General features: G+C 45.6%; 1 protein-coding gene across 3 annotated transcripts; it reads right to left on the reverse strand.

Moving 5' to 3' along the window:
• Positions 1-14168: 14168 nt before the first annotated feature.
• Positions 14169-41505, reverse strand: B3GNT2 (UDP-GlcNAc:betaGal beta-1,3-N-acetylglucosaminyltransferase 2). 3 transcript variants are annotated; one of them, XM_069495037.1, is made up of 2 exons: positions 41467-41505; positions 14169-16627 (listed from the first exon to the last, which is right to left on the reverse strand). In XM_069495037.1, the coding sequence occupies exon 2, from the start codon at positions 16616-16618 to the stop codon at positions 15425-15427; it is 1194 nt and encodes a 397-aa protein (XP_069351138.1). In that variant the 5' UTR covers positions 16619-16627; positions 41467-41505; the 3' UTR covers positions 14169-15424. The 3 variants fall into 3 exon arrangements, with proteins under 3 accessions (XP_069351138.1, XP_069351136.1, XP_069351137.1); XM_069495035.1 differs by lacking the exon at positions 41467-41505 and adding an exon at positions 41253-41290; XM_069495036.1 differs by lacking the exon at positions 41467-41505 and adding an exon at positions 40446-40646.
• Between the last annotated feature and the right edge of the window lie 19443 nt (positions 41506-60948).

A 60948-nucleotide genomic window follows, 5' to 3' on the forward strand; every position in this document is an offset into this window, starting at 1 on the left:
TTATTCTGGGGTAATGGAGGCCCTGCAGCCCTGAGAGAAAGCAGTAGGGATCCCTGGGGCAGGTGAAGAGGGGTAACAGAGCTTCCTCTGCCAACACCTCAGGCTGAATTCCCAGACCCACGCTAAGTGCTTGGGAGGAGCTGCCTCCTTTCTGAGATCACTTGGGGGAGGCTACCCAGAGCTTGGCAGAAGACTGAAAAACAAAAATTTAAAAAGCTGTCATTTCAAAGCTGGGAGCAGTTTTCTGTTTTGCAATAAGGAATCTTCCTTTGTTCTAGGAAAACCACCTGCTCGGTTCATTAATGTTATGCAAATGTTAAGCAGGAAATGTTTCAGCTAAATTGCTTTCTATACTAATGTAAGAAGGTGTCTGTGCTTTTGCAGAGTCAAGTCTCTTCAGAGTTTGTTTCCTTAGAAGTGGTGTGGGGTTTTTTCGTTTGGTGTGTGTGGGGGTGGGTGTTTGTGCATGTGTGGGTGTTTGTGCTTGTTGGGGGGGGTTGCCTAAGTATGGTTTGAAAATTCTTCATGCTTAACAACTTTTTAGTTCTGGTAGAGATGACTAGAAGAGGCACCCCAGGAAATGGCCTATACGTGGTCCTCACTGTTAGCACAAGGGGCACCTTACACGAAGCTTTTTCAAGCTGAGTGGAAGAAACAGAGCAGATCCCCTCTGAGCTGGCTGGGACCTACCCCTGGGCATTCCCAGAACCCCCAGGGGACATCCTGAGTGGTGGCTTACAGTCATCTTATCTAGCTATGAAAGTAAAATGTGACCGCGTTGTGATACCAGTTTGATGTAGCATACCAAATGCTGTTTCACCAATATGCATACATAAAGATCTTGCTCAGAGGAAGCAGTGCAGGTGCTGGAGGAAGTGGACACAGAGGCAGAAGACACAGATAGAGGGGCACCCCCCTTCACTGGCAGCCTTGAGAGAATAAGAGGGCACATGTTGCAACCACATCCTCAAATTTTCAACAGTCTAAGACTGTCTTCTTTGGCCAGGCCTGGAGAGTAGCTATCTATGCAGCATCATTAAAAATGGACCAGTTAACCTGGATCCATTATTTATTTATTTATTTTTTTTTTTTAAATAGAGTCTCGCTCTGTTGCCCAGGCTAGAGTGCCGTGGTATCAGCCTAGCTCACAGCAACCTCAAACTCCTGGGCTCAAGCAATCCTCCTGCCTCAGCCTCCCAAGTAGCTGGGACTACAGGCATGCAACACCATGCCTGGCTAATTTTTTCTATATATATTTTTAGTTGTCCAAATAATTTCTATTTTTAGTAGAGATGGGGTCTCGCTCTTGCTCAGGCTGGTCTCGAACTCCTGACCTTGAGCGATCCTCACACCTCAGCCTCCCAGAGTGATAGGATTACAGGCGTGAGCCACCGTGCCCAGCTGGTCTCTTTTCTTAAGGTGAAAGCTGAGGTCATTGATTTGAGACCTTTCTTTTTTTCCTCATGTGGGCATTTAGTGCTATAAATTTTCCTCTAAGGGCTACTTTAGCAACACCCCCCAAATTCAGATATATTGAGGTATTATGCTTTCATTTTCATTCAGTTCAAAGAAGACTTTCTAATGGCCCTGTGATTTGTTCTGTGACAAATGGCTTATTTAGAAGTGTGTTACTTAGTTTATAAGTATTTCGGGATTTTCCAGAGGTCTGTTGTTGATTTCCAATTTAATTCCACTATGGCTAGAGAAGATACTTAGTATCTTGTAAAATTTATTGAGACTTGTTTTGTGACTGAGAATATGGTCTATTTTGGTAAATCTATGTCCACTTGAAAATTTGTGTTCTTTTCTTGGGTGGAATATTTTAGCCAAATTGGTTAATAATATTGTTCAAAACTTCTATATCCTTATGATTTTTATGTTTTCATGTTCTACTAATTATTGAAACAAGGGTATTAAAATCTTCAACCATAATTGTAGGTTTATTTATTTCTCCTTGCCATTCTATCAGTTTTTGCTTCATGTGTTTGAAGATCTATGTGCATAAATATTTAAGATTTTTATGTCTTCTTGATAAATTGACCCATTTGTCATTAGAAATGACTTTTTTTTTTTTCTTTTCTTTTTTTTAGACAGGGTCTTGCTGTCTTGCCCAGGCTGGAGTGAGGTGGCCCAATCATAGCTCACTGCAGCCTTAAACTCCTGGGCTCAAATGATCCTCCCACCTCAGCCTCCCAAAGGGCTAGGATTACAGGCATGAGCCACTGTACCCGGCCTGAAATGACTTTCTCTGAAATCAAATTTCTCTCATATTAATATAGCCACTCCAGTTTTCTTTTAAGTAGTGTTTGCATGTATATCTTTTTCCATCCTTTTTACTTTTACCTTATGTATCTTTATGTTTTAATTTGCTTCATGTAGGCAGCAGGTAGTTAAGTCTTGCTTTGATATCCAGTGTGACATTGTCTTTTAATTGGGAGTGCTTAGATCATTTTTATTTAATGTGAATATTGATATAATTAGGTTTAAGTCTGTCATCTTGCTATTTGTTTTTTATTGGTCCTACATGTTTTTTGTTTCCCTTTTCTTCTTTTTCTGCTTGTAGATTAATTGAGCATATTTTATGATTCTATTTTATCTCCTTTATTAGCTTATTAGTTATAATTCTTTTCTTCTTTAATGGTTGCTTTTCGGTTTATAGTATACATCTAACTTATCACAGTCTACCTTCAAGTGATACGATTTCACATATCATATAAGAACTTTACAATAATATATTTCCATTTCTCTTCTGACCTTTATGTTATTGTTTGCATGTATTTTACTTTTACATATAACTCCACAATACACTGTTATTATTTTTATTTAAATAGTCATTTATCTCTTGAGATGTTAAGGAATACAACCCTGCTAAGAGAGGCTTTCTCAGCCTGTGATCTGCAATCTACATTGGGACTGGGAATCAGGAAATAGGATGAGGCCCCACGCCTTTCCCAAGAACTTCCTATTAATGTTTCTCAGCCAGCATGAGAAGCGTGAGAGCTATTGTAATGACAAAGATCAGATCAAGGTCAAGCCTGTTGTTTCAGATGGCCTCCAGTGGCTGCCCTTAGGATGAAGACAAGAGAACTGCTGAGCAGAGCAACCAGTCAGTGACTGAGAGATTTCAGAATTTTGAGCTATGCTTAAAAGAGATACTATGAGATATCTGGCTGTGGTTACTCACTCAAACAGATGACAGGAGGCAAATGGCTGGAAGCCTCCTAAGTGCCAGAAAGACTTGTACTGCCAACAAGACCACAAGCCAAACCTGTAAGCCAGCCTCAAACTGGGAGATTCCATCAGCTTCCCCAAAATCTGGCATTTGACTTGGCTTCCTTCACACTGGCCTCTCGTCAAGGCTGGCCTTCTGTTTTCCCCTGAGCCCCAGATCTGTCACTCTGACCTGCTCAGCCCACCCCATATTATCCACACCAGATGCCTGTTCAGAGCTCCAACCAGCACTTCCCCATCCCTAATGAGGTTTCCCTGACACCCTTCACAGGCCCAGGGTCTGCCCTGCAGGCGTAACCCTACCTCAGTGCCAAGCCCCATCTTCAGTACCAGCCCCTCCTGTCAGGGCTAAACTGCTGCCCTCAGCATCTGGGTGTTGAAAGAGGGGACTTCAGGTATCATCGAATCCACCTGTCTGCCCAGGCAGAGTCCTCAAAAGATGGTTGACAATTAGAAAGATGTTTCTTTCAATTAACTGAAGTCTCTCTTAGTGTAACTTCCACCTGTGGTCCTGGTTCTTCCATCTTCTGCATGTACACAGGACTCCCCTACGTCCCCCTACCTGACCACCTTCAGACAAAAGATACTATCAGTCGTGTGTTCCCTGTGCCTTCTCTCCTCAAAGCCAAAGTCTTTCAGCTGAATTAAATTAAGAAAAAAATACTGTGCTCTCCTAAGGATAGATAAGACACAGCTGGCATTAGAGGTGGATAAGCAGAAAGATGGAATTCTGATCCCTGCATCAAGTAATTTCCCCACCTTCTTGGTGGGGACTGGACTAGATCCGGGCTCTGTGGACCCCAAAGCTTATGCAATCTTGTTGCTCTCTTAAAAGAAAGAATACAAAACTCCAAACACATACAAACAATTTTTACTTTAAAAAGGAAGAAAATTGCAACAAATGAAAAACCACATTAAACTTAGAAATAAAAAAATCACAAAATCCAGAAAAATTGCATACTATTCTCATAATCTGCCTGACACACCTCTATAATATTTTCTCAGACCAGAGACTATGGTCTTCACACTCTCGGATTGCTACTTCATATAGCAATTTTGTGGTATAATTTTCTGTAGAGAGAGAATAGAAGGGTAATTCCATCTTTCCTCTAGCATGTTTGATCAAAATTTGTCTTTCACTGACAGTTTACAAAAATCTCTTTTAGCTTCACAATTTGTTATTTGTTAATGTCATGTATACTGTTAAGGTTTTTGCAAATTTGGAGGCAACTATCAAAACTAAAGGCAGAGGGAAATGGGAGTTGGAGGATTGCACAAGAGGCAGAGCAGGAAGTCCTTGACGTAAGTGACTGGCACCTGTTGGGTATTTACCTATCCTCAGGTTATCCTTACATAGGCAGTTTGGGTCCACGCAAGGGGCTGGGATAGGACAGACAGAAAGGACATAATCTGGACATAATCAAGAGTTAGCAACTATGGGGGAAAAAACACTCCCCTGCTCTTTGTGCCTCCGCTCCCTGGAGATCTTTTGACTGTCACTCTAACCTTTCTTCCTGCAACAAATGTTACCAAGTACATTTATTTATTCATTCAACCACTACCTATTGAACTCTTATTAGGGCAAGGTACAGAGGTGAACAAAACAATCTTCCCACCCTGCAGAACTTCTGTTTTTGTGGGGGAGGGGAGCAGAGACAATATACAAAGTAACTTGTCCTTTGAAGATCATAAGTGGAGTAACAGGCCAGGAGGCCCTGGGAACTCAGGAATGAGTAGAACGGGTCTCTACCCTGTGTGAGCACCTAATCTGATGGAGTGACAGGCATGAGACAGGAGAGCTACCACGCCCAGTAAATTACAGCCCATCACCCCAGACTATGCCCCTGAGTCCAAGTGCCAACTCACAAAGAGGAGGGGGCTCTTGGTGTTATGGAATCAGAATTACAGAATTTCTGCATCCAAAGAGGCCATAGGCCTTTATTTTGTCCCCAGAATTGCGAAGGAGTAGATGGACAATTCAGGGAAAGCCCATCCCCATCCTGGGGAGGAAAAACATTAAAAGGACATTCCAGTGGACGGTAAACCTGTTAGAACATCATGTGACGGTCCTGTCTGTTATTGGTTTTAGAGGAGCAGTCTGAATTGATCCATTTGGCCAAGTGTGGTAGCTCATTGTGCCTGTAGTCCCAGCTGCTTGGGAGACTGAGACAGGAGGATGGCTTGAGACCAGGAGTTTGAGACCAGCCTGGGCAACATGGTGAGATCCTATCCCCCAAAAAATAAAAATTAAAAAAATAAATAAGTTGATCAATTTGGGCTGGTATTGCAAGACTTGGAAAGAGGGTCCTGCCTAAACTTTTTTTTAGACTCAGTGAAATTTTATTTTTTAATACAATTTTATTGAGACATAATTTACATACCATACAATTCACATATTTAAAGTATATAATTCAGTGAGTTTTGGTATATTCATAGGGTTGTGCTACCATGGCCATCATGAATTTTAGAAGATCTTCACCATCCCGCAAAGAAACCCCATACCCCTTAGCAGTCCCTCCATCACCACCTCCGGGCCCTAGGCTACCACTAACCTGCCTTATATAATAGAGTACTGCCTATTTGGAATTAAAAGGTCACATCTCTGTGAGCTTCAGTCTTCTCATTCGATAGCACGTTTACTCCGCAGTGGCCACACACCTCTGTCGACAAGCAGTGCAGGTCTGTGAGTAGAAACCTAGGCTTTGCACGGTGAGTCACCAGGGCGGGCTTGGGCCCGGGTCTGGGCTGATAAAGTCTGAGCGAGGAGCTGATAGAAACAGAAACTTCTGGACAGCAGAGTCAAAGGGCAGCAGGCAAATCCAAGTTCATGGCCAGGGAGTTGGCAGGGATTTCCGCAGTGCTGGTGGGGGTTTGGTGGCACATGTCTACCTTTGGGAGGACAGTCCCACAGTGGGATAAAGCCCATGGGCACTGGAGTCAGAGACTCCGAGTATAAATCCTGGCTCCCCACTTGCTACTTGTATGAACGTGACCCTCCCTGTGGCCAGAGTGCTTGCCGTGTAGCTGGACCCCTGACACTCCCTCCCACAGGGCACGGAAGCTTTGTCTCCCTACGTCCTCGCTTATTTCCAGGACTGGTCATGTCGATTAAGTGAGCAAGGGATTGTCAGTTAGCTGTTCCAGGCTCAGCAGCAGTGCGCTGCTGGGCCCCAGCTCGCTCTGGCGCAAAGAATCCTGGGCAGCTCGAGCACAGAACTTTCCAGTGAGCATCAGCTTCCCCTCACGGCCAGGCCAGGCTGCTTGTGACCCTGCTGTGGGGCAGCGGGTCTGGCCCAGGCTCTCCCTCCCCTGGCTGCAGGAGCCCACACACCGACCCACCTCCATGCTGACTGCACAGGCAGCTACGCATCCCCTCCACTCCCCGCAATTAGCAATCTCTTCCCAGCCACCAGCATCTTCCTCTCCCAAGGAGCCAGGTTTTGCACAAACACAAACACACCTCTACCTATTTTTTTTTTTCTTTTGTGGCTCTTCTTATGTCACCAGAGCAAACACTTATAAACTGAGCCTGTAAACTTGACCCTGAAAGAGACGCTACGAACTCTCAGCCGGGGTCTCCAGACCCACACTGAACACACCCTCGGTCAGCAGGGAGGTGCTCCCTGCTCCCTAGGTTTTTCCACTTCGGTTTTTTGGTGCAAGGCAGGTACATCAACTCGCTCCCCCAGTGGCCTACTGGGAGCAACTGTCACAGTCCTGAGATTGGGTGTCTCAGGGAGGGAATCTGGAAGGTACCTGCAGCTGGCCTCAACCTAGAACTCAGGGAAGGAACCAGGCTTTCATGGTATCGGTCAGGAGCAGGAAACCCAACTCCAGCTAGGTTTAGCAAGAAAAGGGAATGAAAGGCTCCCGTGGCTGGGAAGGCCTGGTGGAGGTGGATCCGGGGGCTCAAAGGCTCACAGGTGTCATCATCGCTGCCCCCTTCCTGCTTCCACACATGTGTCGTCCTTATTCTCATGTCTGCTGATGGAAACCTCCTCCAGGCAGTTAGGGAGATAGCCAGGCAACTCCATCGCCTCCACTCAGCGGCCCCAGAGGAAGGAGAGCTTCCCCTCCAGTCCCAGGGCAGATCCCACAGGCCCTGCGTATCCCGTGCCTGCCCCACAGCCCTGGCACCACCTGTCTCCAGGGGGAGGAGGACGGAGCGGAGCTTGCTGGGCAGGCAGAAACAGGAGCGAAACAGTCCTCTACACTGCAGCTATTTTCAAACATGGGAAACTTTTCGTTTCTGAGTAAAAATAGGGCCCAAATAATCCAAAGCAGGGGAAGAGTCTGGGAGGCTGAGAAAGCTGCCAAAAACAGCCCTTCTGTAAATAAAGTCCTGAGTGCTAGAGCAGGACGAGGGACCTCCTGGAAAGCAATTTGTAGCGGGCTGTCCTTGAACACAGGGGCATCTCCGGACCCTGGCTCAGAATGTATGGAAGGGCACCATTCCGAGCCCCTGCTCTCATCCACACAGGGAACTGAGGCTGCTTTAACAAGGCTGGGGCTCCCTAGGTCACCTCTGAAATAGGCACATCTCGCAAAGACAGAGGAATCCTGGCTCCTGTGACATAACTTTGTCCTTACCCTCGAGTGATAGAAGGCTCTTCCTCCGCCCCGCCCCTGTGTGCTGATGAGAAGCATCAAGCTCTTTGGTGCCCTTCTTTAGGCCTCAGACATCTTGAATGAGACAGTCAGTCCTAATGTGAGGAGGTGACCAGACAGGGATGGATCGGCGTGCGAGGCAGAGGCCAAGGAACAAACAGTAAATGTGCTGAACACTAGAGGAGGAAAGCTGAGGACAGAACTGGGACACAGGCAGTAATCTCAGTAACAGTGACCAAAAAAGTAACAGCTATTCATTCACTGAGTGCTTCCTACACACTAGGCTCTAAGCATTTTACATGCATTAACTTACTTATTTGTACATTTTAAATGTTCAAATGTCCCCCCAAGATATTTCTTAACTATGACTACAAAGAGAAAGATAGTACCTTACCATGGAGAAACCCAGTGCACAGGTTAGCATTACCAGTGAGGGGACACAGTGACATCGTGAACACCCCATGTGATGCCTCGAGAAGGACAGAACATCACTTCTGTGGGATTCTTGCCAAAAATACATAGCCTCGTTCTAATCCTGAGAAAGAATCAGACAAGCCCAAACTGAAGGACATTCTACAAATAACCAGTACCTGTCAAAAGCGTTAAAAGTCATGAAAGGCAAAGAAAGATTGAGAAACAGACAGGAGGAGACCAAGGAAAAATAACAACTAAATGCAATGTGGGACCTTAAATAGGCTCCTGGAACAGAACATGGATGTTAGTAAAGAACATTGGTAAAATTCAAATAAGGTCTGTAGCGTAAGTAATAGAATGATAGCAATGTTGATTTCCTGTTGTTGGCTGGTCCATTGTTGACTGTGATAATTATAAGGTTAGTAAGATGTTGACATTAGGGAAAATTGGGTAGAGGTATACAGGTGCTCTCTCTAGTATTTTTACAACTTTTTGATAAGTCAAAATTAATTCAAATTGAAAATTTTTGAATTATTTTTTAATTTAAAGCTTTCTAAGTGGAAGATTCACCTAACAAATCAAGTCCATCTCAGAAAGTAACTTATGGGGTTGACCTACCAGCAATGAAAAACGCCCAGACCTGGGATAAAACAGAAAATATTTCTCATTGTCTGCCATGTTGTTAAAAATCTGCCACAGCTGTTTGTTTTTTTTTTTTTTCCTGCTATGACGACCCCTATTTGTTGAGCAGATGCTCAACTGCAGGGACAGGTGCTAAACGCTCATTTAAGTAAGCATCTCTCCAAGTTATGGAGCTGTGACCAGCAAGGCAGGCTGCCTCCAACAAGGAAATGCTCTCCCCCAGCCTCTAGAGCCAGGGCTGTCCAGGCCCTCTGTGGGGTTGTTCTGCATCTTCTGTTTGTCTTGTTCTTCAATCTAGCAGGGCTCAGGGAGTGAGAGTTCTCCAGCCTTTTTGACAGTGCATCCCAACCCCTCCTTCTTCATTCCTTCCATGGTGACTCACTTTTAGAGGCCTTTGCAGTCAAACAAAGGCATTTCCCACCAACTTCAAGCCCAAAAAGTTTATCCTTCAATGTCTGCCCCTCGTTTCTCATACCCCACAAGAGAAAAAATTAATGTGAGATTGTTGCTATTTGAGAGGTTTGGGTTTGTCTCCATTGGATTATCGTCTTTGTTTTTCTCTCTTAGTGTTTCCCTGGGTTTCTCCCATCTCACTAGCCAGGAGGATAAGAGCAGCTCAGAGGCTCCTGCCAAAGCAGCAGCTCTGGCCTCCTGGTTGACTGCAACTTGGAAAGCAAGTATGTTGGTCCTCGAAGGTTCCAGCAGCCCAAACAATGAGGCAGGACTTGTGCCTTGTCCCTGTGCTGGACCTTGGCACCTCTTATCTAATTCCTGGGTCCCTGCCTGGTTAGGCTTCCCGCAAGCCTTCCCCTTTGCTGTCTTTGTGTTGTGCCAACGAAGTTCTACATTTTCATTCTCCTCTCTCCACACCACAGACCAGAGATAAGTTATCCAATGATTAGTTGACACCCCATTATCATGCCGCATTTTGCAATGAGGTGGGATGAATGGAAAAAGGTATTCTGACCCCAGTTGCCTTGAACCCTTGACAAGAGGATAAAGAGCCCCAGAGGGTCACTGAGTTAAAAGGAGGGGAGAGCTGGGGCTGTCTCCGGGGTCCAGGGAGAGCCAGATGAGGCTGGGAGGCCCAGCCACTTCCTACCCACCCAGGCAATTTTGGCCAGCTGTAAGGGTGTGGCCTGGGCAGGGTTGGGTATCTGTGAACAGCCCCAGAGTCCCCTTCCCAAGGCCACCTTCCGGCTACTGAGCTCTGTAGAGGGGACAAACATGGAGGACAGGGCAGAGGGAGACAGTTCTGTCTCAGCTCCTTTCTGGTCAGTTCCATTGTCACCAACAGGGGAATAAACAGACATACAAAGGGGAGAGGCCGCACCCCAAGGCAGTCAGGAGGGGTAGCTCCTGCATGAAGGAGGGAGAGGGAGGAAGGGGGTGGCCCTGAGCACAGGGTGGGTATCAGCGAGTCCAATGCCTGAGCCTAGCAGCAAAGGAACTGACCTCAGACGTTCTTGCCTTGATACGAGGGGCATCCGCACCTCCATCACACTCCTGGGCAACCCAAAGCCACCTGGAAGGGGACTGAGGGCCACCCTCCCACCTCCCCTCCCCGGGCCTGGCTCAGAGGTGAGTCAGGAGCCAAAGGACAGTCCCTTCAAATCAGGGGAAAACACACCTTAGAAACCGTAAAATGGAACCCTTCCCATTTCTTACACAGCAGACCTCCCCAGGCCTGGGGACTCAGAAGAGACCCATTTCCACAGGATGGGGAAGGGACAGAAGGGCATTTGCGGGGTTTGACTGTGATGCTAGAAACCTACACAGGTAGACAAGAGGAACCTGAGACTGCAAGGTGGCTGATTCGCACACACGGGGGGGAAGCAGGCGGGCAGGTTCTGCAGAGGTGGGACTGACTGCAGGGGAGGTGGATTGTGACTTCAAAGCAGGGGACAGTGAGGTCACAGCACCGGGAGAGGGAGTGAGAAGTAAACATTGGCTGGAAGGGCCAACTTAACAGTCCCATCATGGAGGCGGACTGAAAGATGGGATTGACTCAGAAAGTAATGAGAGGGCCCCTCGTAGTGGAGGCCAAAGTGGGAGGATCACTTGAGCCTAGGTGTTCAAGACCAGCCTGAGAAAGAGACCCCATCTGTACAAAAAATAGAAAAATTAGCCAGGCAGGGTGGCTCATGTGCCTGTAGTCCCAGCTACTCGGGAGGCTGAGGCAGGAGGATCACTTGAGCCCAGGAGTTTGAGGTTGCTGTGAGCTATCATGATGCCACTGCAATCTAGGCCCTGGCAACAGAGCAAGACCTTGTCTCAAAAAAAAAAAAAAAAAGGAATGAGAGGCAGAAATATTGGGGGGGGGCACCCACAGATATGGCCCCGAGGACCAAGGGAGGAGTACAAGGAAAAGACCCAGGAACAGGATTCTACTTGCACTAGAATCCTTGTCTTAAAGTCTGTTTCTGGAAGAACCCAAACCAGGGGAGGATAATGTTTTTCATTTTGTACTCTTCTGACATATTTTCAAAGAAGAGATGGTTGAAGTTGGTGCCCAGCATCAGGGTTATTGATGATATGCCAGTACAATGGTTAGGGAAGCCAATTTCAGGAAGAGCTTGGGTGATGAGCAGGAAAAGAGAACATTAATTGAAGACAAGAAAGGGCGAGTCACAGGATGGCAGGTTTCCAAGGCAGGGAGGTGAGCCCTTGTTAACTTAGGATGCAGTTCTCCATGGGGTGTACTGCTTGAGTAGAATGCAAGGGCACTTCTCCCCTGGCGCAGGGCAGCTGCTGGGAAGCTGCAAAGCACCTTCCTTGAACCACGAGACCCCTGAGTTAGAAAGAAGCCCTTGGATTAAGATCAAATTAAAACTCTACTCTTGCTGCTTCAGTGCAGGCAAGACATCCCCTTTCACAATGTGCAACAGTCAAGAAAGCAGCTGCCAAAGCTCAAAAGCCACCGTGGTTGCTTGGGACGAGAATTCCCTAACGCAGATCAAAGTGACAGAGAAGCAGGGAAGGCACCTGAACAGGACTCCATCTTTCAATTTAAGGGTTTTAAAAATACATATATAAAGACTAACGCTGTACTTTCATTATTCTAAGATGCAATATTCCATGTTTTAACATCTCTGTAATTGAGGCACATCATACAATTGATATAAATCATTTTGGTTAGTAGTGTTTTTTTAGTGGTGTACAGAAAGTATTACAATTATTATTAATACATATGTAATCTATAAGTGATGTGAATGAATTCTGGGGGGCTCCTTAAAGATAAAAGCACCTCATTCTTGGCCTCTACCTTTCAAGATGTAATGATATTAAGGGCAAAAAATTTTTTTCAATGAACTGCTTTGAGACCTCAATGAATCAGGATAATTTTTTAGGTTTATTATTAATACTAATAAAGTACAGTTCTAAAATCCTTTATTTGGCAGATGTTCTTAGCATTAAAAAAGCAAAACCAACATAGAATTCACATTAAGGAAAAACTGAACTTATCCCATAATCTCACTAGCCCAACACTTAAAGTATTTATTTTCTTAAGAAACAAGAATTTTTACTTCATCTGGCATTTTTCATCAGAAGGCAAATCACAGCGAAGTTAAACTTTTGGCCCAAGTAAAAGCTTCCTTCATTTCAGCTTTCCTGGCAGTGAAGGTAAATCATCCTCCCTTTCTGCATCGGAGGGAGCCAAGCTGACCCAGAACATCAAATATTTCACATCATTACCAATCAGGAGTAGACAAGTAGGAGATGGTCTCACTTTGGGCATCTTTAATTCTGGACTCAACTTCCAAGTATAACAAAGTATTCCCCCAACTTCCTGCTCTTCTTTTCCAGTCTCCCCTGACCAACTCAACACAGGAGATGGGTCTAACTAGGATCAGGGTGGGAATGGGCTGTTCTAGTCTCTCTCATTGTTTTCCTCTTAAGGCCTGCTTGGGTTTATGAAAAGAATGAACCCTAGCAATGCTTGTCCAGCCTTCTTGACCTTCAAACTCAAAATCAACCTGACTTGGGAGCAGCCATGAAAAAGGCCCCAAACACCAGTTTGCTCTGAGGCCTCAGTGTTGAGCAGTTCTCAGAGAATATATTATTAGACTTGTAGTACTTGCACCCATGAGATGGAGGATCATGAGAACCCATCTCAGGGACACCAAGAGAGGGCTTCATGGATTTAAGGATCAGTCTGTGTCATAATTGAGCACAGACACATGTATAAAGCTCTAAAACCTACTATCCCTTCGCTGAAAAGCCCATGAGGTCCTTCTCACAGTATAGCAGTGACCAGTGTTGTGGGCTTGGGCAGCCATTGCACAAGAACTTTTCCCAAATAAAGAAAGGCCAGAGATCATTTCACCCAAACATCAGCACCAAGAACTCTTCCTCAAACAACAGCACACGTGTTAACTGAAGGCTCACAGAAGGCCTTCAGTGGCCTTCCAAACACTGCTTCATATCCTGTTCCATCTCTTCTTTCTCTATGAGACTTGAAACCTCAGAGAAGGACACTCCCTATAAGGAAAAAAATTAAAGAAATTTCCCTCAGAGGAGAAACTTATTACCTGAGAATGATCAAGTTATATGGACATATTGAACCGATTACCTGTGAATGTTGGTAGAGGTTCTTTATTCTTCTCTAAACCTAATGTGACCATGTGGCCCTCTGGGAGCTGTGCTAGCAACCACTGGAGTAGAGGTCAGATGCAGGCCCAAGGGAACTTTCAGGAAGACTGGGCTTATGACAATCTTCAAACCCATATCAAGAGCCTGTGTCCTCACACTTGCTCAGAAATGACTTCAATATTCCAAACAGGAGGGGAGAGTTTGCTAAATTTTCTTACAACACTAATCCTTCTGTTTTTTGAGCTTCATCAAATGTCTATTTGTTTTTAATTGAACATTAGCAATTTCTTCTCAACACGGGTCTATGAAAGGAAATGGAGTGGTCAAGGCTGTTGTCTGTATCTCATCATTGTGGTTACAAACCCTAAAATGGAAATGGCTTAGGATAATACATCTTTACAATGCTGAACCATTCTTTATATTCACTGAAAATGAAAGCATAAATAAATATTCACACTTCTCTTTAAAGATTCTAGTGGGAAAGCACTTTTGAGATTTCAAACGTAAAGACAGATGATCCACTGAGACAGAAAAAGTTGTAGTTCAATATTACTGTAATGGTTTCTGGGGGAAAAATGGCCTCTTCGGGGGAAATGTAATCCAATATAAGAAACAAAAAGATCATAGATTATTACACATAACAATTAAAAATACAGTGACTTTATTTCCACTTCCCAGTATCGCATCTGATAAGAACTGTCATCTTTATTAAACATAAAAATATTTCAAGAAAGCATGTTCCAAGATAGTACATATAAGCAATAGTTTGGCAGAATTTTATCAACTCTAGTAGTTCATACCCCCAAAAAACAAGTTTTAAAATTCAAAAATAACCACTTTATTTAACATGTTACACCTTAACATTTAAAATATCATGCTCTAGTTAAATATTTCAACAACGCTGTATACAAATAAAATATTACACAAAATATATTTAAGAAAATGTTTGGTCTTTGATCTGAACAATAAATAAAAACACAGGCACTTCTACACTGAGACAAGGAAGCAATCACTACTCAGAATAATTACCTTGTATAAGCAACATGTGAAAATATGGCAATAATAAAACCTGGAGTTTTAAACTGACAAGTCACTTATGAAAAGGTCTGCAACTTCAATCTTTTCACTCAAGTCAAAAGTTACACACACTTTCCTGGTCCACAGTGAAAATTCACAAACCCATTATGGTTGTCAGGGGCAATTCAATCTTCAGTTGGCCATTATGGAATCAGACTCATGATTTTCAAACGCTAAAATCAGATAACTATTATGATACCACCCAGCAAACCAAATACAAGAAAAATTAAACTCTCCTTCTTATTCTGACCATAAGACCACAAGATAAAGTAAATGAGTGTCACATAGTGATCCTCATTTTGCAAATTTAACTAATTAGATTAACACAAGAAAATACTGTTGGGGTGGCAGAAAAATTCCACAGAAGTCAATTTTCTAGACAATTTAAAAAATTTGTCCAAATCTCATGAAAATAAATGTATTTCCATTTCACAAAAACCACTGAATCATGTATAACAAATTCTTTGTAGTCAGTAAGTTTATAAACATGTGAATTACAGATAAATCAGTCATGATAATGGGAAGTAGGAATAGTAACATATAGAAGGGCAAAATAAAAATAACTTAAAATGGTCAAATTCTAGAAACTTGTATCAGGTGAGAAGGGGGGACACAATGACCACAAGCCAGTAGAAAAGGATCAAAACCCATAGTCCTGCCACTATAATCCATAAAATATTATCATTTTCTGCTTTCCTTCTTCACAAAAGTACCAGATTGAAGGGTTTAGAGGTCCTCAAATGGATACTACTTATAAAGGCAATTTTGAAGGTTTAACATAGAAATTACCCTAAATGTGAGAACCCAACATGGGACTATTCAAAATATGCCTTTCTATGCAAAATTTAGTATGTATATCTTAGCAATTTAAATGAGCACTTTGCAATCGAGACCAAATATCAATCATCTCTTGAGGTTTTCTACTGTGTACTAACATCAGATCTACATAGGAACAAATGTTATTCTTGTTTTTCTCCTCGATATCAAATGTCTTGAAGCCTTTGTGTTTCTCTGGAACGAGGCCGAGTTTCTGAAGGCACATTCCAGTATATACGTCATCGATGGGGTAGAGGTGGACCCGGTCGGTGACATTGTACAGCCTCAGGGCCAGGTGGCCTGAGTAGAGGAATCCCCCTCCCCCCGCATAGGGTGGGTAGACACCAGAGTAAACAATTTCCGGGATGTAGTACTTCAGTTTCTTATCCCGGTGGGGTCCAGCATTGTGGATCACATCACCTATGAACAGATCTTTGGCTTTGTTCTTGGATAAGCTATTCAAGTAATTCAGGATGTGATGGGTGTTCACAAACACATCGTCATCGCCCTTGAAGACGAACTCAGCGTCTGGACAGGAAGTACTCACCCACCTGAGAAACAGCACTTCCTTCAGAGACAAGTTGAAGAAAGTGTCTCTGTAGCTCCACATAAGAATGTCTTGGTGCTTCTCACTCTCAAATTTCAGCATATCTGAAAGGTCGGGGTGGTTGTCTTCCGGAGGAGTCTGGCCCAGCAAGAAGACGCGCACCACAGTCTGGTTCCCCGCGTTGGTCTCTCTGCCCCAGGATTCCCGGATCGCCTGTCTTCTGGCAAAATGTGCAGTGAGGGACTTAATTGCCAGCAATAAGAATGGTTTCTTTGCACACTTATGCGGCTGATCTATAAGCAGTGAATAGTTGCGGCATCTCAAATACAGCAGAAAGTCTTTAAATCTGTCCGGCAGATTGTTAAAACCTGTAACGACTGACGTGACCCTCTGGTCAGGTTCACAATAATTCAGATGGCTTATGTTGGAAAAACCATATCCTTCCCCTGTCTGGTTGGCCAACATGCTCAGGATGGGATTGTACTGCTTGTTCAGCTTTTCTTGTTCTCTGTTCCAGTATGCCTGGGGAGGATTAGATATCTTCCAGAACTTCTCTTTGGGTATTATTACTTCCCCTTTTCCATTTTTTTCTTGGCTACCGCTTTTGGAGACTTCCATAATCAAATAAATGAAGACATTTGCCATCATCAGGATACCCAACAATTTTATTCTTCGACGTCCAACACTCATTTCTCATATCTGGAATAAAAGGGGCGAGTATGACATTAATTAGATAATTATTAATTTGTACTTGCACATACATTTTGATTTACTTTACTTGCTTCTTTGTCTCCCCTGGAATATCGGTTCAGAGCACAGGCTCTAGACTTGCACTGCCTAGGCTCAAATTCTGGCCCTTCCTTTCTAGCTTTGTGACCTTGGGCAAGTGGTATAACTTATGTCTCAGCTTCTCCATCTATAAAATGGGGATAATAACCCATTTCATAGGATGGTTGTGAGGAATCTATGATTTTCTATGGAAAGCTTTTAAGATAGGGCCTGGCCCATAGCAAGCACTATGTAAGTGATTAACATTGCTGCTGTTGTTTTAGACATGTATTTACATTTTCCATGTCTTTCACTCCAAGTTTCTATTCTATTTCATTTTTTAAAAAAAATCTGGTCCCAATCCTGAATTATTTTCCAACCTGCCATTTTACAGATAAATAAACTGAGGCAGAGAGATTAATGTTTGCCCAGGGATGCAAGGCTAGGAAGTAGAGGAGATAATAGCCACACTGCATGTTCACAGAGATAAAATGAAAGGAAGACTCATGACGGCTTTATCCCAATAGCCAAATACTGAGAACAACCCAAATATTATCAACAGGAGAACAGATTATCAAATTGTGGCCTACTCATACAATGGAATATCCCTTGGCAATAAAAAAGAAAACTACTGTTATGAGCAACATTATATTGTGAGTGAAAACCAGATCCAAAATTTCATTTATATTAACTTGAAGAACTAATCTAGGCCCTGGAAATCTGAAAGTGATGGAGATGGGGGTTTGGAGAGGGGCAGGACGAACCTTCTTGGGGTAAAGAAATGTACTGTATGAGGCTTCATGAGTGTGTATCAAACTGTATACTTAAGACCTCTATTGTTTGTAGCAAAAAGGAAAAGAGAAATGCAAATGACATTCTAGTAATATCAAAGGATTTCAGGCTGTGGGCAACAGGAGAACAAGGGAAGAGTAATGAAATGGTTTGCTGGGGATAACCCCAAGGTTCTAACACTATAGGCATGAATGATCTGCATAAGAACAAACATTTAGACAAGCTGGACATTAAAAGGCAGCCCAAAAAGTAGAATGGCAACACACTATAAAGAGCTGTAAGGATTTCTTATCAAGTTATTCTAAAACTGAGAATTTACCCTTAGGTATTATTACATTTATTCCCATTTTATACCTAAGGAGGCATATATTTGAAGAAGGATGGGCAGAGCTAGAATCCCAGCCCAGGCAAGAGATTCCAAGGCTACCATGTCAAATGGTAGACACCTTTCTCCAACCTCTAAAACAAAGCTGTGTGACTATTGTAATCAAGAGTAATATTTACTGTTTTTCTTAAGCAAAACCACATGTGGTCAATACTTTTTTAATAGAAGAGGATTTTTAAGTTCACCAGGTTCTAATAAATAGTCACAAGGTAGAAAAATACCTGTCCTGTTCAGAGTGCTGTGAAACTACTACATGTTAGTCCACATTAGATCAATAGGAATTCACAAGATATTTGGTGTCTCTTAAAATGTACTCTAGATCTTCATCTAGTTGCTTATATTTAGTACTGCTAAACAGCTCCAGATATGAACATGTAAGTAAAAGGGTTTTGTTTTTGTTTTAAAACCAGCCCCTACCCTATAACCCAACTTCCCAAAGCCTTTGCACATTTAGAGAGCATGGCAGATGAGAAAGATATGTAGGTGCTCTTGGCTCACCCAAATAAGCAGGCTCCCATCACCACACCATTCCTGCCCTAACTCCCCAGTCACTACCCACCCCCACCCCTAGAGAATTCCACCACTCAGCCAGCAGGAAAGAACAATCTTCTTAAAATTCCTCCCAAAGAAGGAAACCACAAGACACTTCTTACTCCTTTTTTTTTTTTTTAATTTAATTCTTAATTATTTTTAAAGACAGGTTCTCAACATGTTGCCCATGCTTGTCTTGAACTCCTGAGCTTAAGTAAGTAATCCTCCCTTCTCTGCCCCCGCCCCCCCCAGTACTTGGGACTGAAGGCACGTGCCACCATGCCTGGCTTCCTACTCCTAATTATGGTTTTAAAGTGCCCCAAGTCACACAGCCTGAATAAGTCCACACCTAAATCCCGGGTCCACACCCTCCTTAGGTTAGCTCCTATCAAATGAGCTTCTGAGTAAATCTTATGAGCTCACAAAAGGTCTGAGTCCGGTACATCTTTGGCAACCTAAACCACTTTGCTAAGGGCCTAATTTTCAAGGGCAAGGGAATCCAAATGGACAATTAGAATGTATGTGCAGGGGTATCTGATGCAGATAAAGAATTAGTCATCTTTTTAGAAAATAAATCACAAATACATTTAAACTTTTTTTTTGACTTCCAGATTTGAGACAAAATACTAAAAAAAAAAAAAAAAAAAAAAATTGGTTCTCTCTAAATTGGGACAACTCTCCACAATGCTAAAATAGTATTTGACCCAGTACTGCCAATCTCTAGGTCTTGGGCACTTCCTAGGCTGAAAGAAGGGCAACAAGGACAAGTATGAGGATGAATGGAGAAAAACTACAACGAGGAAAAAGATTTGGAAAGGTACTCAGGAAAAAAACAGTACATGCTATGAACAGCTAATACCTGGCAAAATTTCAACTCAGTAAAGGAATTTAGACACCAATAGACTATTCCCAAAATTTCTAGAGTGAAAGAAGACAGCTTAAGGAAGAAAAACAGAAGCACGATATTCTACATAGGTGGTTATGAACTTTCAGAGCTACTTCTCTTAGGAAATGACATAGGGTGAATAATATGTAAAAATGACTCCAGATAAATTAACAAGTTAAGTATCCAAGTTATGGCAGAGGCCATGGATATCTGGAATCCAGCCATAACCATTTGAAGTTTCTATCAGGGAAAGCAGGGGTTAAGTAATTTGCCTGAATATTACATAAGAGTTAAGTAACAAAGCTGAGATGAGACAGCAGCCTTTTGGCTCACAATCCAGGGCTCTTTGGATCTCTTCTGTTTTATACAACGCACAACCACGGTCTGGTAACCTGGTCCAGGTCAACAACGAAGTTCTCAAGGGCTGGCTCAAGACTGAAAAGCCAGCCCTTGAGACTTTCATGGCACATTGGATAGTTACCAAGGGTCTCCAAAGAAAGGGAAATGGGAGCATCTACAAGCTCCCTGCCCCCTTCACAAGGTGGGCCAGGCTTTCTTGTAAGAGTTCAGATTCCCAAAGGCTCAGTTTAGGGGCACTCTTCCCATTACTTGCTAAAGGGTATTTCTTTCAAACCAACCTGAGGAGGAAAGGTGGAAAAACCAAGATTCTCAAGTGTACATTTCTGAAGGTTAAATGTCATCTTTCACTTGTGACCTGGGCACGGTCTCTTGCATGAGAACTCAGCTTCTGGCAGACTCTTATAACAAGCCGAAGTTCATGGATGGGAGGATAAAGCAATGACCCCCATAAAAATATCTGTGGGAAATAGCTCTCTAAATAGCTGACTAAATATTCCCATTGCAGACAGAAAACCCAATTCCGTGTCCTTTTTTGAGCAGGAAGTTACATTGCTTAAGAAGAATTTGAGTAAGAAAACCTACCCCAAAGCTGGGGAAGACGTTATAAAATCTCACTTGAGAAATCCAGAATTTTTATTGTGACAGAAATAGGAGGAAAATCACATATACAAAGAACAACCTTAGCTTTTTACCTTGTTCCCAGCAGGGATAGAACAGTTTTGAAACTTCTAGAACACTTCGGCTGATTTTGTTTGCTGAACGAAATTAAAATATTTAGAAAGACAATACGACAGAAAATATGTTAGCTGAAAATAGATTACAAAATAGTACAGACGATGCTGAAACTATGTGAAAATCCAGATAAAATACCACACAGAAACAAAGCTGGTTTCCTCCGGCGGGGGGGGGGGGGGGATGAGAGGCTGTTTTACATTCTTTAATGCTGCCCAACCCCCCTTCCCTCTGAGCAGCCTCTGTGCACACCACCTGGCAGAGGAGCACAGCGTGTCGCCTGACGCCGGCTCCCCTTCTCTGCCTGTGCCAGGCGGCAGCCCAGACTCTGTACCACTCTATTGGACTCCTGCAGTGTTGCACAGACGCTCTGGCACGACAGCCATCCCTAGATCACCTGCACACTTTCCCTCGTGCCCATGCCATTTCTTAGAAAGGGCTCCTAAATATAGCAGTGAAATATGAACACATCTGCTTTATTTTAATAAATATGTGTCAGGCACCAGCAATCCTAAGAGGCAGATACTCTAAACGTCCCCTCTTCATTTTGCAGATGGGGAAATTGAGGCATGGGAGGGCTGACTGAACTTGCCCAGGGTCACACAGCAGGTAAGTGGCAGAGCCAGGATTCAAGCTCAACCAATACGGCTCCACAGCCTGGGTTTTAAACCCTCATGCAAGTGAACGCTGCTGTACAGGGTTATGCCTGAGGGCAGTGAAGGGACGCTGGTCTTATTTTCAGTGGTTAATCTTCTTAAAGATTTGAGAGTTACCAAGAGTCTCCAAAGAAAGGGAAAATTCAAAAGCTTTACATTTATACATTTTAACCCACAAAACTACCATGAGTGAAAAACCAGATATGTGAGGCAGAGTGGTATCATAAGTAACATTTACTACTTTGCAGGCCAAGCTCCAGACAAAATGCAGCCCCCATGCAATGAGGAAAATGAGAAAAATGAGGCTTCCAGAGCCCCAGCTTCCTAGCCAGTTAGGGATGGAGTCAGGATTCGGGACCAGGCAGTCTGGTCCCAGACTCTGCTACTTACTACTGCATTGGAACATGGGGAAAGATTACCAAATTGTAAAAACAGATGGTGACTCACAAAGACTTTCTCTGTGACCCTGAGGAAGCCAATTTCCCAAGACCTTAGTTTTTTAACCAAGAGGCTGTTTTTATTTTTTCCTCGCATACAAAATCATGGTTTTCAAAGACGTCAATTTTTCTATTGTCCCACCATTCCATTAATCAGAAGCCATGATCCCCGCCAGGCACAGTGGCTCAAGCCTGTAATCCAATCCTAGCACTGGGAGGCCAAGACGGGAAGGATCCCTTGAGTTCAGGAGTTCGAGTCCAGTCTGAGCAAGAGACCCCATCTCTACTAAAAATAGAAAAAATTAGCTGGGTATAGTGGTACGTGCCTATAGTCCCAGCTACTTGGGAGGCTGAGGCAGGATGATCGCTGGAGCCCAGGAGTTTGAGGTTACCGTGAGGCAGGCTGACACCATGGCACTCTAGCCTGGGTGACACAGCCAGACTCTGTCTCAAAAAAAAAAAAGAAGCCACGACACCTCTTCCCCCATCCAGATGAGATGACCAACACTACTACACTCAGTTGGTTCAACTCTAGCCAAAGCAAAGGGCTTCAACATCTACTTAGCCTGTATAGGCTTAATTTTCTTAGGACTCTAAAATAATGAAACAATTGCAATATTTCATTCATGGACACTAGACTGGGAGCCACTAAACTGGATGATCCTAAAAGGTTCACCCAGTTCTGAGAGCTCTATGAGCACTGAAGAATAAAGCGCTGGCCAGAACCAGAAGACATCTGAATGTGGTCAGTGCAGCCATCGGCAGCCATGAGGACTCTCATTCTCACACAACTGAGGCGGCACTGACCTCCCCACCAAGGAGCTCAAGCAAATAGGAAGTGGCCCAACAGTAGCTCACCAGGGACAGAGCCAGCAATGCACCCAAGGCAGACCTAAAACCTGTGCAGAGACTGCCCTGAACTCTCCCCCAGTACCAAGGTTAAGGGTGAAGGAAAGGCAGGACCTTACTGTAATCATGAGATAAAATGACCAGTCACCCCCACCCAGAGATGAAGAGGCTGGAAATCCAAGCTTCAGATTTGACCCCAGAAGAGTCCAAGTTAGCAGCCTCCTTGTCTTGGGGGCAGGAGGGGAGGGTGCTTCCAGCTCGCTATCCTGCTCAAACGACACACAAATCCTCAGAAAAGGAGCCAAGCCTCCTGCCACATCATGAGGGCGGAAGAGCGTGTTCACACTACCCCTTGCTCTTCCCCACCCCTAGGAGCCTGGCGAGAGTCATTTATCTAAGCCCTCACCTCCTAGGCAGTCCCATCTGTTGCCTGGTCCTTGCCAGCCCTTTCCAGGTTCTGCTCAGATAAACAGAGACAGTGTGCAGCTAAGTGGTTCTGGGGGAGAGAACAGCACTCCCGGCACTCACAGCAGATGGTGGGGTGGTGACAAGGCTGTGAGTGGAGCAGCTCAGTGGGACCAGAAGAGCTGGGTCACACCTAGAGCTTGTTCCTTGATGGGGCAAGAGGCCTGGCCTGGATTCTTGCCAGGGCTAGGGCAGGGGAGCCCCAGGCTACCGCCCACCCCTGCCCCTCACCAAGAGGCTGGCACTAAGCTGCCGAGATGTGTCTGACAATTTGGTTCCTAGTCATTAGTTTACCCTCAATGTTCAAAATCAAAAGGGAAAAGTACTTTTAATGAATCTATTCACCTACACATCCGCACAGGCAACACTCTAGATCAAAGTGTCTGGCAGAACATGGTCTGGTCTCCATTGATCACGACTCCCCCAAAGCCCAGTGTGGATGACCTTCCCACACGAAAAATACAATGAACCACTAAATGCATTCTTCAAATAAATACATACAGAACTTTCACACAAAAGGCGGGGAGGAAGAAATGACAACAGAGAATTAACCTTTCCAGAGGCCATCTTGCTCCACCTATAGTAAAACTGACAAGGATTTTAGGTCCTCAGTGGAAAGATCACATAATTTAAAAACACAGCTGGCAGATGTTTGAAGACGGAGATGTCCCAGATCCATGTTTTCTGTTTGGAAAACCAGTCTGGCACCTAGAGTCAAAAAGACCAGAGTTAAATTCTGGTTATGCTACCTACTAGCTTTGTGGCCTTAGGCAAATTACCTTACTTCTCTGAGCCTGTTTCCCCCTCTGTAAAATGAGGATGATATAACCTACCCCACCAGTTTGTTGTCTACCACGCAATGGGCATCGGGCATTTAACAATTCACCTTCGGGGGCTTCTGTTTCCTCCACCAAACACTAAACGAAAGCGCATTTTTCAAGTTTTGTCTTTCATTGCCTCTTTAATAAGTTTTCTCTCTACAAAATCATCCATCCACGGCCATAAACATCACCTCCAAAAAGAGGGCTCACAGGTCAACCCATCTAACCCTAGATACTGCTTCTAAATGCCTTGTTGGATAAAGTTCCCAGGCACCTAGGTGCATACCTTAGCATAAACTTGAATTGCTAATTCTCCCTGCTCTGCACATTCAGCCAGGTCTTGTGTCTCCACCTCCATAACGTGACCTGTACCTTCTCCTCACCTCTCCTCTACTCCACTCAGGCTCTGCCTCTGGCTACCAATTTCCCACTATGCTCCCCAACACGCCTTACTTTCCAAGCTAACCAGTCTTCAGTTCCCTGTACATACCTTCCCTGCTCGTGCTGTTCCCCGAGTCTGCTCAGACCACCAGCAAGACTCTACTCCTCCCTTAAAGCCCAGCTCTAGCTCTGTGTTTGTGTTGTCTGTTCTATTCCCAGAGGTGGGGGCTCAGGGCCTCTTCACCTCTTCTAAGAGATCTGCCCATGGATATGCCCCAGCCTAAACACCAGCCCCACCTCCCAGGAGTTAGGGTAGTCTCTCCTGGTCAGGTCAGCTTATGCCTGGGCATCCTCCACAACCAAGGTCTTCACATTGTACCACCACCACCCACCAGGACATGGTACCTGAAAATCACCCAGCATTTGCTGAAGGAACAGATATTTTGGTCATCTGGTCAAGTTCACTGAACATGGTGAGTGTTCAGAGAAACTAGGATTAATTAAATATACATATTCTTTCTCCAAAGAGATGACACTGGGAAATCACTTACATGTGTGCTACTAAATTATTTAATACACGTACACATTTATATAAATCCTTCTCACTTTATTGAGTACTAAAGGACAACAGGAAAAACTTAAAGGATTCTCTAGAGTTGGGGGAGACAGGAGTTTTGGAAGTAGTGAGCCCATGTTAGGCTGGGGGTGGGAATTACAGCCAAGCTCTCATTTCCCAGGGGACCCCAGACCCACCAAAGGCAACACACCCGTGGGCGTGCTCCGAGTGAGCATCCCGTGTGCAGGATGCTGGTGTGTGGGGTTCAGCAGTGCTTCCAGGTGAGGGCTCCATCCCCGCTCTGCAGCAGACCCAAGCCTCCCCTCCTCCACCCTATCCCAAAATAGGGTGCTCCAGCTCTAGCAATTGTTACCTACATGACAGTAGAGGAACACAGCGAGCATGCCTAAAGGGTCCTTAGTACAGATTTGTGACCTGAGGTAGGACAATGATTTCAGAAAAGAAATGCCATAATGCAGGCAGTCCCTTCCCAAGGAGCTTAATGAATTTTGGAAGCCCTTGGTTAAGAGCCTGCACATGGCTCGGAAAATGTTTCCACTCCAGCCTCTAGGATCTACCTACAAGCGAGGGTAATCCGGCAGGCTCCTGGAGAGCCCTCAGAGAAATCGCTAGCCTTCTCTCAGATTCATCCTTCTGCTCATTTAGGTGAGCTGCACAGGATGTTTTCCAGTCTGGGTCCAACCAGACAGTAATTTAAGCAAGAAAGTTTAATACAAAGACTATGGTATTGAGTGACTATAAAGATGGAATAAGAATCTAAATGATGCCTTGAGACAGATGAAAAGTACCCCAAAAAGGACAAATTTGGAAGTGGGGGTTCCAGGGTTTGCTGAAGAAGGTATGGATGGCAGAAAAGTTCCTGGGTACCCAGGCCAGAGATGGTCCAGTTGTCAGGAAAGCAGGGATAATTCTCTGCGGTGCAAGTGAGCAAGGCTGGAGGGTGGACAGGTGGGCAGGAGTGCAGAAGGAAAGGAGGGCACACAGAGGTAGTCACCAGGTAGTGCTAAAACCCAAAACTGAAGAGGCCTCCCCTTGTAGGAGCTTAGCATATCAATGTACGACCTGGACTAGAGCAGCTCAGGGCTGTGCTCAGGACAAAGATCAGGTGGCCAGCTCGCTAGATGGCCAGCACCATGGGGCTCTGGGGTACATACATATGAGTTAGGAAGAGGGTGAAGGCAGTAGTGACCCAGGATGGGCATGGCCTGCTATCTCAGGCTCCCAGGCCCACTATTGCTGCCAGAGCCAGAGAAAGCAGAATAGCAAGTGCTGGAGAGTTGTTCCCTACATGAATCTAGGAGTACAGGACAAACAACAAGTTCTCTCTAGGAGCCCAAAATCACACATACACAGACACCAGGAACCAAGAAGGAAAGTCCCTTCCCTTTACAACCTCTTTCTGGAAGTCCTCTTCAGAGATCTCAAATCACAGAGAGCAAAGGAAAAATATGTGAAGGGCCCAGACCCATTTTCAGAGATCAGGCAACATAGGGTGAATTTGGAGCTGAGAGGCAATACTTGAAAACTGGCATGAGCTGTAGGTCTCTATATCATCAACCCAAAAGTCTTCTCTAATGACAAACATTTTTATTTCAAGTCTGGATTTGGGAGAAAAGGGTATGAAACATGAGTCCTCTATCCTGGATTGGCAGAGAGGCAATAAATACACGGCAGTTCTTTAGTCAACTCCAGGGGATGAGGCAGGACCTGAGTGGGGCTTGCAACAGGGCAGGTTTCAGAAATGTGGGGAGAAGCACGGCAGGTAAGAGATGGGGTGGGGACACAGAGTGTCTGCAGCTGAGATCCATATAGCCAGTTCTCAGACAGATGGGTTCTGAGGCCACACTGGAAAGTAGGTAGGAGCTGGTGGGGCCCTCTGCTTCTCCGCTAGGAAGAGGATGAACTGTGCTGACGTCTAACTTGACAAATGATGCTGCTACATAGATTGTAGGAATGTGTTTTCTTTTTTTTTAAGTAACTTTTTTTTTTGAGACAGAGTCTCACTCTGTTGCCCTGGCTAGAGTGAGTGCCATGGCGTCAGCCTAGCTCACAGCAACCTGGAACTCCTTGGCTTAAGCGATCCTACTGCCTCAGCCTCCCGAGTAGCTGGGACTACAGGCATGCGCCACCATGCCCGGCTAATTTTTTCTATATATTTTTAATTGTCCAGCTAATTTCTTTCTATTTTTAGTAGAGATGGGGTCTCGCTCTTGCTCAGCTGGTCTCGAACTCCTGAGCTCAAACGATCCTCCCACCTCGGCCTCCCAGAGTGCTAGGATTACAGGCGTGAGCCACCACGCCTGGCCCTGGAATGTGTTTTCTTTTACATCCCCTCTATTTAAAAAAGAAAACTCACTATGTCACACAGGAATATGAAATAAGGGGAAAAGGAAGAACTCCAAATTAGACGTCCATGGCAATTACAAATATAGTTGGCTTTTGCATTCACTGAGATTTAATTTTTATAACGCAGATTCAGTTCACACTGGAGAAAGAGCATGACCTGAATGGTTTGTCTTCTATCATCCAATCTCTAACACATCTCTGACAGAATACGGGTGTATCTGGTCTGTCTTACCAATTGCTAACCAATGGGCATATGAGTTGTTTCGGATTTTCCCTATCATCAAAAAAAAAAAAAAAAAAAAAGCAATAAACAACTTCCTATGCGTGTCTTTTTCATCATCTAATTGTTTCCTTTAGAAAAATTACAAGGGAACACAATCTTTTAAAGTCATTTAGCATAGAATCAAGTTATTCCCCTCGCCCTCATCCTAAACCTTCCCTATCAAAAAGAAAGGCCAGACTGATTTGTCTTCTCATTATTATCCAAGAACCTGAAGTCATCCACACTGACAATGGACACTGTCCTTCTTTTTAATCTTTAACACAAAAGAACACCTCCCTGTTTTAATTGACACTGTCTTTTCATACGCTTCCTTCCTAATTTTCCTACTCTCCCCGCCCTTTGCCCATTTTTCTATGTCGGGATGTTCTCATCTCATTTAATCTTCACAAAAAGCTTAAAAACATGAAGCAATTAGTTTGAGGTCACAGAGCTAATCCCAGTGGAGCCAGTGTCTGGACTTTGGACCCAAGCTCAAGTCTAAGCTCTTATACTTTCTACCACACAACACTGTAGCTCAAAGAGGATTTCAAGAATCCCCAAATAAGGCTGCACTTTGTAAAGATAATCAAGGAACTGAAATCATTACATTTGTGGATACCCAGGGAAAATGTAAACAATTCCAAGGAAAGCCATGGGAATTGAGATTATTTTGTAAAATCAGTAAAATAGACAGGCTGGGCGTGGTGGCTCAACGCCTGTAATCCTAGCACTCTGGGAGGCTGTGGCAGGAGGATCCTTTGAGCTCAGGAGTCCGAGACCAGCCTGAGCAAGAGCGAGACTCCGGGTCTCTACTAAAAATAGAAAGAAATTAGCTGGACAACTAAAAATATATAGAAAAAATTAGTCGGGCATGGTGGTGCATGCCTATAGTCCCAGCTACTTGGGAGGCTGAGGCAGGAGGATCGCTTGAGCCCAGGAGTCTGAGGTTGCTGTGAGCCAGGCTGATGCCACAGAACTCTAGCCTGGGCAACAGAGTGAGACTCTGTCTTAAAAAAAAAAAAAAAAAAGGAATAAGACAAAGTGGCCAGCTGCGAACCACCCACTGGTTTAAGGTGTCCAGAGGTCCCGGTCTAGTAACACAGGGCAGAATCCGTACCTTGGGCAGAATCCCCTGTGTTTTGTGATTCATGAGTTAGTTTTGGTTAGTTAGTTATCCATACTAAAGAATGAGAGGTTGGCTGCACCCCAGGCACAAACGCATCCAGGCAAAACCTTTTGTCAGAACTGTCTACACACAGAGCAATTCTGCCTCTAGCACCACAGCCTGAGGCAGGGGAGCCCAGCACAGCCCTACAACCAGGTCACAGAGGAACAGCCAGCCTGCTTGTGACAGAACCAGCATTAGCCACCAACTGTGCCATCCCACCCTTTTACTTGTTTTTACAACAACGTGCACAGGCATTCCACACACAGAGCATATCCCAATTTCATGGCCAGAAAAAAGCTGTAAGAATTTCTTTTCCAGGGCCTTATAAATCATCTACTCCAACTGTCTCATTAACAGGCGAGGAGACCAAGGCACAGGGAGACAGAGCCTTGCCTGCGGCCACCCACAGGTTAGGATGAGGCCAGCAGTTCACCAGTGAGAATTATTAGTAACAAGTCTTGTTCTCACAGTCCATAGCTTCAATTCTGGCCCATCAACATAAAAAACAAAAAGCCAGCCTAAGAGCGAGACCCCATCTCTACAAAAAATAGAAAAATTAGCTGGGCGTGGTGGTGCATGCCTGTGGTCCCCGCTACTTCAGAGGCTGAGGGAGGAGGATCACCTTAGCCCAGGAGTTTGAGGTTGCAGTGAGCTATAATGACTCCACTGCACTCTAGCCCAGGTGACAGAGCAAGACCTGTCTCAAAAGAACAAAAAACCAAAAGAGCCAACTGCCCCAGCACCTCCACTTCCCCTTATTTCCCCCTTGTTGTTGTAACACGTCACCCACATTTATCTGACTTACCACATTGTGTGATAACAGCTCTGACACACCCACAGGCGTCTGGACAGACAGAGCCATGCTCACTTCTGTATCTCTAGGTCTGCCACTCAACACACAATACATGTGAGGACAAGAAGGTCGTAAAAGAGGAGAGGCAGCAAGTGAACCAGGACCTAACTAAGGGAAATTTTTATTCCTTGATCTTTTTTGATCAAGCGTCTTTAACACTGCTCTAAACAAGTCCTTCTTAGATACCTTCACACATGGGCCCTCATTTCCAGCCCTTCCCTGCCCCCCACACAGAGTGCCCCTCCCTGGTCCCTGACTATCGACCAGTCCTGGCCACTCCTCTCCGCAAGGTCAGAAGCCTTTTCTAGATCCTGAGCTCTCCCCTCAACGCCTCAGCCTCACTCGTCAGGCAGCATTACCTGGTATCAATTCAACGCAGTACATCACCTAGAAACATCTCTCAGGAAACAGTCACATACAATTAAATAAATCTATAAACAAACACAGGCCCAAGGGATGGGAGGAGGGGAGGAAGAAGGCAATTAAAAATTAATAAAAATGCACAAGCATAAATTACACTACTGGACTAGAAACAGAATCCCATTACATAAACTAAGTTATCAAACTGACCTTGTATAAATGTTTCTGGAAATAAGTAGGCCAGCAGCCCTGGCTTGGCAATCTTGGTGTGCAGAGATGGGGAGGGGGTAATTTGGTATCCATTATGTGGGATACTCTTTGTCTATAAACACATATACAGAAAAGCTAGTGAAGTCACTTAAGAAAAAAATATTTTCACATAGGCATTGGAAAAGTGATTACTGTCCTTTTATATAGTAAAATGCATCAAAAATCCAATGAATGACCAATTAACAAAATTAAAAGTTGACTCCCCTCAAACACTTAAGATTGGCTTTCAAAACTATACTTCATTCCCCACGACTTAGTTCCACAGTCTGTGATAACTGACCACAAACAGAGGCAGAAATTTTAAATTTTAAAACAAGCACTTTAAAGTTAAGCACTTGGGCAACCAAATTCAGTCCATTTTCCCTGGCATAAAGAATCATCTGCATCACTTCCAAGAGGTACTTTACAGACAAACCCTTCCAAAACAACCACTATCCTTCCAATTCTACTAAATTATATTTGGCAATTCTCGTCCTCCATGAACTGTAGAGTTTGAGAGCATCTCCCAACATTTCCCTGCAATACAAACGTTTACATCTGTCTCCCTTCCAAAATAAAAATATACCCTCCAAAAACCAGGAAAGCATTGTTTGAAAATGTTGCAAACTAGGGACATTACCTTTTGTAACTTCAATAAATATTTAAAATTATGGCAATGACATTCATTGTGTTTATTTTAATTTAACAAATTGCCTTGGGAAGTTTCAATTTCTTAGTTGTCAGGATAAAGGTTTCCAGTGACACATTTTCTTAAAAGAGACCGTGCCCCTGGTTCTAGTAAAGGGGACATCGAAGGGCGTAAGGTAGCACAGCCTCAGACTTCAGGACGCCTCAACTTACCCAGCTGGAGTCTCTTGGAGCAGCAGCCTTGAGAGAGCTGCCTGACGCACTCTGCTAAAAACAGGCAGGAAGTTCTACAGAATTAGCATGTGCAGAGATTTTTAAAATAACATCGTATTAAGGGGAATCCACAGGCAGGCTGGACAATAGTATGACACTTCGGGGGAGGGAAAAAAGACAAGAAATGAAGAAATGGGATGAAGGCATCAGGAACACTCCTCCTAATAAGTCAAATTAAGCACGGCACAACTAGTCCCTACCCACTCCCTGAGGGCTTGTCCGTGTGCCAGGAAGTGTGCCAAGAGCCCACCTGGATACACAGTCCTGTGAAGTGGTGACTGAGGTTCCCAGAGAGTGGAGGGAGGGGACACAGGAACTGGGAACCCAGATGGGCTGCCCCAGCATGGAGCAGCATGGCTGGCATGGCCGGACAGAGGGCAGGTGGGCACCCTAAACACTCTTACACAGCCCTGGCCCTAGATCCTGGCATGCCACCCTCAAAACCCCCACCACCTTCAGGCCTCCTGGACACTAGCACCCCTTAAGACACCTGCTGTCTTCCCCACTATACCTTTGGTCAGACTGGCTTCTCCCAGCCTTAAATGTCCCTTCCCTTGCTTCTCAATCCTACCCCCATCCTTGAAGGTCCAGGTTCAAATCCTGCCTCCTCCCCCTCCACAAGGACAGCCTCAGTTCCCCAGCATACTGTATTTCATCCTCTCCTCCTAGCACTCAGGATCTCCCAATGATGTCCAAGGGCTGAAAGCCCCCCACAGAATCCCAGCCTCCCAGGCCAGCCCACTCCTCACACACATCGAGGATCCAATTAAACTGGGGTCCCCGGGGACGATGCCTCTTCTCCAGGGTCAGAGCCCATCCTCATCTCAGAAGATAGCTCTCCTAGTGACATGTGACCCTAGGGTGGCAACTTCAGAACAGGGTACCAAGCAAGCACAATGGCTCTCCCTCTCCCCAGCTCCCACCTCCGAGATTCCTTTCCTGCCTCTCTCCATTTTTCAAATGTTAAATTCCAAGTTACTGAGAGGTATGTGAAGACTGTTTTTTTAAGTTGTTCTTTAAAATATCAAAATAAATCATATAGATTTAGAATACACATCCTCAAAACAGTAACATTTTGGCCTTTTATCCAAATGTTCTCTTAAAGGGTAGGGATCATTGGAGCATTCAACTAAAACTCATGTTTAAGTATTCAAAGAAGAGGTGAAATAGTAACATAGCTTTCTCTGGCCACGTTCCAAGAAAAATCTGTGTTGCCAAAATAAAAGAGAACATGTTGTTTGTTCAATATTTGGGCACACTACGGAACAGCTTAGAAACTGGGCCTCTCCTACCGAGCACTTCAAATCACCCCAATTTTAAGCATGTCCATGCATATTGCCTTCACCTGCGGTGGCTACGCCCCACAGTCACAGCTTCCAACGTCCTCCTGGGTCTGTTTCTCACTCTCCCTGGGGACCCGATCCGCTCCCTTCACTGATGGCTCCCACACCTGTGGTCTCGTGTGACCCCCTCTCCTGCTCTGGACAGTGCCTACAGCCCCCTCGTCAAGAGTGGGGCAGGCATGAAAAAGAGATGTCATCACACTGAAACTGCCGTGGCTACCTGGGGCCACAGGATATCATTCTGCTTGTTTAAAATTTTCCATAATAAAGAGTTCTTTTTCTTTTTTTTAAATCCATCCGAACCTTGAGGAACAAAAATTCAAAAGAGAGAAACATCCAGTTAAAAATAGGAGTATTCATGAGAGATATTTTAAGTTCATCTGAAGAAAATAATTCCTTATGTGGTAAACGGAGAGAAGAAAAATAAAATGGCTGCATCTCATTTAAAGAAAAAACCCACATACGTTCCTTGTAAACACGCTTCAAATACAGCCATAAAATAATAAACGTAAAAATACATCCTTAGTTCCAAATGCCAACTATTTAGAACAGATGGCATTTGCAACAAACCCACTTTGACCCTTTCAATATTAGACAAATATATTTGATTCCAAAAACACCAGGCTTCCCAGCGAACGATCTAGAGCCAGATCTGAAGGATTTGGGTTCCCCAACTCCCAAAAAAACTCCCCCACACAGATTGTGTTACTCTCTGATCAGGACTCAAAAAAGCAGCACTTGGATGGTAAGTGTTTTTCAAAGAAAATAAGCAATAAAAAATTTTTTTCTGAATCACAAATAATAAGCTGTGGCAAGTTTATAGTCCATAGAAATATCTTACTAGAGTGTTAACACCCTCATATTCAAGATTTCAATGGATTCAAACAATAAACATGTGAAGTTGAAGTTGGCTGTGCAGGTTTTATCCCATTTTGCAGAGGGGTGGGAAACAGAAGCTAAATGGGTTGCCATGGTTACAAAGATATTTGATGTCAGCTCTGGGACCAAAACCTACTTGTCCAAGTTCTCCACATCAGCCAGGCCCCAGGCCCCCACCCCCTATGACACCCTTTTCACAAACAGTGATCCCCATGTCTCCCCCACCTCAAAGCTCTCTCTTCCAGTGGCCCTAGGCACGGGCTCTTCCTGAGGCCCCTTTGTTCCGCCTTGACTTTCCCAATTCCCTTCACCTCCCAGAGTCAAGAGTCTTTGCCCTCTCCTGACTCCACAGGCACCTAACACCACTGGCCACCACCTCTGTGCCCACCCCAAGTTCAGGATTCCACCCCCGCCCCATCCCCCAGTTCTCTTGCATCTTGGCAGCCTGTGTTCCTGGCCCCATCCCCCAAAATGGGCCTCTCCACAGTTCTGGGCCAACGTCTATTGCTGGGTCTTCCCTCACCCCACACTCCTGTCCCCAGACCCTCTTAGATACAGACTCCAATATCCTACATGCTAAAAGTGCCCCAGCATACCTTTGTCTGTAGCTGCCTCCTCCACATCTCCCTAAATTTGCTTACAAATCCCATCGCACCATGAGTCTTTTTATCCCTCTTACCTCTTTCAAATAAAACACACACACATCTCAATCCTGTGCCACCCTGGCCCTGGGTTGGGCCCTCAGTTCCCACCCCCGTCACCAAGACTACTGGTGGCCTAACTCAACAAATTGATATCAAACACCTACTTAAACCAAGCAGTGTTTAAAACAGGCAATGAAGAATAAAGTTGTGGTCGACTGTACCAGGTTAAGCGCTTGGATGAAATAGGAAGCACAGGATGGGCATAAGGAAAGGCTGCTTTGAGCAGGTGAGCAGAGAAAGCCTCTCTTCTCCCAGAGAGAAGGGGTGGAGGGTCACTGCTGCCAGTGCCACCCGGCCAGTGCGGCTGGAGTGAAACACGGGGAGAAGGGAGGCATGAGAGGAAGGCAGTCACCACAGTCCTGGTGGGTGACACAGAACTTTGGTTTTACTCTGAGGGAGCCACTAAAGGATACCTCCAGCTTCCTTCTGAGAACAGACTGTGGAGTACACAGACGGGAGGCAGAGAGCAGAGGACTGTAAAATGGCCCAGGCCCATGAGACACGCCTCATGTATCACTCCCAAGCTCATCTTCCTCATCGCAAGCCTGATCAGGACTTGTCACCATACGCTCTCCACCGCAACAAGATTCAATGCCCTGCCCCTACTACCTCCCTAGCTATTAAGTGCCCCGTCTCTGCATGGTCGCTGAGGCTGCAGTGTGCTCCATTACCCCCTCCTAAGCACCCAGCACTCCAAACCCACAAGATCACTTGCTCTTTCCCTCGAGAGACTTCTATAAGCCTTTGTGTTGTATCCTCTATTTTCTCAGCCTGCAACCCCTTGACCACATCCACCTTCCCTTCTCTGCCCCTAAAATGTTATTTATTCATCCTTCAAGGCTAAGCCCAAAGGCCACCCCTGCTTAGGAAGAAGCCTTTCTTGGCTGTCCCCACAATGTGCGATTTGCTTACGGCTCTACTAGAGCACTCTCACCAGTCCCTGGCGGTCTCCACCAGTCTGCCAATGGAGGGTCAGAACTATGCCTGACCTATATATGAATACACCCAGGGCGAGTTCCATGCTAGGCATACACTGAGTGCTCAATCAATGTATGCTGACTAAGTGAATAAATTGCCCATTTCAGATAACATCTTGAGGTCTTACTGGAGGAGGAAGATTCAAAGACAGGTTTTCCCTCTCAGCTACTGTAATCTGGAGGCCTGGGGCCCTCTGATGTAGCCTCCAGGGAGAGTGTGCCCAACACTCCTGACACAGGCACAGCCACAAGTAGGAGCCAGAGCGTGGACAGATTTGAATCTAGGCCTTCAAAGACTCTTGCTCTCTCTGCCAGGCATCTCCAAGCAGGCCCATACACAGTTTTAAACGTGCCTAAAGTGTTGGCAATGTGTTTTTCCTAAGGCCATTCTAGAAGAGCACAAATGCAGAAAAGAGCACTTTGAAGGATCCAAATCAAGTTAACTGCAGTTACAGCATTAAGAGATAGCGGGGTTAATTTTATTTTCCTTTACCTTGAGTATTTTTTCTAAATAAACATAAGAAAAGTCAGAAAGGATGGCAAAGAACCACACAAGTTATATTTAAAGAATGGGTCCAAAAATAAAAGATATCAAACAAATGCATACACTAGGGACATAAGACCGTTAAATATATAATACCACTTCTAGAGTAAGATTACAAAAGTTAAAAACATTTTAAATGGCTTGTCTAAAGCATGCAATTAAAAGAACTGGCCCTGTGCTTTCACTTCAGAAATAATTATTTCACAAAACACAAAGCAGTAAATGTTCTGAGCATCTTAAGCACTTACTGATGACTCAACTAAACTCTTCCATGAGCTTCACATCAAACGTAAACCAGCTCTCATCAATGTACCCAAGCTCACATCACACAAGTGACCCAACAGCTCTGAATGAGACATTTCAATGACTGTCATTAGAGACAAAATGTCAATTAAAAGTAATAGGGGATCAACTATCAACAAATAATACATCTTATTTAAGTAAAATGCTATATCAACAAAGTGTTGAATCAATAAAAATTTGTCTTCTAACTTAATAAAAGACTTAAAAGACTTTTATAATGAAAAAAACTAAAAACACAGAATAGTGGCTTTAGTTATCACCTTTTTAAAAAAATAAAAGACGGAAGAAGAAACTGCACATTAGGCATAGTGCTAGGTATTTTAGGTTTATTATTTACATTAATTTTCCCAGCAAATCTGAGATAGGGCTTTATCTTCCCCATTTCACAAATGAGAAAACAGGCTCAGAGAGGTTAAGTACCTTGTCTATAGTCACACAGTAAGTGGCAAGAATAGAACTTAAGTCTGTTTCACAAACCTCTACAAACTGTATGATTCTGTGATTCCACTTATATGAAGTTCAAGGACAGGCAAAATCACATATCACATCTATGATGATGTAAGTAAGAGTAACAGGTCCTTCTAGGGGGTGGATATTGACTAGAAAGGGGCACAGGAACCTTCTGTTGTATTGAAAATGTTTTACTTCTTGATCTAGCACACTTAATATTAGCACTTCATTCATTTTACTGTTTGCTATACCTCAAATTAAAAAAAATTCTCCTCTCACAGTTTCCAAGTTCATGCTCTTAATCACTAAACCACCACATGGCCACTGTGACCGAATCTAGCCACACCCTAGAATTGATTACCTTGGATTATCAGTTTTTTCGAACATTCTGGTAAGCAACTGACATCTGAACAATAAGCCTGTTTTAAAATGCCACAAACTGAAAAGTAGAAAAGTATTAATTTCCTGGCTACTGAGAATTTTCCCTCTGTAGCCACATCAGAATTAAAAAAAAAAAAAAATCTTAACCCTGTTAGAAGGGAACGTTTATAGACACACAGAGAATAATGTGTAATATAGTTCTTAAAGTTGTAAAAATACCTAACGCTAAAATTACACAAAATATTTCAAGATATATATTAGACTTTATCAACAATGCTGATTCTCAAAAGAAGTTTTAATTCTGTCACAAAAATTAAGATTAAGCAAGACGACACAGCTGGTGGGCAAAGGGCAAAAATCTTATGGTAGGGGTGACACGCAATGAGTGCAAAATCTCAACTCTGAAAGTCATAACAAATAGAAAACTCAGTACAAATTAACTTTTCTCCAGCAGTAAAGTAATTGTGCTACATATGCCCTAATAACAAATTCTCCATCAAGTAACAAGTTCTTCTGGCTGAAGCTTTGTTCAGACTGGCAAAGCCTCATCACCAGTGGGTGATGATGAAATCATTACATCAATTCTCTCAAAGCCTTACCCCACACATACACGCACCTCTTATTCCAACAGTAATTGCCTCCCCAGAGAGAGGAATTTATTCATCCCACAATTTGGAGACATATTTGGCAAGTACCTAGTAACAGTAATCCCACCTTAGAGGGTGGAGAAAAAGAGCTGGATCACACCTGTTGGGTATATGTGCTGTCTTCTTTCTTGACTACGTGCTTTCGATTATGCAGCCAGGAAACATTTACCACTTCCCGAGCCTAGTTTAATTCACGTTTTAACCTTCTGTACACACCAAAAATACCAGGCAATTGAATGAAATGACTTTTAGTTTCCCCTGGGCATTTACATAAAAGACCAAAAGGCCTTTATGAGAATTTTTCAGTATTGGTAAGACATGTACCATCATCCGGTGTGTTGCAATAGGTTACATAACCAAATATTATTCTAGTTGCAAGATCTCAATGTTTATAAAAGTAACCATAGGCATTTATTAATTTTTAAAGTCTTAAGACTGTCCAATAAAACTGTCAAAAAACCTAAATAGAGTCAAATATTGTATCCACTAAGCAAATTAGAAAGAATGAAAACACTGACCCAGGATGTCAAGAATAGAGTGCTTCAGGCACATGCACAGCCATGGGTCAGCATCCCTAAATTGTGGTTTTCAAAAAACCCACCATGGCTGGAAAACATTAAAAGCTATGTTTCAAAATTTCTTTGAGAAACAAAGGATTCACCTTTTCTCTTATCTCTGCATCAGCTGAAAAAGCCCCCATACATTTCTCTGCAGAGCATCTCAGCTTTATACTAACAGTGCATCATGTAAAGTAAAATGATTATTTTTCTGGATCCTCATTTATTTCCCAATGTAACCTTTCAAACAAAAATACACACACATTTGAACAGTACAGTGAGAATGAACCATGAAGTTATCAATTCCACTTTCCTATTTTTAGCATAACTTTATTAGAACCAGGAAAATCTAAATTGTGATTTTTGTTTAAAACAAGGAAATTTTCAAAACTGCAAACTATCTATATACTCAGCCCTCCATCAGATGCCCAGAAAAAAACCAATTCATAATTTTTTTTACAAGCAAATTATGTTTATTTTCCTCAAAAAGCGACCTCATTCTTTAGATTTTAAAAACCTGCTATCTGCATCTGCCCAATTTAGCTGACTTCAGTCTCAGACAGACAAATCTGAAGGGTTGCCATGTGGTTACTGTTTTTGGTAAGGGGAAGTTGGTGCTAGGAGGAACTTCTACATTGATTATAGCAATGACCATCACTTTTTAAGCACTTCTTAACCCCTGTGGTGCAGTGCTAGGAGTTTGGCAAACATTCTATTTGTCCTCAGAAACAATCTTGTAGAGCAGACACTACCATCCCCAAAACCAGATACAGAAAATGAGGCTAAGATAAAAAAATAACTTGCCCAAGGTTAACTTGCCCGTTCAATAAACAGCATGTGGCAAAATCAAGACTATTGAATGGTGAGGGTGGGAACTTGGTAAATTGTGTGGAGAATTAGGCCTTTCATCATACATGTGCCATCTGCACAAAAAACTAAATGAGGAGCGCCCAGCCTTTGTTGTAGGGAGAATCCCAAAAGAAAAAGCAATATTCCAGGTCAGGCGCGGTGGCTCACACCTGTAATCCTAGCACTCCGGGAGGCTGCAGTTCGAGACCAGTCTGAGCAAGAGGTGGAGACCCCATCTCTACAAAAAAATTGGAAAAACTAGCCGGGTGTGGTGATGCGCTCTGCTCCGGTAGTCCCAGCTACTCTCAGGAGGCTGAGGCAGGAGGATCGCTTCAGCCCGGGAGTTTGAGGTTGCCGTGAGCTACGATGACGCCACTGCATTCTACCCTGGGCAGCAGAGCAACACCCAAATCCAAAACTGAAAAAGTAGCTTCAAATAGATCTAATGATAAACACATTTGTAAACGCCGGCCAGGGTGGAAAAGGTTTACTCAAATTACTCAGAGTTCCATGGGGCTCCTGCACTTCTCTTAAAATCTAATCTGGTTTAACAGCGCATGGGCTCTGTGTAAAACTCTCCCAAATTCCACCACGCTTAATAACCTCTATTCAAAAGAAACAGAAGCGGCGGCTAGGACAGTGGGAAGTGACCGTCCTGCCCTGTCTGTCCTCCCTCCGGGTCAGCTGTCAGTCAGATCCGCTTGGGCGCGACTAGGAGCCGGCACCCGCAGGGGAGCCCCCGACTGGGCTCCGCTCGGTCCCCGCCTTTCTAGTCCCAGTGCCGGCCCTGTTGGCCACCTCGTTAACCATCTCATAACTCCAGAAGCACAAATAGTTACACTGGAAGAATTTGTTGTAACAAGTAGAAGCCCACATTCACCACTGGCTTCGCAATCTGATATCTACGGCTAGGCTCCAATAAAGGTAGGGCAGAAGAATATGGTTTAATTAACTGTTCTAAACAACCGTTCCACGAAGTTGAAGTGATTGAGGCGGCCACGGGAGCTGGGGGAGCAGAGACAGACAAACCACCCCTACGTTTAGACAGGACAGAGCCTCCTCGCCAACCCAAGTTATAAATGTACATATTATTTTTAAAGATGAGCTTTCACGCCGTGACACTTGTGGGGAGTCTCTCGACTGCTCCTCCACTTGATAGGGAGACAGGGAGTTCTGCAGCTCCCCAAGCTGAGCGTAAAACATCTTGGCCTGGAAATTAACAAGGTGACTCGGTTTTATTGCCTCCAGAAGGGTCCGCCTGCCTTCCAGCGGCAGCCACCCGACCGCGCCCGCAGCCCCCGCAGGGCCCCCACGCCCACCTTCGCACGAGGTGTCTTGCAGAGACCGGCTCCAGGCGCTCCCTGGCCCGGCAGCACCCCACCCCAGCCCCCACCCCCACGACTCGGGCAAGCAGCCTGGTTAATCATTCAACGCGGGCGGCGTGGAATATTTTTTTAGAGGTCAAAGCGAAAGGTTCTCCCTAAGTTTCGCAGAAACCAGTCTTTAGGGACCCGGAGGTAGCAATGGCAAGCGGTTGGGGGTGGGGAGCGGCTGCCGGCGGCTGTTTGGCTCACAAAACACCTGATTCCCCCATGCGGCACAGGAGACCGGCGCAGTGCGAGGGTGGGGTGCGGGGGTGCGAGCGAGAAATCACTCACGGCCCCCTCCCCACCATGCCCGTGGGCCCCAGATGAGGAGGCCTGGCCCCAGACGCCCCTTTCCAAAGCCTGCATCACCCCAGTGCGGGATCCCCCGGAAGCTGGGGTACAGCGGGGAGGGGGAGATGTCCCCGGGCCCCGGGGGTGGGTGTGGAATGGGGCAAGAGGCTTTACTCTGGGGTAAGGACGGTGGCGGGGACGGGGGGAAGGTGGGGGAGGCTGAGATGCGGCAGGCACCTAGGGACGGTTTCCTCCACCGGGGCGCCGGTACGAAGCCGGAACCGGAGAGGAAGCGGGTGTGGGGAAAGAGGGGGTTCAGTGGGTGGAGGAGCGGGGAGGCGGAGAGGGCAGGCTGACTGGGCGGGGGGCAGGGGAGAAGAAAGTGGGGAGGGAGGCGGCGGGGGTGCCCACACGCCAGGGCCCTACCTTGTCCAGGGGCAGTTCCAGCTCGGCGGGGCGGGGGCAGGGGCGGGAGATCGCGGCCGCATCCACGTCCCGGCCGCTCCGCGCGGCTCAGCCCGGCGACCGCCGCCGCTCACGCCCCATGCGCGGCGCCCGGGATGGGCGCCCCGGCGGTGTCGGCGGCGGGGACGGCTCCGGCTCGACTCGCCTCCCGCACTTGTTGCCGCCGTGTCCGCCGCGCCTGGCTCCGGGCTCCGGGCTCCGGCTCTCGGCGCCGCCGCCGCCTCGGGGCGTCTGCCCCGACCCTGCCCCCGCCCGGCGCGCCAATCAGGCCTGGCACCGCCCCTCGCGTCACCGCCCCACGCCCCAAGTTTTGGGAAGGCTCAGTTCCCGCGAGTTGGGTAGTCGGCTCTCAGGACCCGCCTAGACTCGCGCTCCCCGCGGCTTCTTGGGACCCTCGGCCCCCACGCACACACCTGGAAAGCAAAGGGTTAAGCTGGGGAAAGGGGAACGCTAGGAAGTAGACCCCCCGGAAAAGCAGGGCAGCTCGAAACTCCAAAAAACTATTCAAACTCAGGTCTAACCTAAATCCCTCCAGCTGCACTTGGCCCCTAGTGCAGTCCGTCCGATGCTAGGGGCCTAAGTACGTCGCCTGGCGAGGACTCGAGTGACCTTTTCTGGCAGGAGCCAGTTTGCGAGTGGATGTAGACCGACACCGGCCGCCTCTCAAGTGCTGGGGCCGGTGAGGAATGGTTCCACCGGGGGACGTGGAGGAGGGTTTAAATCAGGGCCATAGTGGGACCTGACCTTTGCTCCCTGCCCGCCCAGTACCTGCGGCCACCTCGTAAGTGTGCAAGCCTAGGGTGCCCTGCTTGGCACTGCCACCGGATCCTCAGCTTTACGAAGCCATCCAAGACATTTCGGGAAGGGTGGAGTCGTTAGTTCCCGTAGTGTCATACAGACGGGTTTCCTCGAGGTCCCATGCCCCTCTCAGGAAGCCGGAAATGCAAATCCCGTGCTGGGGTCCAAGGGGCAAGGCGGATACCTAGGCGCGGCCTAAACGTCTGGACTCTGAGCGCTGCCCTCCCGCCACTGCTGGCTCCGCCGGCACGGTGGGCCTCGGTGCCAACCACGTCCCAGGACCACCGACGCGCCCTCCTAGCCCAGCGTTCCCGCGGGCTCGCCAGAGCACTGCGTTCCAAGGTGAGTCCCAGCCGCACTTAACACAGCTTTGGGGCACACAGGTAAGCCCGGCGCGACGGGGTGAAGCTGCCCTGGTTTGACAGGCCCGGCGCAGGCCGGAAAGCGGACGTGCGCTCCGCGGGGAGGCAAGCCCCTCCTTCCCTAGGTCCTTATCTCCCGGGTCGAAAGCGCTCACTTCTAAATAATTGGACTGAGGAGTTAAGGGCACTCCACCCTCAACTATTTGTATTTTTTCCAGCGGCTCTCGGAGGCTAAATTAGCCGAAAGGGAAGGAATGCTAACGTAGGAATTTCAAGCACCTGTGTGCTCAGCCCTCGGTTAACCAAACTCTGGGAGGAAGAAGAGCACGTTGCTGCCGAATGCACCTAGCCACGCGGGTGCGGTCCTCTAGAAACGGGCATTCCGAGTCAGTAGAGTTGGAAATGTTACTATTGCAGTCTTCAGACTTTTTTGCTTTTATGTTGATCATATGATTTTTTTTTCTTTTTTTTAATTTCAGAATTTTACGGGGGTAACACATTTTAGTTATGTAATTTGCTTTTGTACAGTTTGAGTCAAAGTTATTATAAGTGTGCCCTTCACTCAATTAGTGTGCATTGTACCCGTTAGGTGTGAATTTACCCATCCCCACCCCTCCCTCCCACCTACTTCATTTCCCTTGAGTTTTACTTCCATATGTGCCAGTAAGTGTTGATTGATTAGTTCCAATTTAGTACTGAGTACATGTGGTGTTTGTTCTTCCATTCTTGCGATACTGGTTGTATGATTATCCTTAACTGCGACATAAACTCCAAGAAACACTTCAGATTTCGTATATTCATAGAAAAAACGTCTGGAAGAGTGCTCACCGACTGTTACCATTGCTACCCAGGTGTGGGACTGGGGTGGAGGGAAGAGGAAAGATAAATTTTAGACTTTATTGACTTTGGATTTTGTATTTTCCCAGTTACATTTACTTTCATAATTTAGAAGGCTGATAAAAACATTTTTAAAGAAACGGAAGCTAGAAATTCTTTAAGAACTCTACAGAAAGTATAAATTAATAGATAAATGAATCCTACTTTTTTCATTCTCTGTTAAAATAATCTTAAGTCCATGTTCCTTGGTTTAAATAAAGATATCGCTAGGCTCCTGGTCTGATCTTTAATGCAATGATGGGACAAAGCTGACAAAATTTTCTGTGCCATTAGTTTAGTATATTGTTTCTATGCCTATGTGTCTTCCCTTTAAATGCACTCCTAGTAGCCACAGACATGCTTTCAGGGACTACCAGCCAAGGAGTTTTCAGTAAAGGAACTGCTACAGTGTCAGCTGGCAACCAACAAGGAAATGAAGCTTGTGTCCTTCACAGCTGCCAAAGGCTGACCAAGCCCTGAAATTTAAAAATAAGGGCATTCTCTCCATGGTGCCATTAATCAATGCTGCTGGGAGTATATCTGCAACAGTTACACTGTGTCTTTGGGGGGAATAACTCAATGCTAGATTCCACATCAGCTTGCTATAGTCCCTACTCTTAGGTTGGGACCAGGGTCCATCATCAGTAGGTAGACTGATTGTTACTTACGGAGAGTTTGGCACTTGTCCCCAAGGTACTAGCATCAAAAGACCAAGGGCAAGTAGTTTCCGGAGAAGGAAAGGGAGGTTTTTTAATTTGTTGGCAAGTGAGGAGGTTGGCAGATTCCTGACTTAAAGTACCAACATTCTATCTTTAAGCAGAAATAGAAATACAGAGCTTTTAAAGGGAGGGTTTTCAGCTTCAGCGTATTGTTGTTTAACTACAGTTGATGGTTGTGATCTACCCCATCTCCAGTTAAGACAATCTTGCGACTTCTGCCCAGACATTTCCATTGAGCCATCTCTGGTGGTACAAAAAACAAAGAACACTCCCCTGCCCTCCCGAACTACTGGCCTAGGAGAGGGATATAGGTTTTATTTATTTATTTAGTTAGTTATTTATTGAGACAGAGTCTCACTCTGTTGCCCTGGGCTAGAGTGCCGTGGCGTCAGCCTAGCTCACAGCAACCTCAGACTCCTGGGCTCAAGCAATCCTCCTGCCTCAGCCTCCTGAGTAGCTGGGACTACAGGCATGTGCCACCATGCCCGGCTAATTTTTTTCTATATCTATTTTTAGTTGTCCAGATAATTTCTATTTTTAGTATAGATGGGGGTCTCGCTCTTGCTCAGGCTAGTCTGGAACTCCTGACCTCAAGCGATCCTCCTGCTTCAGCCTCCCAGAGTTCTAGGATTACAGGCGTGAGCCACCACGCCTGGACTGGGATACAGGTTTTAATTCCCAAAAAGAGTGGGGAGGTTTTAAAGAGACAGATTGTAAAACATTTTTACCCTTTTTCAGGCCATTCCCTGTTACATGATCATCAATTATTCAACAAATATGTGTGGCCACCTACTACCTACTAGGTGCAGGACACAGGGCTAGGCACTGGAGTGGTGAACATGGCAGAAACATGCTTCCTGCTTGGAGCTGACAGTCCAGCCAGAGCGAGGAGCTTAACAATTAAATGCACTATCAGTTACGAATATATAATTACACTTGTGATATGGGCCAAGGGGAGTGCACGGTGGTGGGATCATATGGAGAGTCCAAGAGGAGTTCCTGGCTGGTTCAGGCCACAGGAAGGAAATGGTTGAGGGAAGTTGGAGAGGCAGGCAGGGGGTAGTACACCATGTTACAGAGTTTGGACTTTGTGACTCCTAAGGACATTCAAAGCAGGGGTCGTATACTGAAATTTGCATTTGGTATAAGATCAGTCTGACTGCAATGTGAAGGAGGAATGGGGTGAAGGAGGAGTAGAGTGGAGGGACAGATAGGAGGCTGTTGAGACTAAGCAGTAGAGTGACTGCTGGGCACCAACAAGACTGTACTACCTCTGTGAACAAATTTCAGTGACCTCTATATGTTTTTTATAATTTCCTCCTTTATCTAACTACTTTAACTTTTTGAGTTGTTTCCCAGAAGTGGTGGAATTTTTACAAGACAAAGGAGTTGAGATTCCTGATGCCAAGAATCACCATCCCCCATGACCTACCCCAATGCATGTGGCCTCTCCTTAAAAAGCCCATGACTCTGTTGGTGGGGAGGTAGATTTGAGACTATTTCTCCCCATCTCCCAACAGACGTCTTTAGCATTAAAATTCCTTTCTTCCTTGGCAATCCTCATTGTCTCAGTAATTGGATCTTTGTGCAGTGAGCAACTGGATCTAGGCTGAAAACCCCCTGCGGTTTCAATGATAAGACTTGGTAATTGCTTAGATGGGGAGGAATCAAGGAAAACTCCCCAAGCTCTGCTTTTTTAACCAGAGGGAGGGTGGTGCCATTTTCTGAGTTGAGGTACCTGGGAAAAGAGGGTTGAGAAAACCCTCCCAAGGTTCACATTTGGCCAAGGTGGGTTTGAGATGCCTGTGAGCTATCTAAGTGGAGATGTTGAGCAGGTGGTTGGCTGTGGGCTGCAGTGGTCTGAGGAGGGGGTGGCTGGTGTAGCTGGGGCAGTAGTGGTAATGCAGCCACAGGGGGAGGTGGGCTCCTAAGAGAGTGCAGAGTTAGACCAGGAGAGGGCCTAGCACTGAGCCTTAAGGATCCCTCATCTAAGGGCTGAGGAGGTAGAACAACCAGAGGCAGGAAGACAACGAGGACCTGGGGAGGTGGGGTCACAGTGCATGGAACAAATGTGCCCTAAGAAGGGGGCAGTGGTCACTAGCACTCAAATGGCTGAGAGAATCTGGGGGTGGTGGTGGGTGCCTATAGTCCCAGCTACTCAGGAGGCCAAAGAGGGGAGGATCACTTGAGCCCAAGAGTTCAAGGCCAGCCTAGGCAACATAGTAAGACCCTGTCTCTACAAAAAAAAATTTTTTTTTAAATTGCTGAGAGACCCAAGTGAAATGAAGACTGAATAACATCCAATGGAGTTAGTGACATTGGTGTCATTGTGACTCCAGCAGTGACTGGTGGAGTGAAGCGGGTGGGAGGTAGATTGGAGTGGATTGGGAAATGAATGAGAGATGAAGAAATGAAGGCACAGAGTACAGATAGCTCTTGAAAGGTTTGACTGTGAGAGTTGGAAAGAAAAATAGCTGGAGAGGGATGTTATGTCAGCAGTGGGTTTGAGTTTGTATATTTTTATTATTATGTTTTTTAGGATGGAATTACTTGAGTGTATTTAAACACAGATGGGGAGGATCCCATAGAGAAGAGGAAGGTGAAGGTTCCTGTGCCCATGGGAGAGGATGGCACCAGAGCATGGGTAGGAAGACTGACCTCATGCAAGGGCCACCTCCTCTATTATGACAGGAGGGGACAGCTTGGGGGGAGGACTGAGCCAGGCAGATTTGTTGTAGGGAGCTGAATCTTTCCACCTAATGACTTCCTCTTTCTCTGTGGCATATAGGAGGCTAGGGATGGGGCAAGGAGAGATGAGAGATTTGAAGAGTGTGGGGAAGATTTGACATAGTCATCGCTGAAGTTTGGGAGGGTTGTGATGACCAGGGAAACAGCTAGATAGCAAGGCAGCATGGCAGTCTACTTCAGGTTGGTGGCTGTAAGCTTTTAAGGTGCCCTTTGGCCCTCCTGTGTGGTTTCCTCCAACAGTTGAGCTGCTTACTCTGGTGCCCGCTCAGGCGAGGAACTTGCTGGGGCAGAGGACCAAAGGAATTGAGAGCTGTGGCAAGAGTGAGGTGATATGATGCATGATCAGAGATAAAGGACAGAAGTTAATGTGTTAGGTAGATAGCGAGGGATTCTGAGTCTCCTAGGGACCAAAGTGGGTGCCGTTGCGGTTCATTCCTGCAAATGGCTTTCAGAGAGGCTCTTGGGAGATCTGCATGCATAGTAAGACTCAGGTCACATAACTCCCAACTGTCCAATCAAAGTGGTTCCATGATGATGTCTGAACCATGGGGAGGTCCCTATCTGGACACTGTAAAATAAGATGCGTTCCATAACCAACTGCTGTCTCTTTTGCTACAACAATGAGTCTGGTAGTCATCTGTGGTGTATGTATCTCGCTCTGTAATCCTATATCTTGCTCTGTAATCCTATCTTTTTCTCCTCAATAAACCTCATTTTCGTGCTTGCCTTACTGTGGTGGGTCTGGTCGTTCTGCCATGAGCGCACCAAGAACTGACATTTCAGACTGTGACCTGACAAATGGACTAGACAGGTCAAAGGGGTGAAGTCTTACTCATACTAGAAGGAGAGGAGATCAGTTAGGGATCTGGGTGCTTAAGGAAGGGGTTCAGGAGGTGGGGAAGTTTAGGGCTATGGCAAAGCCAGGATGTGATGGGAGAAGAGTAGAGGAGAAGGTCACTGGAAAACTTGAGGTCAAGGGTTAAGAGTCAGGGTATTGGATGGGCCATCTGTGTGGACAGTGACCATCCAGGATGTGGGCAGGAATTGCGCTCATGGTGCCAAGGCCATGCAGCCAAGAGTGAGGAAGAGGGAGTACCAGGAGATCAGAAGATGAGAAGCAGCAGGAAGGGGAGAGGGAATATGGCTGGGCGCTATCTCCTCAAAGGAACAAGACTGTTTGCAAGAGATGGAGAGGAGGTGATCAGTAGAGGACCTACCCCACCTGGGGGCACAGGGGTGAGAGTACCCAGCCTCACCTCCCGGTGCTGCAAGGGAAGCAAAGGTGAGAATTCAATTCTGCAGAGGTTAAGGGTGGATGACTGAATAGAGGGCTGGCCGGACAGACAGACAGAGATGCACAGATTGATGGACTGACCTTCCATTTAGTTTGCTGGTTGAAGTCTGCAGTTCCAGAGGCCCATGTGAAAGGATTTGGAGAAGAGTAGGTGAGTAGAGGGGATAAGTCAGGGGCCAGGGAGAGCAGAGCATTGTGGGATGATAGAGGGATAGAGGATGTGTGAAGGAATGACAATAAAAACAGAAGTAAGTGGCACAGTGGCTTTGCCTCAGTTGTCTCTTTACGAAGCCTGACTGAGTAGCTCTGCAACCAGGGCCACATCCCCCTCACTCTCCTCTTTCCCAAGATTTCCATCAGGGAAAGGCATGTGGAAGGCTCCCCCCGCCCCTCTTCTCCACTGTGGGCTTTGTTGTCACCAGACCTCTGCTACTCACCTTCTCTCTTCCTCAAACAGGTTGTTGACCTCTTCAGTCTGTTTCATTGTCTGTAAAATGGGGATGCTAAAACACACCTAACACTCAGGGCTGTCAGAGAGAGTAGAGGAGTTAACTAAGTACCAGCACTTTCTAGACTGTAAAGGCCTGTATGAACGTGAGTGATATCCTTGTTCAGAACCCCACATGCCCCTACATACACCCACAGCACTCCTGGGAGCCCCTCCAAGAAGATTGTGAGTCCTTGCTCCAGAGGAAGTTGTAATCTTGCCCCAAGACAGGACAAACACACCCAAAACAATTAGAGAGGAATGCACAGCTGTGTCTTATTAAGTGCTAAATTGTAACGTGTAGACAATGAGAGCTCTAAGATCAGAAAAGGGAACAATTAGCCAGGGTTGGGGAAGTCTGGGAGGCTTCCTGGCGAAGGTGGGGTGGAAGGCACCCAGGCTGCTCACTCAGGAGCGCTTTGTGAGGAGGACATTTGTGAATATGCCCGTTCCTTTGTGGCTGTGAAGACTGTTGATCTGATAGTCTGACACGGGTCTACAAAAAGTTTCTAGGTCAGATTTCTGTCTTGGCATTCCTGCTTCCCAGCCTGTTGTCACTCCTGTAGCCCCACCCCCTCTAGGTCACTGTGACTGGGCTGTCTGGGCGACACAATGAATCCTGTGTGCTTTTCTCTGGGCTTCTCGTGTTTGGGTTTCCCACGTCACCCATTTTTCTGCTGAGGAAAGAGGCTGGTCTTCAGCAAGTTTCCTGTGCCCTCTTTGGTGCCAGCCCCCACCTTGTATTTTTGCCCAGCTTTTGAACAAACAGACCTGGACGCCCCTTCTCCTTAGCCTTCAAGGTCTGCGGTTCCCCTCACTGCACCTGGCCAGCCTAGGACGCCTGCATGCCCACAGAGCCAAAGCCCTGGGCCACACTCACCTCCTTTGTTCTTTACTGCCTCTGCCTCACCAGCCAGGAGCACCCACCAACCCACCATTCAGGTACAGGCACCACAGAGCTGCCACTCCAGAGCTAAGCATCTGCAAGCCCAGAGCTGGCTTCCACCTCCTCGGTTCTGTTGGAACCAACTCCTACAGCCCTGTGGACATGGTTCAGGATGAAGGCCTCCCTCCTCAGTGGCAAGCCCTTCCACCCTGTTGGTGCCCCAGCCCTCTGCCTCCCTCCTCCTTTCACCACAGGCTTAGAAAAGGTCCCAGCGTGCCCAAGGGCCAGGCATACACAGATAGCAACAGCAGCAGAAATCCCCAAACCTCCTATATACTAGGCACTTAGGCTGTTACAGAAGGGCAGCAGTGTTTTCCTAGTCTGTTAATCAGTTCCAGGTGGGACTATGGAAACACTAACCACCTATGTCAGTGGCTAAAATATTAATTATTCATGAAAAGTGTGGAAGCTTTGAATAGGAATTCTTAGAATTCTAGTCCAATCCCTTGGAACTGGCAAATGAGGAAAAGAAGGGCCAAACACCTGATATCAGAGATAACATCTTGAATGGTGGACAATTTTAGGTCACAGGATAAAACTCGCCTGCCTCCTAAAGCAGACCCTTTGCTCCCAAGGTTACTGTGACTTTGCAACAGCAGAAAAACATAGAGCCTCATTATCAGATGCAGATACTAGAAATAAGTGTCACGATTCTCAGAGGGCTTGATCCATATCCCACGGAATCCTGATGCAGGAAGAACTCACAATTCCCGGGTTAGTTAAGTCCAGCTTGTATATGACATTGTGGTGGTGCCTAAGGTCGGCAATTTGAAGGGGCTTGAACAGCTGTCTCTGTTAGGATCATCATATTGTTTGGGGAATGGAACTCTCATTAAGGAGAAATGCAAAAATCATACTCTTAATTATCATCAAACTGAAAAATTATATTCAAGAGGAGAGGCCCATAATTGCAGCATCAAAGCACGAGATAGTGCCATTAATATGATTACCAGGGCATAAGCCTATTAGAGAACTTAATGCCTTTTTGCTGCCATCATCCTTTGTAATGCGTCCCAGGGTCTGGAAACCATCTCAACTGTAAACACAACTGTTACAAAACAGTGACGTCCAAGGGACATAACAGAGATCTGCTGACCTTTACCAAAGGTCAGAGCTGCCTGGCTAAAGAGAAAGAGAACATTTCTGGAAAATGAAGATTGGTCTGTAAACTCTAGTAGGCTCTTTTTGAGAAAGGAAGTATATCTGACTCCAAGTTCTATCGAGCTTTGCAGCAATCCAGTTGTGGATATGATTGTGAGGTCTAACCATCACCCCGAGATATGCATGCACCACCTCAGGTGGACACAGGTCTTGGCTGCTGCTGGTGAAAAATTGTGGTAGGGAAGTCTCCAAATCCAGGTTCAATTCCCACTCTGGGAAGAAGCCAAGTGTGGTCCTCATGAAGGAAGTAACACCTATCTCAAAGAGTCCCCAGGAAGAGGAAATGAGGTCATTTGACCAAATGCCTACAAACACTTGGTGCTTAATAAGTGTTTGTTTCCCTCCTTGGCTGTGGTCATGGGACTAAGTCCTCACCAAGATGAAGTACAGATGGTATCTTGGCATAGAATGCTGGACGTTCTCAACATTTGTCCTGTGCCTCTCACAGGAGGAAGTGCCATTCTGTCCTCATTCCAAAAGGTTCTGACATCATCATCATCATCATGCAGAATGAAAAAAATCAATTGGTTCTCCCTGGGAGGAGCCACTTGCTTGGTCTTTAGGATCCAATAACTTATGAAGCTCACTTGTCAAGTTCATCTCACAGCAAAACCATCCCCAGGAGGGTAGGGCCTCCTTCTCAAACCTGACAGTCAACAGCTGGGGAAATCAGAAGGGAACCAGGATACACACAACACGGATGAATCTTAAAATATTATATTGAGTGAAAGAAGTCATACACAAAGAGTACATATGGAGTTCAAGAATAAGCAAAAACTAATCTATAGTGGGAGAAATCAGAACCCTAGTTGTTTCTGGGATAAAAAGAGAATTAACTGGAAAGAGGCAGAAGGGAATTTTCTGGGATAAGAGAAGTATTCTATCTCTTGATTGGAATGGTAGTTACATGGGAGCATACCATTGTCACAACTCTTTATACTGTATACTTCAAATTTGTGGGGTTTTTTTCTGAAAAACAAAATCGTTTTTATTAACTGCTTGGCATATGTACATTTTATTGTTTATAAATTATACTTCTAAAAAAAGCAGTCTTTAGGCAGAGGGGAATATGGGCAAGAAGGGGGTTCCCCAACCATCAATCCCACTATTGTGTTAGGCATTTTCCCCAGTGCCAAGCTTTATGGCAGTTGTGAACTGACGTTTCAAAATAATCTACATATAGGAGGGGATGCATTTTTCTAAAAATAAATTAATATCCTAGTCTGGGCTAACCATTTAGGTTCAAGCCCTGTTCCTCTACATTTTGAAAGCATTTTCTTCACCATTTCCTTCTTTCCCCATCTAAGGTCATCCCAGGACATGGCTTTTCAAGGTCAGCATCCCTCCACCCTCAGCAGCACATACCCATTATTGCATAGCATTGGCTCTGTAAGCTGCATGCCCATAATGCTATAGAACAAGGAAGCAGAGTTTTGTTGATCAACCAAAGACATGTTAATAATCAAGAGAAAAGAGAATTTGGTTCACCAAGAAACTTTCAAGAAGAAAGAATCCTGACAACTATAAAAGCAAAGGGTGGGAAAACGGAATGGGCATCTGGAACTGGGAAAAAACTTGCAAGTTGTAGATGCAACTTCATCATGAAATACTTGGGTGACAAATCCCTCTGTGCTGTCAAAGGGGATTTTTATCCCAGATGACAAAACAACCACAGGGCGAGGTAGGTTCCAGCCCAGCATGTGGGTCTGCTTCAGTTTGAATTCTCTGCTGTTCTCTTGGTACCATCTTCTTCCCACATACATCTGTTCCTGTCTACAGCCATTTCAGGCATCTCATTCATCCACCATCCAATTCTTTCTTCCCTGGTCTCTTTTTGTGACTCATGAAACCTTTCCTACCGCTCCCTCAGTGTTCCCTTTCCAGCTCATTGGCTGGGATACAGTCACATGATACTTCCTAAGCCAATCACTGGTGGTGAAAGTGGCACCACCCTGAATAGCTTAGACCAATTAGGGCTTACTCCTGAGTCCTCAGGTGAGGAAGATGTGGGTCCCCGAACACAGGGCTCTACCAGCCAGGGTAAAGGGGGCATTGCAGGTAGGCTTTCCCAGCTCTGACACAGAGCTTCGCATGCAGGAAGTGTATTGGGGAGTACAGCGTCACCACCTGAGGGGAAGTGAAGAAGCAGGAATGGTCAGAGAAAGACATTGAGCTGCAGTGCAGTCACGGTAAAGGCATTAGCTGACCTTCCAGGGAGCTCTGGTGCTGGGATGGCTCAGAGCTGGTCCATATTGAGGTGAGAGGACTAGGCCTTTTTAATCCTGTGTCAGCCAGTCATTAGATGTGGGCTGCCTTTGGTCACTGTGAGCATAATCTTGGGCAAGGTGGCTCTCTTCAGCAGAGGACAAGCCTCAGAGAGGGATCAGCTGACAGTTGCTGCCATCACCCCTCCCAGTATATGGGAGAATGAGTGTTCCAGTCTTGGAGGGGACATGTGGGTGGTGCAACATGTCATCCACTACAGGAGAGATGGACACTGCGTGGGCAGCCCCTCAGGTCTCCTAGCAGCCAACCTGGAGTCCACACTCCTGTCCAGAGGAAACATTATATGACAGCTTTTACCAGGACCATTTCTAGAACCCAATTATCTCCTTACCTCTCCACTTCCTCAGAGGGTATTGGAGAGCCTCCAAGGTCAGCCACTAACCTGGTCTTTTAAGAGTAGGACAGCTGGGACATGGTTTTGTGGACTGGGTTTGGGTGGGACTCAAGCCCTCAGACTTAAGGGGCATGATGCCTACAAGAATGAAAATCCTCAGGATTAGTCTTGAACAAGCTGGGAGCCTGCTAAGCCCAGGCGTCTGCTGAACTTCCCAAATCCCACACATTAAACTGTTCAGGTCCACATTTCCATAGTATGCTTCCTGCCAAGCTTCCTAACACAGTCCACACAATGGAAAATTAAAACGAGCAGTTAGAGCAATTATGGATACACAGGTCAAATAAATAAGCCTTTATCTAGGACTTTAAGCAGACATAGTCAACAAGGATCTAATCCAAAACTGAGCTTTGGATAAAGACTTTACAAAACAAAAGGGAGGGAAGGATTAGAACAGTTTGCATGATTTTTTTTCTGTCTCACTGAAAAATATGAAAATAACATTTTATCCGGCCTCTCCATGCTGCCCTGCCATCCACTACCACCCCTTAAAGATTCCCTAGCTCTGTTACTAATCTGGCTTTAGGGCCAACTCACAGGAAGTGTCATGCCAGGGGGTGAAAATAGTCGTCATGGAAAGGAGCGGGGGAAATAACTTTGTTCATTGCTAAGTGTCTAGTTAAATGCCTACAAATTAAAGCCATATACGTGAGTGTTGGTGTGTATATTCAACAGGTGTAGAGATTATGTGTTACAGAAACCTCAAGCATTTCAGCTAAGCAAATAGGCAATGAGGAGCTTGAATCTGCTACTGCAGCTTGCTACTGCCCAATCTGCTCTGGGCAGCCAGAGGTCATAGAACTTTATTATTTTTTTTTAACAAGAAAAATTGTTTACAAGTTTCTCATCACTCCTCATCACCTCATTCTAGCAGTAGAGATGTCAAGTCTCTTGGAAGGGACCACTAGAGAGTCCCTTTGGTTATGTAGATGTAAGGCTACGGGGTGTTCATTATTTTGGGAAAGGGGCAATGAAGAAAAGTTTTGTTTTCTTTATCTTTTTCCCCTGTCTTGACTGACAAAGGCCAGCCCTCCTCATATAGGCCCACAATCATCTCTGCAGTTCTAAAGTCCTTAAAGCTCTGAAAAATGAAAGTTTTTTTTTTTTTTCTTTTTATAAGGTGGCACTAAAACTAACTTGGCAGCAAAATCTGACTGGAATTTATGGAGGAGTAGTTACAGTTTTTATTTATCACTTTGTGTATGTGTGTGCGCATGTGTGTGTGCGTGTGAGAGAGAGAGAGAGAGAGAGAGACAGGGTCTCACTCTGTCACCCTGGCTAGAATGCAGTGGTGTCATCATAGCTCACTGCAACCTCAAACTCCTGGATTCAAGAGATCCACCTACCTCAGCTCCTGAGTAGCTGGGACTATAGGCTCACACCACTGTGCCCAGCTAATTTTTCTACTTTTTTGTAGAGGCAGAGTCTCATTATGTTGCTCAGGCTGGTCTCAAATTCCTGGCCTCAAGCAATCCTTCCACCTTGGCCTCCCAGAGTGCTACAGTTACAGGCGTGAACCACTGTGCCCAGCCTATTTATCACATTTTATCTATCCCGTGTTTTGCTACAAATATGTTAATGTGTTTGGTTAATGGTGCACAGTGCTGCTCCAGACACATCAATGTATCTGTAGTAAAACATGGGGATATCAGATAGAATATGTATATATACCCTATTATTCTCTAAAATCTGGAAAATTTTAATTCCTGAATAAAGATTGTGGACCTGTATTAGAATCTGATGGAAAGAGACAACCCAATTGAGGTCAGTGAGCAGGAGGTTTAACTCTAGGGCTCATACTGTTGGCGGGGGCGGGCAGGCAGTGTGTGTGGCCACTTCTGGGCACAGTGAGTGGCTGATGGGGAGCCACTTCGCATCCAACCACTTGTATGTTGAAACAGCATCAAAATCAGGAACCTAGGCCATGTTTTTTGGTGGTCTGAGCACCCTTTACTCTTGGGTGTACACCAAGGGTTGAATTGCTGGGTCACAGGGCATATGTATGTTTGGTTTCAGTAGTTACAGGCAAACAGGTTTGCAACATTGTTCCAATTTATACTCCCATCAGCATGAGGATTCCAGTTGCTCTAAGTCTTCACCAAAACTTGATATTGACAGTTTTTTTAAAATTTTAGTAGTTTCAGGAAAGATGTAGTGGTACCTCATTGTGTATCACTGATAGTAACAGCAAGCACCCTTTCATATGCATGTTCGTTATTTAGATACCCTCTTTTGTGAAATGCCTGTTCAAATCTTTTGTCCATTTTAAATTGTGTTGTCTGTCTTTTTCTTACTGATTTGTAGGTATTCCTTATATATTATGGATGACTCCATTGTGGAATATGTGTATAGTAAATGTCTTGTCCAGATTTTCTTTTTAAATTAAAAATCCCCTGCACTGGGAGATAGATATGCCCATTCTCCAATCACTCCATGTTAAAGGCGGCACAAACAATCAGGTAAACCAGAAAGTTTCCACTTAACAGGGAGGCAGTGAGCCTGAACTATTGGAATAGATTTTGGAACTTCCTCCCCTATAAATACATCATCTTGTTCCACTACCAAGAACCTTAGGAGGTTGATTTTCATCTGTTCCAAATAAACTCCTTTGAACTCTTAAAAAACTCCTCTGCACCAAGGAAAGTGAACTGGGAAGAAGCAAGGTTGGATGGGGAGACCAGTTAAATAGTGCAGATAAGAGATGATGGAGGTTTGGACTAACGTAGAGGCAATGGGGATGGGGAGAAGCAGATAGTTCAAGATATTATAAGGCAATTAGATTGGATATTGGGACTGGGGACAGATTGTGGGAGAGAGGAGTCATAGGTTGCTGGACTGAACAACTGTGTAGCCACTTGCTGAGTTTGGGAACACTGGAGGGAGGACGAAGAGCAGGGTGATGGGGAACGTGAGGTACTTGGTGGTTACCATGGGGAATTTGAGGTGCCTGTGTGATGTCAAAGTGGAGATGTCCACGAGGCAACTGGATATACAGATCTGGAACCCAAAAGAAAGAGCAGTGTGTTAGTCCCTTTTCTGTTGCTATAACAAAATACTTGAGACTGGGTCATTTATAATATAAAGGAAAGAGGTTCATTTAGCTCGTGATTCTGGAGGCTGGGAGGTCCAATATCAGGTGGCCAATCTTGTTGGCTTCTGGTGAGGGGCTCGTGCCATGTCATAACATGGCAGAGAAATGAAAGCAGAGGCAGGTGTGTACAAGGAGAGCAAACACAAGAGGCAGCCTCACTTTATAATAACCTGCTGTCACACTCCCAACAGACTGTGCTAATCTCTTCATGAGGGCAGATCCCCATGACCCAAACGCCTCTTAAAGGTCCCACCATGTCTCAACACTATTACATTGGGGACCAAGCCTCAACATGAGTTTTGATGGGGCCAAACCATAGCAAGCAGGAAGGAAGGTAGATATATAGAGATATAGGTAGATATAGGTATTTACATACACACATGCATACTTGGGAGTTATCAGTGTGTATTAATAGATGGTAACTGAAGTCATAGGAATGGTTGAAATGGTCCAAGAAATGAAAAGAAATTGAAAGGAGGAGAGAATCTAGGATAGAGCCTCTGAGGATCAAATTTAGTGAATTAACCCAGAGGGGGAATCCAGCCAAGGGAAGCCAGGAAGAAGTGAGAGAAAGAGAAAAGCCAGAGTGTGCAGACAGGGCAACCCGAGAAGAGCTCATTCTGGCACAGGGGTGGTTAGCAGTGTTGGCTCATGGAGGTCAGTGGCAGACCGGAGGCAGCTAAGGGTCTTACCTCCTGGAAGACTGAGGACATGTCTTAAACCTGTTTTATCTTTTTAATAGCACTGAGCTGCGCTTTGTTCATTGTAGGTGCCCAGTAAAGACTTGTTCATTCATTGACTATGTCGATTAAAGCCATAGATCAGAGAGGCAAACCTGCTTATGTGAGGCCTCGTTTGGGATAAAAGGCTGGGAAGACAACAGAAAGAGCACAAAGAGCAGGAAAATGACTGAGAGGCGAGAACGGTTGAAAAGAAGAACATTTCACTCCTTACCAAATGGAAGGGCTGGGTAATGAGAAACAGTGAAAATTGGTAGGTCTTTGAGGTAAAAAGAGGAAGAAACATGGTGGAGAGGAAGCAGATTAATCAAATAAACATTTTATTCTTAAACTCTATAAATCTGGACAATTTATAGCACTTCAGAGATAATCAAATCAGTTGTATTATTTCACAAAAGATAAACACTCGGAGAGGCTCGGAGACTCACGTGAGGGGAACAATTGGTTACTGGCAAAGCTGGGACTCAGATTGACAGCTCAGCCCCCAGTCTGGGGGATTTCCATCGTAAACATAAAATCTCCTTACTGGGCCCCTTTCCATATTTCCTGTCCATTTCCTTCACTTTATGAGTGAAGTTTGGTTAACATTAACATCTGGGCAGCTGTGATCATCAGCATGAAGTCACAGACACTGGGACGGAAGCCCTCTGCACAGGCAATAGGTTCCACCGTGGAGTAGAGGGGTCAGCGATGAGGGGCTCCGTCATCTGCCTCCTCTGGAGACCCCCGAGCAAGAGGGGCTGAGTATGGCTTCGGAAGTCACCCTGGGAAGTCATTTTTAAGCTGTAGTGGGGGGTAGAGACAGTCTGTTCTCTTTTCCGAATGGTATTTATTATCTTTATAATCAGAAAACGTTCATTAATTTATTTTAAAGGAGAGAGTAGGCGGTTGGGGAGGAAGAGTTAAGGAGGGGTTTTTTTGCCAGCATGAGGAGCAACCACTTAGGATCTGGATGTACCAGATGAAAACTAGGCAGGGCTCAAAGGGAAGCCAATTCTACCTCCCTTCTCCTCTTGTTTCCTTTTGGTTTGGTTTGTAGGTTGTTGGTTTGGTTTTAAAGGCTGCAACTTGCATAGGGAAGACGTAGCAATTTCCTGAAGTTGGTGAGCTGGGAGACCAGTTAGAGGAGGCTTTACATGGGGTAAAGCCATGTGACTTTGAGGAACCATTTTAGTGAAGAATGGCCTGAGTACCTGTTAGAAGCAAGACAAAGAGGATGGAACATGGTCCTGGCCCTGAAAACATGACTGTTTGAGTCACTGCTCTATCCTCCAACCCCAGCATGGTGCCTGACAGACGGGGGCGCTCGGTCAGTCTTCCCTGAACGGAAGACTGGGAAGTCCATTCTTGAAAAGATGCAGCACATCCTTTAAGTTGAAAAAAGTTCTCACACCCTTTTCTTTGACATATTTAGATCCATTAGTCCCAGTGGGTACCCTCTGTTCCAAGATGTCAGGACTAATGGTAGTGGAGAGCCACCATTTCCCCTCTGCTGGTGTTGGACACTGTACAGCTGGCCATTACATTCGCTGGCCATCTCTCAAATTCCCAGGCATTGGAAAAAGACCCAGACCCTACCAAAGGTTCAACAGCGGAACAGGCAATCTGCTCCAAAACTGCCAAGTCTTCGTATCTAAGGTCAAACATGCCTTTCTAGCCATGAGGAGACCTCAGAGACAGTTTTCTGCACTGTTGCAAGATCCAGTCCTGGCTGATGCATTGTGGTATCAGGGGCCAAAAGCTGTTCTCATTTGGCTTCCAAGAGTCACTTTTGGGTTCCAGAAGGAGAAAGTTACAACCTCTACAACTTGGAACACAACTTTCCAAAACAGCTGAAAAGGCCTTGGAAACTTCTCAGATGAAGTTAATTAAAACTTTCCCGTCCATCAAGGGTCAGCGCCTACTGTTCATGGAGAACCTTCAAGTTGCTCTCCAGCTAAGTCTCCGGACTTAAGAATTTGGTTTGGAAAACTGTGCCATGTAGAAAGTGCTGGCTGTCTGTAAGGGAAGCAGTTGTTTTCTGCCCCAGAGGTTTTAAGCCAGAAGTGTAGGAAAGTCCGGAGGCCTTTCTGCTAGCAGCTTGTCCTATGGCTCATGGCTCTAATTTCCAGCCAAAGGAATTCTGTTGCCCAGATCCACCCAGGAAGAGAACATCTCTGTGGCACACAGCACTGAAGCCCTGTGCTCACCATCAGCAAGGCCAGCTTTGCTCTGGGAAGAATCGATGGTTATCGGTCTCTCCATACAATGTCAATAAGCTTGTGTCACTGAAACGGAATAAGAAGGTCACCTTAGCACAAAGGCAGCACCTCGCTTCCTCTCCTGCTGCTGCAGGAGATTTCTTAGTGCAAAGGATTGAGCCTAGCTCTGGCTTGGTCACACGCAGCTGGGAGGCATTTCAGGAAAAAGGGAGCCATTGTCCCCAACAGGATGCACACCTTGCCAGCCTGTCTCCCCGTCAGCCCAAGCACAGGTCGGCTTCTCTGCCTGTCGATCAACAATGTCCTTTTCAACAAATGTCAAATGTCTTTGTGCTTTAAAAGATCCCTATGAACGGATGTACTTAGGTATGTAATTGTGACTTTGAGGTGATTTTTTCCAGTCTAATTCAATAAACATTGACTAAGTGACTGACTTACGTGAACCAATGCCATGTGCTACTGGAAAACCCAGTGTGACCCAGGTCTCTGACCTCAAGGAACTTTTATCATTTAGTAGTAGAGGGCCCTGGGCATGTCAGCTTTGGGCTCTGCCATACCTAATGTATCCTGTGATGGGGGAAACTGCTCCACTTACTGCCTCTGCTCAGAGATAGCACCAGGAATGACCCCTGGCTGGGCCAGGACCAGGACGCTAGCCCAACGGCCACCTGCATAAACTAGGCAGTGATCTTGAGTAAGGCTGGCATGGAAAGATGAGCTGGGCCACACCTGTGGCAATGGGAGCTGGGAGCTGGGTGTACACAGAGGAAGCAGGATGTGTGGGTAGGGGTTGGGTCATGTTGAAGGCCAGGGCAGCCTGAGCAACATAGCGAGACTCCATCTCTAAAAAAATAAGAAATTAGCCAGGTGTCATGGTGTGCACCTGTAGTCCTTGCTACTCAGGAGGCTGAAGCAGCAAGATGGCTTTAGCCCAGGAGTTTGAGGGTGCAGTGAGCTATGATCATGCCAGTGCACTCCAGCCGGAGACACAGAGCAAGACTCTATCTCTCAAAAAAAAGGCCAAGTGCTGGAGAGGAGCTCCTGTGACCTGCCTTTCCTGGGACCCAGTGTTTTTCTTTTTTCCTGGGTTCTTCTGTCTGTGCACCCTTTTAATATCTGCACCTTAACACACACCAACACGGACACATCCCCATTACCAGTGCTACTTGCCAGTAACCAGAGAATCTCTCTTCCTGGCAGGAGAGAAGAAGATAAGAGAAGGCGTGCAATAACCATGGCTGGAGGACAGTGATCTTACACCCTCAGCCTATTTGAAGCTTGTCCGGGCCTGACGCGGCCGCGGGATCGTGAGCCCCCACCCCGCCCCGTTTACTGTGTATCTCCTGTGCCTGCCCGGTGAGCAGTAAGTGCCGGCTGATTGATAAGGTGGTGATCAGTGAGTGCTGGCTGAATGATTGCATGAATGATTGAATAGACTGAGAAGCAGAAAGATGAATTAAAGCTTATCCTTGGCCATCTTCTGTGTGTCATGATCTCCTTGCTGCTCTGTGCCCTGGGAGGCTGCCCTATGGGAACTACCTTAAAGGGCCTCCTTGTCCTCTGACTTCAGGGGTCAGCCACATGGGGAACCCTAGCCTGGATCAGAGGGAAGGAGGCAAGTGATACTGGGATATTCATACTCCACCAAACAGTACATTTTTGTAAGGCTGCCCTCTCCATACAGCCCCTGTGCCTCCTGGTTCTCTCACGTCTTCAGGTCTGGACATAGTAATGACCCCCAAACCAATGTTACCAGCCCCAGGAAACACCAGTCCTTTGCAGTTTTCCCACCAACCTTTGTAAATAATCCCTTTATTATTTGAGGAGCGTTGGTTCTTCAAATCGCCCAGTTTGAGTGTACCATCTGTTTGCTGCTGAGACCCTGACTGATAGGCGTTCCAGAAGTCAAGTATGCACTTTCTTTGCTGTCTGGTTTTCTCTGTGTACTGGTACATTCTGCTCAACTCTAACAGCAAATACTCATTGCTTCACAGAGGCAAGTTGGCTGGGAGGACGTTTGCTCAAACTGGCCCAGTATGAGGTGAGGGTTGGGGGGTGGCTGGAGGGATGGAAGGAAATCACCCCTCATTGCCAGGAATTACATTGCATGAACTCTATGAGGAAGTCACTTCACTTGATAACTGCCTTTCCCTGGAATGAAGTCTGGGTCCAGACTCCCAGTAGGCAAGAAAGTTTTTCTTCTCAGACAAAATTAGTTTCCTTGGCTAAAATTACTTTGTTTTGGTTGGGCACAGTGGTTCACACCTATAATCCCAGCAGTTTGGGAGGCTAAGGAGGGAGGATGGCTTGAGGTCAGGAGTTCGAGACCAGCTTGGGCAACATACCGAGACCCTGTCTCTA

The sequence above is a fragment of the Eulemur rufifrons genome, chromosome 19 (genome assembly GCF_041146395.1).
Source record: "Eulemur rufifrons isolate Redbay chromosome 19, OSU_ERuf_1, whole genome shotgun sequence".
NCBI lineage: Eukaryota > Metazoa > Chordata > Mammalia > Primates > Lemuridae > Eulemur > Eulemur rufifrons.

Coding starts and splice junctions, on each gene's coding strand:
- B3GNT2 (XM_069495037.1), bottom strand. CDS start 16,618: ATGAGTGTTGGACGTCGAAGAATAAAATTGTTGGGTATCCTGATGATG.